Genomic DNA, 65,755 nt, shown 5'->3' with positions numbered 1-65,755 from the left:
TCTTCTTCTTCTTCTTCTTCTTCTTCTTCTTCTTCTTCTTCTTCTTCTGCCTTTGACTTTCCCTAGCATGACTTCATGATGGTGTTGGCCATCTCATGATGTGTCTCAGGTAGGACAGCCCCGGCTTTGTCATTTTTGCGTTTAGGGAAAGCCACTTGCTTGTTTTCCTGCCAGTCCAGGCTATTCACAAAGCTCTCCTCCAGCACCAGGTTTTAAATGCATCATTTTCCTTCCTGGCAGCTTTCTTCAGCATCCAACTTTCACACCCATATATTGTGATGGGGGATACAATGGTGTGGATGATCTTGGCCTCGGTCTCCAGTGAAACATCCTTACACTTGATGATCTTCTCCAGTCCCTTCATTGCTTCTAAGACTTAGTCTTCTTTGAGTTTCTCGGCTATGGGCTCCAATTGAATTGATGACTGAGCTGAGGTTTCAATTTCTTTGCTGTTAACAATACAGTTCTGTGATTCTTCTGTACTCACACTTTCTGTTTTAGATGGCTGTTTCACAGAGGGGGAGGGAAGGGGGCTGTGGTGCCAGTCAGAACGTAACACAGGTCCTCAGATCCAGCCTCCTTTCCCCCATAATCCCAGCACCTCACCAGCCCTTCCCCTCCTCTCCAAACCAAAGAGGCAACCAAAAATGTTATTTCAGCACTGGCCGCAAGAGCGGTGGGACAGGGGCTCTGCCTTTGACGTCCCAGCACAGAAGTTGCAGAACCTCAGAACTGGGGCACCAAATAATCCATGCCCCCCCCCGACTATGTCTGGAGGCCATAGGATTACACTGTATTCTAAGGTTGGGAACTCTGGTGTTTCTCCAAGGCTCGTGTGGGACGGTGACATGAGCATTTGTGGTGGTCAGGAAGATATGGTGAACTTACTATGAAGGCTGCAAGAGGGGCCACAGTTCAGAAAAAAATTTCTTTGCCTCTCCAAGCAGAGCTGGAAAAAAATGCCAGAAAGCCTGGAGCACCTCTGCCAGGTAGAGTAAAAAATAGTGAACTAAGTGAACCAGTTGCCTGATTCAATTTACAGCCATTTGGAAAGCCAGTATGAATAAAAACCCACCCACAAGCCCAGAGAATCTGGCAGTTTCCCACTCCCAGATGGATACCTCACACATCCATAGAGGGGGGAAAAAACCCTGTAAAGTAGGAGGCTGAAATCTGGGGACTTTATGACAATGTCCCAGAAGGATTCATTTGTAAGACTACTAATGTGTAAAAGAGTGAGAGCACGGGGAATGCTAGAATTCCACGATGTGGGATGAGTTAACTGAATAAGACTATAACTGTCAGCTCAGAAGTAAGCCGCATTTAGTTCCATGGGAACTATTGCAGTAAGGATTGCAATTTAATATCCATACGTCTAGGAACAAACACTGTTGAACTCAGTGCAGCTTATTTCTGAATAGGCTTCTATAATTTTGCACTGTAAGCCTGTTTGATCCACATACAGCCCCATCACCACCCCATCCCCATAGCAAAATGCAACAGCTCAGCCTTCCCAAACCCTGCCCTTCCGATGTTCCAGAAGACAATTCCTAGCATCCCTGGCCAAGCTGGCTGGGATGATGGAGACTGAAGGCCAAAAGCTTACGAAGGGCAGTAAACTGAGGAAAGATGCCACAGTATTCCTTGTAACAGCTTTTAGGTGTGCATTTGTATGTTTTCTATGACAAAAGACAAAACTGGAGGGAAGCTATTTATTTTTAAATTTTGTTCTCAATAGCAGAACCTGAGCAAAACTTCAGAAAGTTGCTTCTCCTCTGTATCTGGGGTTTTATTTTTACATTCTTCTCTTTTTGTGACTGCCTGAAGCAAAGAAGCCTTAACCAAGCACAGTAAAGAGAGAGAAAGATGGCAGCATTTCAAAAGAAGAAGAATTTTTGTCTTTTCTTCCACAGGTGAGATTGAAGTTTCTGGAGAGGGAAATCACTACACCATGGAAGTCCTGGCACAAATGGAGACAATTTTAGTGGGAATTTTGTGTTTGCTTGTTTCCTTTTCCTTTTCCCTTTCCCTTTCCCTTTTCTGTCAAAACCTCTTGTCAGATCTGAAAGCGAGACAGTATGGGGGCAGCAAAAATTTCTTCCTGATACCAAGGATTTCATATCCTAATGTGTGGCTTGATTAACCCTCATGAGAAGAGGAATTCTGCATAGCAGGCCCTCCTTCCATTCATGCATCTCTTGCAATAGCAATCTAACTTTGATCCAACCTGTCTTGAATGGACGGATGATGCTGATTCTCATTGACCTGTGCTTTGCTTGCATGTTCTGGTTGTGTGGATGAGCAAAAAGCAACCACTCATGCTTTTAATGTTGCACAGAATACCGACAAACTCTCAACTAGGAAAATTCAGTAGAGCATTGAGCATTCAAAGTAATCACTGATTATGAAGGCAAAGAAAACAAAAGGGTTGTCTTGTGTGCATGGGTTCTTCCCCCCCCCCCCCCCCCATTTTAAACTATTCCGATGGAAGAACTGCTGAAGGAGCATTTTGGTACCATTTGCCAGTCATGCTTTTCGCTTGTGTTAATGCATCACAGTTGTACTCTAAAACAATGCAAAGCAAACCTACATTATTGTGTTGTACTTCATGCCAGAATATTATGCAACCTCAGGGAAAAGTTAGTGTGAGGTTTTCACACTTCTGATTAAAGTTTACACTAGAGAGGTTTTAATTATTTTTTTCCTTATCTGCTCAAGATAAACCCCTCTGCCTTGTTAAGCAAACGCATGGTACAAGATGGCAGCTCATAAGTTACGTAGCTCACTAATGCTCTTTGACATAGCCTCACTGCAAACCTTAGCTGATTTGATTGCAAATTTTGGTAGTTTATTTATATATTTATACTATTTTTCCCTGATCTGTAGCTCCCTGCCCTGCAAAGACTCCCAGTACAAAGATGCCTGGGTGCAGATAACAATAATCCATACTCAAAGATTGGGTATGGATGGACTGTGGGCTGTTGCTGAAATGAGGGTTGTTGCGTTATGTGAACCCACTTACCCTAACAAGCCATGGCTTGTTAACTAGGAACAACCAATGAAGAGAACCCATGGCTTGTTGATGGGCTGTGAAATTTGGGTTGTTCACCATGGTTTCTTATCTCATGTGGGTTCGTACAACACTAAAAGCTGCAGTCCAGCAACAACCCGCAATTCAGCAACAACCCATGTTCAGCTCATGTAGAACCCTTGACTATGGGTTCTTGGACTGACTGAATCCCTTTCCCTTTCCACACATTTTGCATGCAATGGATGTGCTTTCTTACTCAACTAACAAGTCTAGGAGCACTTCATGTTCTTCTTCTCCCCCTGTTGATGGGGTGAGTAGGTGGTTGCGCTCAGCACAACTAACAGCCCACTATTTTGAACTGGAGTCAAAGCCAGAAAAGTCTTCAGAAGAATGCAATAGTTATGGTCATGAGTGGGAGAGTGGCTTCACATATTTGGGAGAAGCATTGTGATGCAGTGGTCAGATTACTGGGTTTGGAGCAGTTCAGATCCCCACTCAGCTCATGGGATGATCTTGGACCAGTCTAAATTCCCTCACACATTACAAGAAGGCGGAACTCTCTGGAGAAGACCATCATGCCAGGGAAAGTAAAGGCAGAAGAAGGAAGGGGTAACCAAACATGAGATGGGATGACTCCATGAAGGAAGCCATGGACCTGAATTCCCAAAAGCTGCACGGGGCTGTGCTTTGTAGGACATTCTAGCAGTCCTTCATTCATAGGGTTGTCAGTAGTCAAAAATGACTTGATGGCACATAACAACAAGCGATTTCAAGGAGTTGTTGTGAGGCTACATGATGGGTGGAAATCAGTATTGTATGGATTTGAAATTACAATTTATAATTGAAATAGGAATGTAGTAAGTGCACCATCCTATGCATGCTGGGCAGATAAAGGGTTTACAACTCCCAGCATGCCCCAGGATGGTGCCCTAAATTTCATGGCCATGTAGAAGTCTGTGCTCAGGTGACCTGCCTGCCAGTCCAGACTGCTGTCCAGGCGTTGGCTGTGGACCATCAACAGTTCTGGTGGTTCTTTGTCTCTGCAAGTGGACCCAACAGCCCTTCCACTAGAGGGCAGCATTCTGTACAAGAGGACACGTGATCATTCTACCTCCCTCTTTCTACCACTTTTGCAGACCCATCTGGACAGTCACTTATAAGTCTCTCAGACTAATCGACATGGTAACTGGGCTGTGATCTGTGTCATAAGGTCACATGTCATGTAGGGTTCTATGAATTTCTACATTTACACACTTTGTCAGATGCAAAGGTGAGTCCGGATTGGGAAAAGTTGCACAGTTTAATCCAGTTCCATTTCTAGGACAGGTGCTGATGGATGTTGAACACTCCTGCAGAAAGCTTTCTCTGCAATCCAGTGAAGTCATGAAATCTGCTAGCCAACAGCACTTGCATTCGCCTTCAAGTAGCTCATGATCTCTGGGGAACATAACGCGGGTTAATTATAACGTGCTAGCTCCATATTCCCAAATTTATAAATTTGGAGAGTGCTAACAAGACTATGACAACCTGGCTAGCAATCTTCTGAATCCGTAATAAGTGTTTCTCCCATCCCCACTCCTTAACAAGAACAAAATGTGGCAGGGATGAGACATTAATATATAGTATCACATTTGTCACTAAGACTTAGATTCTAAATTCAGAATTAATTTCAGTTTAATATGTAAGATGATGGATATCCAACTTTGTAGGGTTTTGTATCTTTTTAGAGACCAGTTTTACGGCCTCTGGGTCACTTCTGGAGATCCTAGGACTGCGTAGGGAAGCCCACCTACCATCAGAGACAGTACTCCAACCTCAGAAGAAGGAGTTTGAGATCTGTCCTGAAAAGCTACCTGAGGGTAAGCAGAAAGCGGGTACTTCAGTAGGTGGGGGTTGAAGAAGACCAGAAAGGCCAGTTTGCAAGACATCTTGAGCTTCCATCAGCCTCCAGAAAAGCAAGTCTACCAAGACTTGCCAAATTCAGAAGACAGGGAATCAAAGACCACTTCTGCAGCTTCTTCTGCCTGGCCAGCTTCAGCCTGGTAGGGCAGAAGAATCTTAACAGCTTCTGTGTTCAGGGGCTTTCAAGCAGCATGGGCACCATCAACTGGATTGCACCTTAGCATACTGATCTTGGCCGGGGTGGGTAAGCTTTACCTGTTGAAGTATTCTGCCTTACCTGGCAGGTAATCTGTTGGAGACTGCAGGTAGTAAAGCCAAAGGAGGGTGAGTGACTTGTTTTCTCTCTCTGCCATCCCTGCCAGCCTCTCTTTCTCTCTCTCTCTGTTCCTTCCTTGTAGTGATGTGCCGCAGAAGTGGGGCATATGGCTGAACTGATTGCTTGCAGAGGGTTTTTGAAATTAGGCTGAGGGCTACAGTCACAATTTATACAGCCCCCTCAAAAAAGGGATGGTAGTTTGCATAATATCTGCATATGCTTGATGTATTTTTTAAACCCTGCAATTTAAATGCCAAACTAAAGGCCTTTGGATCACATTTACAAATAGCAGCTGCCATTTAAATGCTGAGCAAAAGGTCAAAGAGGGGAATCTGATCCTATAGGGCTCCCCAGAAAGCCATGCCCTGCTCGAACCACAGATCAACAGGTGCTGACCTGACTTTTTGTGCAGGTTTTCCCCTCTGTTAAAATGATGAGATGCCTCTTCTAAGGGAAAGCTGCTGAGAACATTGGATTCCTCCTTGTGTAAGACAGCCATCCGAGTGGGATGGTGCGACGTGGTGTCTTGCAACAACAGGGGGTTGGACTTGATGGCCTTCGTGGCCCCTTCCAGCTCCACTATTCTATGATTATAAGACTTGCCATACTTATGCCTATCACAGCCCTGTGCTTTGGGCATCACGCATTCCAGAACCAGGGCATGCGAGCAGACTGAGCCAGAACCTGTTGGGTCAGTAGGAGTTCTGCATTGGCTTGAATCGGAAGAGTTGGGATTTGATGTGCAAGTGGGCTGGGACATGCAGAGAATGTTATCGAACAGGGAAGGATGGAAGCTGACATTAGTGAAGGTGGAAAAGCCAGAGGAGAAAAAGCTAAATAATAAGGAATTTGGAGTAAGGAGGGAATTGTGAGCTGCTGAAATCTGTGGAACGCTGGTCCCTGCGTTGAGCCACTGAGCCACAGGAGCCAGCTTTTCCATAAAGTGCCCTTTGGCCCTGGACTAATTCCCTCCACTTAGGCTGGCCATTGGCTCCCCGTGGACAGGAAGATACAGGAGCTCTTGCTGTACCAGCTGAGCTTTGCTTGGGTCTCAAAATCTTTCTGAGCTATCATGCACCTTGCCATTGTCCTATAGCCCTGATGTCCGGCTTGCTTCATGCCCCTGCCTCACAGTATTCTTCTTTGATCCTGACTTCCCCTTTGATTCAAATGACTGGCGCGGCCCCATGGCTCCTGTTTCCTGACATGGCTATTGGCTTACCCCTCCCTGCTAACCAAGCCCAACCTGGCAGAGGGGGATTAGAACTGCTGCAGTGCTTCTACTACCCTTTTCAAAAAGGGAAGTAGAAAGGACATGGGGAATTATAGACTGGTTAGCCTTACGTCCATTGTAGGAAAAACAATGGAAAGGCTCATAATAGAGAGAGATCTAGTGATGCTAGATAGGGAAGGGAGGCTGACAGCCGCACAACACGGCTTCCGCAAAAACAGGTCCTGCCATACAAACCATGTGGAATTCTGTGACAAGGTTTTGCGATGGCTAGATGGAGGGGATGCAGTGGATGTGGTATACCTGGATTTCAGCAAGGCCTTTGACGAAGTGCCCCATGATATCCTGGTGGAGAAACTGAGGAGTTTTGGGATACACCAAAGCACTGTCCGGTGGATTAGGGCATGGTTGACTGACCGAAAGCAGAAGGTAACCATTAGCGGGGAATCATCGGGATGGCAGCCAGTGACAAGCGGGGTCCCCCAGGGCTCTGTCCTGGAGCCAATCTTGTTTAATCTTTTCATTAATGACATGGAAGAAGGGGTGAACAGTCTGCTGATCAAATTCGCAGACGACACTAAAACTGGAGCAGTGGCCACAACTGAGGAGCAGGTACTCCAGATCCAAAAGGATCTGGACAGACTATGGAAGTGTGCAGGAGACAACAGGATGGTGTTCAATGTGGATAAGTGCAAGGTCTTGCACTTGGGGCATAGGAATAGCTGTCATAAGTACAGGTGCGCCCGCAACTGGAGTATTGTGTTCAGTTTTGGGCCCCTCATTACAGAAAGGATATAGCCAGGTTGGAGTCAGTGCAGCGTAGGGCCACAAGGTTGGTGGCCAGTTCGCAGGGGATGCCGTATGAGGCGAAACTGAGGGAACTGGGTCTCTTCAGCCTGGAGAACAGGAGTCTCAGAGGGGATATGTTGGCGACATACAGGTATGTGAGGGGATATCACATGGAGATGGGTAGAGATGGGTAGAGACCTGTTCTCCCCTGCAGAGGAAGGCAGAACACGCTTCAATGGAGCAAAGCTCAGGGAGCCTAGGTTTCATTTGGATGCCAGGAAGCACTTCCTGACACTCAGGACCCCGAGGGTGTGGAATGGGCTTCCACGAGAGGTCGTTGAAGCCCCATCAGTGCGGGTGTTCAAGGATAGGTTGAACGTCCACATGGTGGGCATGTCGTGAGTGGAGCCGGCTGGTGCCGGAGGTCAGACTAGATGGCCCAGGAGACCCCTTCTGACTTGCTCTGTTTTCTGTTTCTATGTTTCAACTGGGGATTGCTGCAGGCCAGATTTGTGGGTCATATCTTGCCCATGTTCTGGGCCAATAAGCCATGTTTCCCCATCAGACCTTTTTATTTAAACAATATCTTAATAATTGTTAATACTATTTATTTATTGGTTTTAAATTTTTAGCCAGGATGAATCCAGATTTTATATTTTATATGTACTTATCTGTACAATTGTTTATTTATGATGTTGGAAGCCATCCCGAGGCTCATGCGAATGGGACGGCATACAAAAATTTCAAATAAATAAATAAGCTGCAAGCAAACTTCCATGGAGCCTCTTCCTTTCCTTTCTATGTGCCTTAGCCCTGCTTTGACCTTCTGAATGACCGAGCCTCTTTCATTCTCTCTTCTGGACCAGAGCTCACCCTATCAGAAATTCACATCAGCAACTTCCCCTTTTTTTCTGTAAAGCCGGGGGTTAACCTATGGGAAGCAGAAGATGCAATCAGTAAAAGCAATGGAGCTGAGCCTGAGGCTGGGTCAGGTGGATTTGACCCAGAGCTGAGACTGGATCAAAGAGACTGGCTGATCCCAGTGTTGGCTTCCCATGGCTTAGCAGGAAGCCAAAGGGCTAAAACAGTGTGCTAAAGGTGGCCTGCACTGGGTGAGCAGGAAAAGGGGGAATTGCCCCCGCTGCTTCACATTCTCTAGGGCTGCATGGAAAAATAGCTTCAGTCTGGTTTTGACCAGAATTTATCCAGCTTGCACCTCCTTAAACCAGAGACAGAAACTCAAGCCATGATGGAAGACTGTACTTTTTGGAAATAAAGGAAAATCCATTTGAAAAATGTATGCTTTTGAAACATGTACACAAAAATGCATGGGAGGAAGATGCGCACACTAGAAATATGGTGTACAAGCAATATGGAACTGTGGCCTCTTGGGCAAAAGGAAAAAATAGCTCCAAAGCTCATTGAGCTTCAAGGTGAAATTCAGAGAACCTTCATCGGTGTGAGTCTTGTAGATTCACACATCCCTAGGAAAGATGCTGGTGATTGGACATCACAGGCAGCATCAGCTGGACCGGAGCGCTGACCATGGTACTGAAATCAGGGATTGCTGATGCATCAACCTCAAACAGCCAGGGAAGATTTCTCCCCTGCCTTCCCTCCCCCAGAAAATCATGGAGCTTGAATGCGGGGGGGGGGGGGGGTGAATGATTGACACCTGGTATTCAAATTATTACAAATTCTGCTACAGATATTTGATTCTGCAGATGCATCTGGAGTAAACATGGACCTGCTTTTAAGCAGTCTCTCCAGCCCATCAAGGGAGATCTGTGTGTATTACAGAGATTTGCATGCACAGGTTGAAAACAGATGTATATTCACTAGGCAGTGTTGCCCACACTCCATTTTGTGGCTCAGCCTTTATTCTCTCTTCCACATCATTAGCCACAGCCTTATCCAGGCCCCATGTAGACCAAAACACAAGCCATGCGCAAAAGGGTATTTTCCCCCAGCAATCATACTATGAATTATGAACCAAGAAGCCTCTTGTCATGCAGTTAGAACAAAAGAAGAAAGTAAGATAGTCTCACAGATAAATTGGATGTTTATTGTCTATTTCAAATGCAAAACTTTTATTTAGAAGCCTTCTGGAACCAGGAGAAGAGAAGGAAGAAATCCCCCACTTATTGATTGATGGGAAGTGTGAGCAGTGGAAATTCTTTTCTTTTACATCAACATGCCCTTCTGGGATCTGAGACTTTAGCACCCAAAGGCTTTGCAAAATCCATAAGGCCTGGAAACTTGGTTTCATTTTAAATGGAAGACAAAGATGTTCAGATCTGCTCATGTCAGATGATACTTCCTGTTATTAGAAATATTAGATTTTATCTTAATTGTGTGTGTAGTTAGCCACATTCAGTATAATTCATATTCAGAGGCAGTGCATGTCACATGCCACAAGCTCCTAGGATCTGCTTTGTCTCTGATTGTGCAAAGGAGAAAAAGCTTGCTTATTGCAAGGTGGTGGTGGTGATCCTATTATCATTCAATGAAACAGTGTCCAGTTAAATTCAAGAATGTGCTGTCCACTGGGGAATGGTGTAATTTGAACATTGTCATAGGCAATTGAATTATTTGTTCATTAGCTCGTTTCTCCCCTTTTCCTCCTGAGTTCTTCTGCCACATTAACTGAAGCATTTGCCTTGGAGAACATAAGCATAAAGGGGAAAGCTAGATGCAGAGAGCAAGCTGCTAATCATGGGGAAATTATAATGGCTTTTTCATGGTCCATTGTCATTTAGTTATCTTCATGGAATTACCACCCTCTATTTGCAAAGCATTCCCATTAGCATGGGTGCATCAAAGGCCTATGTATGCATTGTGTGGTTTGCAATTGCAGTGGAGGTAAAGGGCTACATACTCATTGCATACTGATGCAGTTAACAGCACTCCAAGGCTGGGGTTTTTGCTTGTTTGTTTTAACCTCAAAGCATCTTCAGGACAGGGTAATTTACAACACAGAAGCCACAGCAGCAGGGTATGTGAAGCGACAGAATCCAATGGGAGAGGCAGCTTGCAAGGAGTGTGCAGAAGAGAAAACTGGAGGGAAGTAACTAGTGGGGAGCCACAGGGTTCAGTCCTAGGCCTCGTGCTCTTCAACATCTTTATTAATGATTGAGATGAGGAAGTACAAGGAATGATAATCAAATCTGCAAACAAAACAAAACTGGGGAGAATAATGAACACCATAGAGCAGAGGCAGAAAACCTATGGCACACGTGCCACATCAGGCACATGGAGCGGTCTCTGTTGGCACGTGAGCCAAGTCACCTGAGCGCCGCCCCAGCAGCCAAGCATTGGAGAACAGCACATGTAAGGCCCATGCGCATGCTCAGAAAGGAGCAGCGGTGCCAGCCGATGACCACACAAGCCGCGACACATTCACTGTGACCCATCCAAGCTTTTGCAGGGTAGGTCAGTGGCTGACAACGTTGTAGGCATATTTTCTGGGACTGGCTGTGAGTTGTTTTTTCTAAGCTAAAATCTCAGTATTCAGGTTTGATTGCAGTGTTGACACTTTGCGATAAATACGTCTATTTTGGGTTGCAGTTTGCGCACACCTTCTCTAAAAGGTTTCCGATCACAGGGTTAGGATTATTAAAACGAGGTGTCCTGGCATGATTTTGACAGTTGGAATGTGTTTAGAATGGGCAGAAATGTTGAGCTGTGCAGAAAAAGCTACTCAAGGAAGGGTTTTTCAAAATCGCCCTCTTTTCAATGGAACTTTCGCCCTTTATTAGGGTTAGGGGTGTGCACCAGAGTAGGGTTAGGCTTAGAAAAATGAGGTGTCCTGGCATGATTTTGACGGTTGGAATGTGTTTAGAATGGGCAGAAATGTTGAGCTGTGCAGAAAAATCTACTCAAGGAAGGATTTTTCAAAGTTGCCCTCTTTCAATGGAGCTTTCACCCAAAATTAGGGTTAGGGGTGTGCACCAGGATAGGGTTAGGGTTAGAAAAATGAGGTGTCCTGGCGTGATTTTGATGGTTGGAATGTGTTTAGAATGGACAGAATTGTTGAGCTGTGCAGAAAAAGCTATTCAAGGAAGTCTTCTTCAAAGTTGCCCTCTTTCAATGGTATTTTACCCCTATATTATGGTTCGTGGAGTGACCCAGGGTAAGGTCAAGGCAGTGGTGGCAAACCTATGGCACACGTTCCACTGCAGGCATGCAGACCCCTCTATGTCAGCACGCGAGCCAAGTCACCCCAGCATCGCCCCAGCAGCCAAGCGTCAAATAACAGTGCACATAGGGGCCATGCGCATGCTCGGAAAGGAGTCGCTGTGCCAGGTGATGGCGTCACAAGCCGCGACTCATTAGCCATGACTTGTCCAAGCTTTTGCATGGCCTGTCAATGCGCTGCCAAAAATTTATATGCACATTTTCTGGGACTGGCTGTGACTTGTTTTTCCTAAACGAAAACCTCAGTATTCAGGTTTGATTGCAGTGCTGGCACTTTGTGATAAATAAGTGGGGTTTTGATTGCAGTTTGAGCACTTGGTCTGTAAAAGGTTCCTTATCACTGCCCTAGAGGATGGAATGAAGATCCAGGGCCACCCTGAATTTGAATGCTGGGCTCAAAGCAACAGAATGAGATTCAAAAGGGACAAGTGCCAAGACTTCTACCTAGGAGGAAGAAACCCAATGCATTGATACAAGATGGGGAATACGTGGCTCAGCAGAACTAAAAAGGAAAGAGACCTTGGTGTTACTGTGGACAACTGGCTAAATAAGAGCCAGCAATATGTTGCACCTGCAAAAAGGACATATTTATTTATTTATTTATTTATTTATTTATTTATTTATTTAAAACATTTCAATGTCACCCCCGTCGCAATAAAGCCTTGGGGCAGCTCACAACATAATTAAAACATATAAATAACAAATTAATACAATTAAAAATTAAAAACCCCAGTAACATCTTGGCTTAAAAATTTAAAAACCTATAAATACATAATAAGTTAACAATTAAAATAAGTTTTAAATAAAAAGGTCTTCGCCTGGTGCCGAAAAACAAATAACAACGGTGCCAGGCGGACCTCTCTGGGGAGCGCATTCCGTAGGTGCATTCCAATGCTATTTTGGGATGCATTAATAGAAGAATTACTTGCAAATCATAAGTAGTAGTAGTTCCTACTAGTACTCCTCACTAGACAGACCTCATCTGGAATACTGTGTCCAAATCTGGGCACCAAGTTTTAAGAAAGGTGCAGAAAAATTAGAAAGGGTCCCAAGGAGGGCAACAAAAATGATCCAGGGTTTGAAAGCACTGCTCTGTGAAGAGACATTGGGCGTGTTCAGCCTTGAGAAGAGAAGACTGAGGGGAGACATAATATCCTTCTATAAGTGCCTCAGAGGCTGACACAAAGAGGAAGGTCAAGATCTCTTCTTGCTGATACCAGAGTGTATAATCATAATCATAATCAACTCAAGTTGCAATGACCCAGATTCAGGCTGGACATCAGAAAAAGCTTCCTCATTGTCAGAGCAACACGACAGTGGCACCAGCTGCCTGGAGGGGAGGTGGGCTCTCCCACACGAGAGACATTCAAAAAGAAACTGGACAGCCATCTGAGTGGGATGGCGTAATGGGGTGTCTTGCAACAGCAGCAGATTGGACTTGATGGCCTTCATGGCCCCTTCCAACTCTGCTATTCTGTGCTTCTGTGATACGGAGCCACTGGTTTGTCTGCAGCTGCCAAGGTTTGCTCTGGAGTTCAGCATGGTGGGGCACAGGCTAAGGCCTGCAGCTCTTCAAGGGGCCCTTGACTCATGCTAGGTTTGTCCTTCCTGGCCAACCTAACTTCGTCCCTGGGCCAGAGCTGCTTCCTCATTAGCTGCCCCACTGGCAGGCCACTGGGATGAGAAGAAGCAGGGTAAACAGAGGCAGCAAAGAGAAGGTGGGCTTACACCGAGGGAGGGGGCCCACTGGGCATCTCCAATGGCACCTTCAAAGCCCAGAGCCAGCAATATTTGCAGCCTCTGCACAGGGAGGCTTTGCATTGCCTTTGTGGCTAACCTTCTCTCCATGAGTTCATCTAATCCTATTGCAAAGCCATTGAAACTAGCAGTGATCACATCTTTCTTTTAAGTGCTGCATTTCACACTGACTTCAATCATAGCAGCAGCAGGACTGCAGGAATAAAGTAGACTTTGCTTCCTCTGTCCTGATGCTAAATACAGGTAAGCACCATTCTGATGCAGGAAAAGGACAGTAGAAATTAAAAGCATATTTTAACTAGAGCTTTAGCTATTGGGCATTATAGAAATAATAATAATAATAATAATAATAATAATAATAATAATAATAATAGCAGCAGCAGCAGCAGGAACTGTGTTTATGTACAACTGGCTGCCTGATAGGACAAAACATTCGAAGCAGAAACAGAAGCAGGAGAAAGGGGAAGGGAAAGGGGAAGGGGAAGGGATGCTGCAGCCACACCCTGGCCCTGCTGCCACCAGGCCTGCTCACTGCTTCTTCCATCGCCTGATTCTCCATGGGGGATCCCTCAGAGCAGGGGCCGCCTCTGTGAATTTGAGAAGCCGCCACGTTCATCACCACCACGTGGGTCCTGGGGAGGATGCGGCTGGCCCCAGAACGGCTGCCATGGGGTGTGGCTAGTCAAAAGTGAGTAAAGAATGGGGCAGGGGGGATACTGAGGCTATTATTCATTTATTTATAACTTTTCTATACCATCCTATCACTGAGGTCTTGGGACAGTTTACAACAGATTAATACAATAAAATAGAAATAGAAATAGGAGTAGCAGTTGCACAGCATCCAATGTTAAAATATAAAACCACTAAATAAAACAGGTTAACAATTAAAATACTGGTAGAATAAAAAGGTTTTCACCTGATGCCGAAAGGAAAGAAGCGTTGGCACCAGGTGGACCTCTCTGGGGAGCATGTTCCCCAGTGGAGGTGCCACCACAAAGAAGGCCCTCCTCCGGGTAGCCACCCTCCTGACCTCTTTCAAGGAGGGCTCCCAGAAGAGAGCCTCTGCTCAGATCTCAAGAGGTGGGAGGGCACATAGGGGAGAAGGTGCGCCTTCAGGCATCCAGGACCCAAGCTGTTTAGGGCTTTATAGGTTATCACCGGCATCTTAAATTGGGCCCGTACTTCAATTGGTAGCCAGTGTAGGTGATAGAGGAAGTTATATGTGAAGGCTAGGAGGAACAAGACAGAGAAGGAAGGGAAGAGGGGCAGAAGGAGCAAGCTAGAAAGGGAGAGGCAGAAGACTGCCCTAACATTTTCCAAGTTTTTCTTCCAACGATTTTTTACAAGGGACAGATTGAGTGGTTTTCAAGGACGTTGTTGGAGCTCTTTGTGAGTGCTGCATCGGTGATTCTGCGGGGCTCTGGGCTGGCTCGTGGAGGGCTGTGGCCCCAAAGGCCAACTCTAATGGCCCTACTGATCTAATCCCCTTGCAAAAGCACCTAAGCTAGTAGCCCACACCACATGACTTGTGGCAGTGGGTTCCACAACCACTCTCGCATTGCATGAAGCACATGATCTGGGCTCTTAAGGTTTTGTTCATATAGCAAGCTCTTCGCACATACCTTTTCCTTGCAAGGTTTTTTGCCTCCTTCAGAAGAAGGAGAAACAGTGCCAAATATTGTTCACCTGCACACCCAGAAAGCCACACAAGTATGCAGAAAACCTGCTAATTTCCTGGGCAGCTCCTGCGGGGACTACGCAGCGCATTGTTTACGGGCCGGCTTCCTAAGACTTATAGAGGGGACTCAGTCAGCTTGCACACTGCAGATCTGGCGGCGGCAGGATTAGGATGAGAAGGGGAATTCAAATCAAGCAGAGTTCTTTTGCATGAACATAGTAACTGCATTATTGGTTTTCTTGGACCACTCTTGAAACAAAGCTGCCTGGGGAAATTAACCTCCCACTCAGTGAAGGGTGTAATAAGAATCTGGTCTAGCAAAGACCATTGTACGCCTCCAGTTTTCCATGCTCCATGCCATCGTTGTGATTTAATTTTTTAAAGAAAATAGCTTGGCTGTAAAAACACATACACACACGCACAAATAAGATCATCAAGGCCAATAAGTTGATTGCAGGTTTGGGAGGCTGACCAAGTGAATTACTTTCTCCTCTAAAAATAATGTGCACTTGGCATCCCATTTTGGCTGTTTTCCAAACTTCCTATCCTTAAAGCTCAATAAATATTGATTTCAGATGCTTCTTAGGATACTCCAGTTTGACTAGTTCCCTTAACATTTACTGGAGATAAATGTAGACATTTGCTCTCCTGTAGTGCTATGGCCCAAAAACTATTTTATATTCTTACTGTTTATTGAGGCTGAATGGTCATTTCAAACCCCATAAAGAGGTGGTAGTTTTCCTACAGTGCACAAGGAGGTATGATGGGATACATTATACCTGTAAATAATGAGCCATATTATGCTTGCAATGGCACATGGTAAATCACTCCTGTTGTACGTGCTCTGCTCTGCCTGTGTTGTAATGGGAGTCTAGGTGCTGCTCAGGCCAGAATTACAGGGTTCCAATGTGGACTGGGCTTTTCCTAGGGTCTGAGGCTAGTCTCTCTCTCTCTCTCTCTCTCTCTCTCTCATTTGTTTTTTGTGGAGGTAGAATCAGGAACAGGAGAGCAGCATAGACAGCTCCAAGTGATCCTGGGGCTGGAAACCAAACAAACTTATCTGGATGTTCCTCCAACACACAGCAGGTTGTGACTAAGCCTTAAGTAGGAGTTTGCTCTCCTTAGGCTGGTCAATCCTGACTAAGCCCTTTTCCCTTAAAGGGGCCTTGTCTGCTTTAACGATCTCAGGTTGCAAAACTGAGGGGATGGCTGAGGCAAGCTGGTGTTGAAGGATGGTGATGAACCTCTCTGAGATGCACTGTATATAAGATCACCAGCTAAAATACCATTCATTCACCCCTATAGTTTTAACTGACTTCAGTTCCAATGGGTTTAATAGATCCCTTACCAAGTATAATCAAGTCTGGATCAATTACAATGTTTTCATTATTCTTGCCTATTGCAATCACATTAAAAAAAGAAAAAGTACCTAAAAAACAATTAACCACTTTTCTGTCATTTGGGCATCCCCCCCCCCCACCAAGCCCAGTGTCTTATAATTTCATGTAATTTGTTTCACCTCAGCTTTGCTCATTGTATTTTTATCCTGCTGCCACTGATTCGTTATTATTGATGAAACATTCTGCATGTTTTTAATTTCAGTTAAAGACTGAAGAATGTAAGACACATCATGCTGGACTGGACCTGCAGTCCATCCAGCCCAGTCTATTCATGGGATGGCACCAGCTGTTTGCAAGATCTCCCGACCCGGATGGGTACAAGAATTCCACCTGCCCACGCTGCTCAGCAACTGGCACACACAGCCAGCAAAACTAAAAGCCACCAATAGCCTTGTCCTCCCTGAATTTGGCAATTTTTTAAGCTTCCCTGGACATTTCATTAAATGGGGATGCATATGTCAATGGTAAATAAATGCCCCTAAATATATATCCATAGGGAGGAAGAGAGGAAGGCAGGCAGGCAGGCAGGCAGGCAGACAGACAGAAGAGCTACCAAGCAAATAGTCCTCTTCACTGGAAAGAAAATTCCTCGTTTGAGATGCGGCTCAGGCAACACCATGAATCAGCTGGTTGCAGAGCTGAGTGATAGCATTTTAGTTACATCCCAGACTGGAACTTCCAGATGAGTCATCCTGGTGATTCTTAGTGAGCACATGTCTCCAGGGAGCGTTGGGTCTACAGCAGATTTGAAAAGAAGTGAAAACTGCACAGTACACGTACCAAACGCACACACACATGCATGTGATAAGCTTGGTAAGATGACCGTGGAGTTCTCTGAGCAAATAAAACCTTACTTCTCTCAAATAAAGACATAAAAGTAGAGGCAGCCATCCTGGTCCATCAGAAAAGGGAAAGAAAATCTACAATGAGGCAATACCTTCCTTGGGAGTTGGACTCACCAAAAGCCAGCAGACCTGGCTGTGCGCTACACGTCTGCGCCGACTTAGCATTGTGATGGCATTTTACACTTCGTGTATCAATATGTACAAGTTATAAAACCCTCTAGGCTAATCTTTAAGAGGATGAGTACATCATTTGCATGCAGAAGGCAGGCTGCTCAGTCCCTGACATAGCGAGTGAAAAGGTATATCATGGCAAGAAACTGCCCGAGAAACTGAAGAGCTGCTGCTCATTATGGTTGTAATCTGGTTTTAATAGATATTTATATTTCTTGGCTTTTTATATAAATTGTCTTGGGATTTTATAATAATCAGATGGTATCTTAGAAATTTTAAATAAATAGATATGTGGAGTGGAGTGGAATAGACAGGTCCTAGCTTAATTGCATTCAATGGGACTTACTCTCAGACAAATGTGCTGGCTGTAGGTAGAGATTGCCCCGTGCCCCATGTGGCCGTAGCTGACTGAGGTTTGGACCCTGCACTTCTTGGCTCACCCAGGTAGCTGCTGCACTGCACAACCTATTCCCTACAGGCAAGGGAGGTGACGAGATTGGTCTCTGCCCCACCAGTCTGGGAACTGTCAGAAGGAGTGGGGAGACCCAGGACAGAATCCCCACTGAGCCATCCCCAGAAGCTCATGGGCTGATCCCAGGCCAGTCTCCCTCTTTCGGTGTTGCCATGAGGGTCTAAAGGTAGGGTGGAAAGAGGACTAGGAGGCCCCCTAGAGCTCCAGGTAGGAGAAGCAGAAACACAATGCCATCATCAGGGCATTCTTCTTTATCATGTTGTACTTAAGGGTTTGATATTTGTGAATCATGCAGAGAGATTGTGCTACAGGGTGGTATAGAAACAAAGAATTACATAAAGGGGGTTGAGTTTTTATCAATTTGGAAGGAGAGCGGGACCACCCGTAGAGCAAATACTAGCTTCTCTACATATGCTGGGACTCCCCAGCAATGCAGATGTATCTAAGTGGAGAGCCAGTGTGTTATAGTGGTTAAGGGAGAGAGACTGGGACTCAGGAGATGTGGGTTCTGGACCCCACTTGGCTGAGAAGCTCATTGGGTGACTCTGGGCCAATCAGACTCTCAGCCCAACCTACCTCACAGGGTTGTTGCAGAGATAAATAGGACAGAAGGAGGATTATGGGTACACTGCATTGGAATCCTTGGAAGAAAGGGAGGATATAAATCGGGCAACTAAATGCGCCAAAAGAAAAAGTTCAGAGAAGACCAGCCAGGCTCAGTGGTCTGCAGAAGCAATAGAAAGCTGAGGGTTACCTGCAAGAGAAGAAACTGGAAATGGAAAGGAAGGGGAGTTTCAACTGACTTGTGGAAGAGCTCTGGAGCTTACAGCTTCCCAATGGAAGGCATAGCAGGCTAGGAGCCTGAACAGGGTAAGCGGGGCTGAACAGCCCTTCCCTCAGGCAAGGTGAGGCAGCCACCTCAGGCGGGAAATGAGGCAGGGAGCGCTGTGGATGTGTTCAAGGGCGGTGCTGTGTGGAAGCCACACAATCTGTCCTGCACCCCTTAAGTGAGCTTGGAGGCCTTCGGTGTGGGGAAGGGAGCTGTTATCCCTTCACAATGGTGGCTGTCTGACCACTTTTTAACATGGAACGAAAAGAGAAGGTAACCATTAGTGGGGAATCATCGGGATGGCGGCCAGTGACAAGCAAGGCCCCCCAGGGCTCTGTCCTGGGGCCGATCCTGTTTAATCTTTTCATTAACTACATGGAAGAAGGGGTGAACAGTCTGCTGATCAAATTCGCAGACAACACTAAAACTGGAGCAGTGGCCACAACTGAGGAGCAGGTACTCTGGATCCAGAAGCATCTGGACAGACTGTGGAAGTGCGCAGGAGACAACAGGATGGTGTTCAATGTGGATAAGTGCAAGGTCTTGCACTTGGGGCATAGGAATGGGTGTCATAAGTACAGGTTAGGGGACAAGTGGCTGGAGAGCAGCACTTGTGAAAGGGACCTCAGGGTGCTGGTTGACTGCAGACTAAACATGAGTCAGCAGTGTGATGCGGTGGTCAAGAGGGCGAATGCCACCCTTGGTTGCATAGCCAGAAGTGTGGCTTCTAGATCCAGAGAGGTATTACTACCACTCTATATGATTCTGGTACACCCACAATTGGAGTATTGTGTTCAGTTTTGGGCCCCTCATTACAGAAAGGATATAGCCAGGTTAGAGTCAGTGCAGCGTAGGGCCACAAGGTTGGTGGCCAGTTTGCAGGGGATGGGGTCTGAGGCTAGACTGAGGGAACTGTGTCTCTTCAGCCTGGAGAAGAGGAGACTCAGAGGGGATATGTTGGCGACATACAGGTATGTGAGGGGATGTCACATGGAGGTGGGTAGAGACCTGTTCTCCCCTGCAGAGGAAGGCAGAACACGCTCCAACGGAGCAAAGCTCAGGGAGCCAAGGTTTCGTTTGGATGCCAGGAAGCACTTCCTGACAGTCAGGACCCCGAGGGTGTGGAATGGGCTTCCACGAGAGGTTGTTGAGGCCCCATCGGTGAGGGTGTTCAAGGATAGGCTGGGCGTCCACATGGTGGTCACGTCGTGAGCGGAGGTCAGACTCGATGGCCCGGGAGGCCCCTTCTGACTCGCTCTGTTTCTATGTTTCTATGAGAACACCAGCTTGTTGCTTACCTTTGGCAGCAAACATTAGTTTTTTTATTTATAAAATTTCTGTATACCATTCTTACAGCCCTGCTGGATTTCTGAACAGTTTCTTCTGCTGCCCCTGAGGGTTCAGTGAAGATATATTGTACTAGTGTACTTTCTTCTTTACTAGCCTGCCTGGTCACTGAGGTCACCTCCTGGCATGCTCCTGATGGTTCCTCAGGTACGTATGACCCAGCTAGATTCCACCTGGAGAAGCACCTTCAGTGCAGCATCTCCATTTCTCGGGGATTCCCTTCCCCCGAAGGTCACAGCATTGTTTTCAGCATTGCCAGAAAACATGCTTATTCCAGGAAGCCTTCCTGAGCTAGTTAGCCATGCTTTCTATTATTGTGTTTGATTCCTTTGATCTGCTTGATTCCCCTTTTCTGCCTGATCTTTGTATTATTCACCACTCTGGAATCTCCTTACCACAGTGTGGGGTGGCAGAGAAACGCTGTAAACACTTAAAATCTGCAGCATGTTGCTACAGATCTCACGTGTATAAATCAAACACAAAATACCCCTTCAGTTACCATTTTTTGGCCAGGCCAACATTCTGAAAATTGGAGTTAATATTTTCTTGCAGGGAAAGAGAGGGGAAAGCATGCCAATGCATTCCCAATGGAGAAGTGCACAAGTAGAGCCATGGTGCCCCACAAATCATTCCCTTTTCCTGGAAACTTTTTTTTTAAATAGACATGTGGAGGTAGACAGCCAAAGGACCCCCTATCAATGCCCATGAGCTACAGCAAACATTTAGCACCTCTGGTTCCCTTTTGCGTTGCTCACGGGTGCTTTTATTGGAATGCTTAGCCGGGGAGCGGTGATGACTCTATTGCGGGAAGTACCACACGTACACAAATAGTGAGGCGGGCTTGAGGGTAACCCCAAGCTTGGAGACCAATGGCACATGGCGATAACCTGGAAGCAAACCAATGAGAAAGAAAGATTTGATGAGAATGCACCGTGACGTCTAACACAGGGAGCAGACATCTGCTGGTAGATCTCTGGGTGATTTCCAGTAGATCTCCCAAATATTTAACAATAGTGGGTTATAGTGGAAGTGAGCAACAATAAAGCAGACATAGCTCAACCAAGCTGCGGGAGAATAACAGAAAAGCAGGGGAAATTTCCCAGAATGATTCACACTTCTTGATTCTCTGCATGAAAATCAAAACTCACAAACTCAAAGAAAACATTTAGGGTATAATCCTATGCATGTTTAGAGAGGAAAAAAGTCCAACAATTCCCAGCATGCCCCATGGCAGGCTGGAGCATGCTGGGAATTACAGCATCTTTTTTTCTCTTGCAGTCCTTAGATTGCAATCTGATACTTGTTTGCCTGGCAGAAAACCGCACTGAATTCAATAGGACTTTCTTCTGAGTTGCCACGTACTGTTAATTAATGGTCTTGATAAAGCATCCCAAGAATGGGGTAGTGACCCTAATTTAGATTAGGTTGGAGCTATTCCATATACACTAAAAATCAGTTCTAAAAACAGTGCCTTGAACACCTTTTCAAAATTTTGCTCTAGAAGCAGTACAGACCCCACAGTAAGAAATGAAGGTCTCCCTCCGAAGCCAAAACAAATCCACAAGGTTCAGTTTGTAGACTCTCAGAAGTATTTGGACCCTTGAATTGCATGAATATATCTTCCCTATCAGAATGAAGAGCATCACCCTCGTTTAATGGCTCGCTCCCAGCACCAAGGTTCTGATGCACACATGGAATGTACTTTGTTTTGCAAGCATGCAGCTGCATGTGGGGACAGCAGGTGGCGCAGTGGTTTAAACCACTGGGCTGGTAGATCGAAAGGTCGCCAGTTCGAATTTGCACAACGGGGTGAGTTCCCGTGCTCCGTCCCAGCTCCTGCCAACCTTTCAGTTCGAAAGCATGCAAATGCAAGTAGGTAAAAAGGTACCACTTCAGTGGGCAGGTAACAGCATTCCATGTACTTTGGTGTTTAGTCATGCCGGCCACATGACCACGGGGACTGTCTGCGGACAAACGCTGGCTCCCTCGGCCAGGAAATGGAGATGAGCACCGCCCCCTAGAGTCAGGCATGACTGGACATAACGTCAAGGGAAAACCTTTACCTTTACCTTTTGGCTGCATGGGAGTAGATGGCAACTCATGTAGAGGTTCAATGGCCATGATCCAACACAAGTATGAGGATGCTTAAATGGCCATAAGTACACTTACATCTCCATCGGCTCATAGCTTGTCTGCACATGCATTTATTTATTAGATGTATATCCTGCCTTTTTTTCTTATAAATAATTGAAAATGACTTACAACATTCTCCCGCTGCTCTCAATCTGATCCCCACAACAACAACCCTGTGAGGTAGGTTGGGCGAAGGGTCTGTGACTGGCTGGAAGTCACCCAATGGGCTCCATGGCTGAGCAGGGACTAGAACCCAGATCTCCTGAGTCCCAGAGCTGTGCTCTGAACCATACCACCACACTGGCTAGCTCATTCTATCAAAGGAAAACCTAATATGTTTCTGTAATGATAGGTAACTTGTTGTTTCCTTCTGACAAAGTAGGAATTAATTCAATTTAGCTCTTCTCGAAAGAAATAATCCTTGCTTGGCACTTGGGTAATGCTTTCTGTTTTGTATTGCTAACGTCATACTGGTAGATATGAATGTATTTGCATCTGTGGCATTTCTAGTGCACTGATATTGATAAATAGGTGTCTTTTCCTTCCATAATAAAGTTGTCAGTTGTAGTTTGATAGCACATAGACTTTGTCATCTCATTAGAGCCTAAATATTTTATGATGGTTCATGTGGTGTGAAATACAACATAATAATGCTATGGATATTTTATCGTGTTGCACATGTAATATTAAACTCAAAAGTAATACTTTATTAACTGAGTTTTATTGGGGGGATTGTAAATATGCAAAGAAACAACAAACCATTTGACTGATCTCTATCACACAAACTTTTAAATTATCCTAAAATGCCTGAATTAGTTAAAATGCAGCTTTGGTCTATGGCTGATTTTTGAACAATCTAATTCCTCTTAACAAACGCAGCGTATTTTTTACCCGAGTAACATTCAGTTGCAAGCCTGAAGGTGCATGCAGTGCCAGGCAACTGACATGAAATGGTGAGAGGGACTGGGGCAAAGAAAGGGAACATCGAGGTCTGTCCCACTTGAACTCTCCACCAGCCCACAGGGCTAAATGACCTCAGCTGCCCTTCAGAAAGGAAGGTCTGGTGTGCGTCTTGTACCAGGGGAGCTGACCGTGGTGCTCACATTCTCTGGAGGATTTTAGCCTGTGGTTCTTCCTGTATCTGCTGACTTCCATGACTACTCTAAGCTTCTTTGGGGGATCTAGTCAAGCCCCAGGATGTAAATAAGATAAACAACAGCATAAATCAGCACACATTTGCTTCTCACTAGGTCGCAGCCCCAGACTAGGACCCTCCAGATCTTCTGACAAGATCTTCTGTCCTTGGCAATAAATGGCACAGAGATAAATTTCTAGATGCTGTGCTTGGTTTTGCATTTGTCTTTTGAAAAGTCCTTAGGACTGAGTAAGATCAGGGATGCAGGAATGCCTTTTCTAACTAAACATTTGGAATTCCGCGTGATGATCGCCTTTCTTCACCCCAACTCCTTTTTATAGCTGGACATTTGTTGGACAAGGGGATTGCTCATGAAAACCCTCCTCAAGAGTGTCTTAGTTGCATTTTTTGCAAGGTTTTTTAGAAGGTTGTTTTTTTGTTTAGTTTTGGGACAAGCCAGAAAATTCTAAGGACCTTCATTTTATTTAATTTAATGCTGGGGTGAAAGGAAATAGGGATCAGGAATTCTCTAAAGAGGTGGACAGAGTAGGGAGCTCTGGAATCTGCATGTGGCTGCTGGCCTATCAGTTAGTCTCTTTTGGGGAATTTTGTAAAGAAGGGGCCCATCCACTGGGAAAGTCATATCTCTTTCCAGATCCACAAGAGGTCCTGATTCCCTGCCTGTCTTACTTCTTGGTTAGCACCATCTCCTTTGAGCTGGGTTTGGTCCCAGGGCCTACAGTCGCCCGCTAGTGCCCTGCATGCTTGCTACCTCGATGCTCTTACCTTTATTCATGCTCGTAAGGGGCAACGTAAATTGACCGAGGAAGTCATTGGCTGTTAATGCCATCTGATCTTCTACTACGAATCGTACTAAGGCAAGATCTGGAACCTGGACATTAAATGTGAATGTTTCGTTCCATCTAGGATTTAAAGCTGGAATAAACAAAAGAGGGAAAACTAGATGGAGAGACAATTAAAGCTTCGACTTCAGTCATGACTGGTGCTAGAACAATGCACAAAGACCTCTCCTTTCCCACCCCCTCAACAAATGCCAGCTACATATTTCAGAACCTTTACTATTATCCAACAGATTTTCACCAAGCTTGGCATCATAAAGAGAGGAGTCAATGAATTACAGTTGAACAGTTCTGAATTGTGAAGAAAATAATGTGATAGCATATTTTTGCCAGAACTCAACCACTAAAAATGAATGTGAAAAGAATCAAGCAGGTGCTTTCACCTCAAAATCTCAAGCTTTTAAAAAATAAATCTCTCCAGAAGACAGAAGGGCCATTACTGGTATGCTCATATGCACCACGCATAACCCAATAAGATGTTCCCTTGCACAACTGCCATTCATTTCAGTGGAGTTTACATGGCAGAAACACCTTCTGGATTGACCAGAGTGAACTTGAGTAATAAGGAAGGTTTCATACATTAAATTTTAGATACAGTCACTTCTCTTGATGCTTCTGGTCTTCTTTTCAAAGCAGAGTCAACACATCAAAAATCTGCACTCTTCTAGTCTTGTTTTTTATTTCCAGCATTTGATATGAGAACATTGATGCACAAATGCACTGATGAAGCAACATCGAAAAGCAAAATGCACATGACAGTTGTGGCAGTGTGGGTGCTCATGCCCACATCTGTAGAACATTGAAGGAAAGGAATCCCAGTGCAATCATGCACATCACATTATCAAGAGCACTTCTTTCCTTTTTTGCACTTTTCTGTTTTGCACATGCATATCTACACTTTGGTTACACAGAGATCCCAATGAACAGAAGGAACTGAAAACAGAGGGAGGTTGTGCTCTCCGCATTCAAGAATTCACCTTCAAAATTCTTCTGGTTAAGCCAGAATACAGGTGGGAGTGGAATGCGGGGTAGAGAGAACCAGAAGAGTAAAAGTGAAGGAGAAAGGAAATCCTTTGGTCCCTATTTGAGGGATGCAAATTCACTCAGATGACACAGCTCATGGTCCTGTGGTCAGACAATACTTTGCCACTTCTTTATGTGATGCACCATCACAAAGAGGTCAACCTCAACAGGCTTTGTAAGTTATTGAAGGAAACCCTAACCCTAATGCTGCTAGACTGAGCCTAGAGGGCCACAGGATAATTTGGAGTTCCAGCTTCAATTTTAGAAGCTTGCTCCATGGGTAGAGCTGGAAAGAACAGTGCTGGCTACAATTCCAAGGGAATAATAGCCACCTTGTCGACAGGCTTCTGGAGGTGAGAAAGACATCAGGAGGGAAGGAACTGGATCTTCCAGTGCACACCCCATCCTGGCAGAGCCTCTGCTTTCTCTCAGCCATCTAAATGTTTTGCAGTTTGGAAGAAACTTGTAGGAGACCTTCACCTCTGCCCTCCTCCTGCACTCAACAGAATACCCATTATCCTGTGAGTTTGGAGAGTCCTGGGCAGCATCCCTGGACTGTGCTACCTGCTTCTTAGCCAACTCAGCGTACCATTGTTCTTTACGATAGATGTTTGCTGTTTTACAGTATCTCCGGGAACACCATGGATTTCTATTTTGACCACAGGATCAGCTTTATTACTCTTGGAGAGGTTACTTGGAGGCAGCTGATATCCACTAATAATCTGCAAGAAGGAAGAAAAAACATAGCCCCAGATGAATGGATTGCTAACATGCGCAGAAGTGTTGACTCATGGCTTTATCATTTATCACGCATTTATCAGCTGGTCCATACAGTGGACACTGGTTCCCTCCAAAGCCATGACAAGGCAAACCTTAAAGTTCCAAGATGGCCGATGGTCCGAAGTTCACAAACGATGAGAGAATTGCTCCTCTCCAGTTACCTGCAGATGACCCAAGATTTTATACAATTCTTACTGAGTTTTGCTTCCCCTAGTTGCCTTTCTTTTTTCCTAAATTAAAAGGCCCTCAGCCTTTAGTCATTTATCCTTTGTGGAAGGGGGTTGTTGAAGAATTCACTCCATCCTGGATATCATAAATACTAATGCTGACTCTTCTCTGAGTGCCAACCCCTTAGGCTGAACTGTCCTCACATCAGGGCAAGGTACAACCTTCACGGACAGCCCTATGGAGATTGTTTTACAGTAGTCTAGCCATATTTGATTATAATTCATACCATCAGTATTCCCTCCATTTCTAGCATCCAGCCTATGAATACCATTGCTTCAGTTATCAAAACACTAGTGACTATGCACAGGAAGGAACGTGAAGGTTTGCAGAAGCACAAACCAAAACAAAACAAAAACTTGAGAAGAAGAGTTGGGGAAAAGGATCCAGAGGAGAACAGGTCAGTGAAAGCTGGACATGTTCAGTAGGTACAGAATACGGATTAACCCAGTCAAGGGAGGAGATGGAAAACCAGGCAGAGAACAGAATGGAGGGGCATGACCAGAGAGGAGCACTTCAAACTGCAACCTTTTCTTGCAGGCTCATCTTGTTCTTTTTAAGGGCCATTTTCTGTACCTGTACCAAAGCCAGGGTGGCCTTGTTTCCTGCTCTCCAGAGGACTGTATTTGAGTGCGTTCTCTATTTGAAGGCCTGTGTGCTCCAAACCTGGCTTAGAGATAAAGGATTGCTAAAGGTACTCTTGCTTGAACTTTGCCATCGTTGCTGCCCTCCCCTCCCTGCAGCCAGAATGCTCCCTGCCCCATTTCCTGCCTCTCCTAGGTCAATCTTCCACGCTGGGTGGGGGGCAGGCAGCGTGGTTCTCCCTGCACTGGCTGGGAGGGTGCGAGTTCTTCCAGGGCCCTGCCAAAGGAGCCCCTCCAAGGTCAGAGCGCTGCCTCCAACCTCAGAGGGATGCCCTCTGAGATACTTGCCCCAGGCCCATGGGGTTGCTCTCTTAAATTGCCCACAGTTAATAGCACCTGGACGACCACAGACATACAGCATACCTGGTCACCGTCTCCCCACAATGGTGATACGTCCTGCGTTTCTATTTAAAACCTAGCAATCATTTCTAAATGTGCACATATGCATATAAATTAGCATGTCAAATATGCAAAGCTGTGTCCTCTTCGGGTCCATGCATAAGTGGCCACCTTAACCAGATAAACAAAGCTGTTTTAGAAAGAGGTTGATTAACCCATTATGGTAATGTGCAGACTGGTAGTATATGGGACTGAAACTGAGAAGCTCCGTCCAGGCAGCTTGTAGCTGTATAGTTTATGTTTTGTATTTTCAGGCATCACACCAGTGCCTTGCCTATTGTGTCTTACAGTTCTGGAATAAGGGAACTGTACTTCTTTTTTAAGTCTCTATTCCTTGGGATAAGTGGCCATCACTAGGCCCTCATTTCTGTTTATTATAGAGTTGCACTTCATGCTGGCCCTCTTAGCAAATGATTTGGAAGACTGAGGTAGAAACAATTTGGTGAAAATTTGACCCAGAGATTTCATTAATACCTCCCAGATGAATTATGCCCTCTAAGTCAATGATTTGAATGTCATTCAAGGTTGCTTTTCAGTTGCATGTGCACAAGCACATGTGTTTGTGTGGTTATTGCCTTTCTAAACACTGGGCTGAGGTTGAATTTACCCTGCGTTCTGCTGTTTTAAGTTTATCTTAGTCTTTTTCTTTTTCTTTTCTTTTTACTCTTCAGTATAGCATGTTGTTACTTTTTATTACTGTGAACTGTCCTTCTGCAACCAAGAGTTCTCCAGACATGTTGGCCTGCAAATCATCTCGTGCTGGTATGAATAATGGGAGTTGTGGTCTGATATACCTGGACAACACCAGTTTTGGGGAAAGCTTTTGTAAAGTATTCACAGCTCAAACAATGAAGCGTGTTCTGCACATTTCGTCAATCAATCAATCAATGTTTGAATGCTGAGTGTTCTTATAACTGAATACCTCATTTCCAATTACATACGATATAGCTGGTGATATTTTCCAGGACAACTCAATCCCACGAGGAAAGCTTTTTAATGCTGGATATGACACAGCTCTCTATGGTGTGATAATCTTTAAATCTCCTGGTTCTTCCAGCATTATAACCATTTGCTTTACTAAAAGAGTGTTCTAACATCATCTCCTATAGAGCGCAATCTCACTTCGTGTCAACAACAGGAATCCTCCATTAACTGCTGTGGAAGGAGGGAAACCATCGGTAATGATATATGATTTAAATGCTTTAAAAAGAATTCACTTCCCAGAAACATAAAAATAAAATAGATCGACTCAGTGCAGGGGCCTCCAGGACCTACGACGTGTTGGTGGACAACTGGGAGACATGAAACTGTGTATAAAGGCTGGATGGAACCCCCTGCTCTCATCCTATTCGCTCCGCATTAATTGATCTCTCAGTGGCTCTGTAGTTCATAGATCTTTGAGGGGACTTCAGAATATAATCAGGGTTTTCTTAATCAGAAGATTGCTCATGGCAGACAAACCACTACAAAATAAAATCTGTAAGAACAGCACAGTGTTACAGCTATTTGTCATGTGGGTGTGAGAGAGAATTTTAAAATCTTTTGTTATTGCTAGGATTATACTGGTGAATACTGTATATTTAATTTCTTCCTGCAGTTGGAACCAGACTTAGTCAAATCAATGGGAATTAAATGGGACTTGGGTATGTTAGAAGTATGAGCTGGTGCAAGTCCAACCCAGAATATTAAATGGTCCTTTTCTATCACCTCCCAAAAAAGCTTACCCAAAGTTGTTGTCATTTGCAGTAGCAATAAAAAGAAAAAAAATGGGTTGGGCAAGGACAGCTTTTTGATCAAATATTGACATGAAAACATTGGGTTGGAATCAGGCTTAATCATGACTGGAGTAGACCCACTGAAAACAATAGGACATGTAAGTCATGAACTTCCATTCCATTAATTTCAGTGGGTCTACTCCAAATATGAGTAAATCTGGACCTGGTCATTAGCTATTGGAAGAGCTGTGCTAGGTCAGACCTGGCATCTCTTAGGAAGCATCCTGTTTCCAAAGAGCAGTTAGCAAAATGGCCCTGGAAACCCTACAAGGAAGGCATGAAGGCAGCAAATCTCACTCACTCCACGCCACGAACACCAGGCAGTGCCAGCTCTGAAAATGATGGCTTCGTTTAGGTAGTAACACCAGTTCTTCATGAATTAGCATAATTCTCTTTCAGAACTACCTCAGCTACTGCCCTTCATTACACCTTACAGGAACTTATTCCACTGATGTAACTATGCACTGAGTCAAGAAAGACTCCTAGGAACACAAGACAAGCCCGGCTGGATCAGACCAGAGGTCCATCTAGTCCAGCATTCTGTACACATGGCGGCAAACCGGTTTCCCACAGGATCCCTCCAGCAGGATGGGTGTGAGACCTCCTCCTGCCCGAGCTCCTCAGCAACCAGTGCGTGCAGGCATCCCATCTCCGGTGAAGGAGGGAGCACATGGCCAGCAAGGCTAGTGGCCACTGATAGCCTCCTCCTCCATGGATCTGTCCAGCCCCTTTCATCTGATGGGTGACCATCTCCACATCCTCTGGCAGCTGAACTATATGCTGTGTAAAGAAATCCGTCCTTTTATCTGTTCTAAACCTCCCACCAATCAGCTTCATGACTGCCTATCACTTTCACTGAAAGCCGCCACCACCCAGAAAAATAAATTTAATGTCATGGGGGATGGAGAAAAATCTCTGGATTTGTTTCAATGCATTTAACAAAACATTGACAAAACCATTCGTAGAAGCTGGCACCCATAGCAAGAAGTGCTTGTTCTGTAACCAGACTGAAAAAGAAAAACACCCTCAAAGCACCCCACTAAAAAACAGTGGTATTTAATAACCTGCCAAATGTCTTTGATAACTATTTGCAGCTAGCTAGCTGTGGAATTTATAGTATTCAAGGTATAGTATTTTCAACAGTACACATAGGGAAGTACCAGGAAATATTGCAGATAATAAATCAAACTTGCTTGATTTATTTTTGTTCCAACAGGCAATTTTCCAGACCCATCTCTGTATATGAACATCATGGCCTGCCCCTGAAAGGTTTAATTCAATTTGCCATTTTTATGTGCTCACAGTAATGTTCTAAATTGTAGCAAAAGAATGACCTAGATGTACTGGGAATGAAATTCATGTAAATAACCGCCTTTAATGGGGTTGCCTTTAAGCAGACCGCAAGAACTTTGGGAAATCCAGTTTAGCTCTTGCATGCTTCATATTAGCTTCCATCCCAATATCATTCTAGGTCCTCAGTTATGGGCACTAGATCCTTTTAATTTTGCTGAGCTTTACCAGAGAGATAGCAGTCTGTCCTGTGGCAGAAAGGCAGAAGAAGCAGGCCTTCTCCATGGTGGAAGCCACCTTCTGAAATGCCCTCCCCTGGTATTTGAGAAATGGCAACTAGAGCATGCTTAGGTGCAAGGTGAAAACCCAACGCTTTGCCCAAACCTTCCACCAGTGAGTGTTCTTTCATATATTCTAGGGAGCGGTCCTAAGGACGGTGCCCTCATGGAGGCCCCTACAATTCCTATACCCTGCTGGCCTGAAGCTGACAGGGTGCGGGAAGCAACAGAAGCCATTTTCCCCTTCCCTGTCCTTCAACCTTGGCTTGTTTTCAGTGTGTCTTGCTTTGGAAAGGGACTGACAAAGGCTGGGGAGGTTCCATATGCATGATGGCTTCCCTGGTCTTCCTTCCCTGTCCACTAGAGCCACCTATTTTCTCCTGTCTGGGGTTGGCATCAGACCACGGAGAAGCAGCCCTTGGAAAGCTGGTGGTAGATCTCCTACTCCTCCTTCTGAGATCCATGCACTGCCTCTGATCTCAGAGGATGGAATCAGACCAGGGATGGAATCAGTTCCAGGGACCGCAGGATGCCTCTCCCTAGGCATTTAATGCTAGAGAAGGAAAAAACAGTTCACCTGGTACCAGATGAATTCCTGAGCAGCTGTTGCCCCTAAGGGAAGAAGAGCCAGGTTCTGAGACACGTGCCTGACATACAACCCCGGGCAAGTCTGGCCATACTCGGGGATTACAATGGCCCTCCATGTGACGAAATGGTGTGTGAGGCAGCTGACTGGCCATGGCACACGGCAGCCTTGCCTCCGTCGTCTGCGTCATCAGCCAGTGTGTGAAGGAGCTCTACATTGTTGTAACCCCCCTCTTAATCGAACATGCAGCCAGGGCATGGCTCGTCACGGGTAAAGAGCATGATCAGGGTGTCCTGTTCGCGTGAGAACAAGAACCCCAACGAATGCGCACGCTACGCAAGGCTGACCACACAGCAGGCTACGCTCCAGCATCACCGCAGACGTTACGCCCTTGTACCCTCGCTTGCTTTAGCATGAAAAATGTGCAAGTGGGGCTCAGTGGGTTTCCCCTATTGTTCGCTGTTATTCAAGCACCTGCATAGCCGTCCGTTGTAAAAGAGTATAAAAACCCTGCTTTCCTTCTGCTCGGGACCGCACTCTAACGAGTGTTGGTCCCTGTGCAGGTAATAAAACTCCTCTCGAAAATTCCAACTGGTCTCTGGTCTCATCAGTAAAGCCGCGGGACACAACATACATGCCAGCTGAAGGAGACATGTGGACCTTTTTCCTCCTATTGTGTCGTGCTTCCCTTTGTGTGAAGGAGTTCTATTGATGTACATTGTTCTATTGAGAGCCTTTAAGTGCCCCTCCAACATACGGTCAATGAGAAGTATGTGCGACTGCAGGAGGGATTGGGCTCTGCCCCCAACACATCACTCCATATGTTTCTTTTTTGTTGTCTAAATTGTGCATTGGTCACTCTTTTGAAGGGGAGGAAGGATTAGGATTCTGCATACAAATTTCTAAAAAGAAAGGGGGGAAGCATCACTGAAACAGTGGACACCGGTTTGCATCAGATTTGCAGGTGCTAATTTGCACGTTGATATGCACCTTTAGGAAGGATTGTTGAAATTTCAGTACAAATGCCTCTCACGGTGGAGGGCTGTGGCCAAGTGGCCCTCATGCCTCACTTGGTCTGCTGTGCAGGTGCTCTTGAGGGGCAACTCCAAGGTCCAACTCTTCCTTCTGATGGTGCTTAGTCTTTAAACTGGATGTGGACTGGAAAGCCCTTCAGAGAAAGGGCAGCATCAAAACAGGGGGCAATCCTTGCTCAGGCCTTATTCAGTGGAGGGCTGGCCTCTGTCAAAGAGGTTGCAGGCCCACCCTATGAGTGACAGCGGCTGAGGAGCATTCCCGCCAAATAAATGTCAGCCACTAGGAAGGGCTTCCAAAATCCCTTCTCCTACCACTGCTACTACACATAGAAACAAAAGTGGTACTAAAAGAAAGGGGAGAACCAGTGAAAATCAGTGCAACAGAATGAATATGGGCCTCGTGACTTGTAAAGCAAGACATGCGATGGCATAAGAAATGAATTACAGAATGAGAACGTGTTTTGTGAAAACAAGGAAAAACTTAACAAGAACCCCAAAGGTATTTAACAGCAGTAGACCTCCATCTTTCAGAAGAGGAAAAGCCCTCCAAGAAGGATTGATGGGGTCAGGAGTTCAGCGTCTGCTCCTCCAGGCCAACAGTGCTATGGTTCTCCCAGCACCAGTGATAGCCTCTTGTCCAAAAGTGCCCAAGCCACACGGAAACAGGGTGAGCAGAAGTAGGCAGCCCCACTGTGGAGGAGACAGGCATGGGACTGTAGGTAGATCAAACTCTACTTGTCTCCCAGTATCTGGAAAATGGGTTGGACCATTGCCAGGCGGCATCCCAACTGGCTAGGCCAGGGAGGGGGAACCTCTGGCCCATGTGCAGCCCAAGGGGAATCCCCATCTGGCCAACAATCTTACTTCCCACATGGGAAGTGGGGCTTTAAAACGGGTTGCGATGCAGGGGGCCTTTAGGGTTGCTGTTGGAAAGGAACAGACCCCTCCTCTCTTCCCCAGCCGTGACTCCCCCCACTGACACACACACACATTGTTCAATGCCCCGCCCCGCACTGCAATTCTTTAACACCTCAACTTCCAGCAAGAACTGATTGTAATATGGGAAGACTGTTGTCGGAAATGTGAATGAATGTGTTTGTGAGGCGGTACTTTGTGTGGTGTGTGTGTGTGGCTCCAGATAGGCCTGCCCAGGTCATTTTGGCCCGGGGCTCAGAAAGGTGCCCCAGCCCAGAGCTGGCCTCCTGCCCTTGTGGCGGCAGGGAGACCGAGGGCCAGCAGGGGAAAGCGGGGACTTGCCCACTTTGCAACCCCATTGCTCCAAGGCCACGGGGCAGGGATCAAGGCCCCGCTCCGCCAGGAACGCAGCCGATGCTACGCAAACGGTTGAGACTTCCATGAAGTGGGAATACACAACATGACACCAGAGTGTGCAATAACTGCTAATGAAGACTGAGTCCAGTCCATCAGACATCACAGTGAAAGGCAGAGAAGGGAAAGATAAAAGGCTCCACAAAAGCATCTTACCCTTATGGTCAGTGTGACTGGATTGTACTTCCCAACTACATCAAATGGGTCGAACACTGTGTCCTTCCTTCTCAAGAATTCTGGTTTTAAGACGAAGCCGCTGCCACCATTGTCCAAAAATTTCCCCATGAGTAGGTCCATTTGTACGCCAGGGGTTTGGAAATTTAAGGCCACTGAAGAAGGTGGGGTGGGGAAAGAAACATAATCTCAGTCGCAAACCGCACAAGATATGGACTTTTTATCATACTGTACCAACAGAATTTATTTATTTATTAGATTTATATCCTGCTTTTTCTGTTTTAAGGAATTCAAAGTGGCTTGTATCATTCACCTCTTGCTGCTCTCAGTCTTATCCCCACAACAGCAACAGGTTGGGCTGAGAGGCTGTGATGGCCCAGAGTCACCATGAGGGCTCTGGGGCTGAGCGGAGATTTGAACCCAGTGCTGAGTTCTTAACCACTACACCACCGGGGCTCTCCTGCGGTTACTTCCACCCACCTCCTTTCCTTGTATATCTTGCAAGACTGATGAAAAGGCTCTCTCTTTTTGATTGACATGAGGCCTCCAAAAAGTGGGATACAAGTACAGATATATAGATTAATTCCGGCATGGACTACACTCAGAAATGCTTGGACATCCATAGGGCAGCAGAGGGGAGAAGCTTATCCTGACACAGCTTTAGCAACTGCTGACATGAGAACAACCTCAAATACTTCTCTTTTCAGAAGACTGGTTCAGAACTTTTCAAAACTTCATGGGAATAAAATTGCTCCTTCCGCCCATCACCCATTCAGTTCTGCTTCCTGCAGTGACATTTATAAAGCGTCCAATTTTCTGCAGCGCTGGCTGCATGATTCCTGAGTGGCATTCCATTAATGATGCTTTCATGCCAAGAGGATGTCCATGGCCAACAATGGATCCAGTCAACACTTTTGGTGCCAAGGAATTAATGCCATAAAACAGATCAATTTGTCTTTTGTTATACATCACACAGATGCCATTAAGGAAGACCAGCAATAAGCCTGACAATGGTTGTGCATTGCACAAAAGGAGAAGCAATTATTTCCTCCACCACAGCTGCTGCAGGACGAAGCAAAATGTGCCATTGCATATGATGAATCTGTGGCTACCTTTCCGCTTGCAATGTGAGGGACTAGATAAGCAGGGGATATTAGATGGTGTGCTGAGGAAAGGAGACCTAGGCGGCCTAATTTGGAAGGCCAGAATAGTGGAATTGCTATTGCAGAATCTGAGAATGAGAAATTGCCATAGACCTACCACCCCGATGGATGCACTGTCAGCAGGGCCACCTCTAGACAGACCATTATCTGTCTGTCCACCTGCCTGTCTGTCTTTGTACCGATCTGCCCACTGATCTAGCCATGCACCTATCTATTCATTCCAACAACAGCCAAAGCTCTCTGAGAAGTTCACAATTAAAGCCATAAAATAGAGCAGGATAAAACAAAATATAAAACTTTTAAAACTTTAAAACTACAATATAAAACTAAAGTCAAACCAGCAGCAGAGTAAAATTAGGAATACAGTTACGTGGAGATTTGCTGCCAGGGAACTAACTACATGGAAAGACCCAACTTAAGTGGGGGAGTACTTAAGCACTTCCTGACAGTTGGGATCCCCAGGGTATGGAATGGGCTTCCACGCGAGGTGGCTGAGGCCCCAGCAGCGAGGGTGTTCAAGGATAGGCTGGACATGCACATGGTGGGCATGTCGTGAGTGGAGCCGGCTGGAGCCAGGGATCAGACTAGAAGGCCCAAGAGGCCCCTTCTGACTCGCTCTGTTTCTATGTTTCTACCTCACAGGGTGGTTGTTGTGAGGATAAGATTCAGAGGAGGACGAGGAGGAGTCTTATGTAAGCTGCCTGGAGTTCCTTGGAAGGAAAAAAGGGTGGGATATAAATATCATAAATAAATAACAACCAGCCTTTCTCCCATTCAGCTGTCTTCCCTTTAGTACCCCATGGAGCATCAGCACAGCTAAACTCAGCAATAAATAGAATCTGAGCTTTAATAAAACCAACAATTCCCCATTTTGCCACAGCGATGCCCTTGTTCAGTATTGAACTAGATGCCTCAGTATTTTTTGTCTCTGTCAGTGTGCTCCTTCATTCCCTGGCTCACAATAGCAATCTAAAAAGCATTTCCTTCCTTCTCTGAACAGTTATCCCATTTGTTATACAATTATTGTTTCCCAAAGATGTTCACATTCAAAAAAACAGTAGAAGAGAGAGGGGCCCTTTCATTGGACTGGAAAGGGGCAGGGATGGAGGGAAAGGTAGAGCAGAGAGAAACATCTTCAAGGCCAGAACAAAATGGTAAGTTATGAGTATACAGTTTACACCACGCTGACTTTCCCTTGCTGGTGTTTTTCCTTGAATGGCAGGCAGTCGCTCTTGCTCCTTTGCTGGCAGAGGAGGCCACAGTGTTCTGTTTAGGGCCAGCCCAAGCAGGAGTGAGGCAGCCACCACAGGAAGCTGATTTTGGGGGACATCAAAGGTCTGAAAATGGTTAGTTATTTAAATTGTTGTAACAATTATATTTTTGTGGTTGTGACATGCTGTCAAGTCATCTCCAACTTATGGTAACCCTATGAATGCATCCTCTGGAATCTCCTGTCCTTTCTGCTCAGGTCTTGTCAATTCAAGGCTGTGACTTCTTCTGCCCTCAACTTTCCCTCGCAGGATTGTCTTCTCTGGTGAGTTTTGCCTCCTCATGATGTGCCCAAAGTGCAAAAGCCTCAGTTTTGTTGTATTGGCTCCCACAGAAAGCTCTGGTTTGATTCAATCTTAGACCTATTTTTTGGTCTGTCATTCCAGAGCATTTGCAAAAGTCTGCTCCAGCTCCTTGTTTCAAACACTTCAACATCTTTCGGTCAATTTCTTCAGCTTTCAGACCCATACATAGTATTGAGGAATGCAATGCTGTGCATGATCTTGGCCTTGATAGCCAGGGAAGCATCCTTGCATTTGATGGACTTTTCTAGCTCCTTCATGGCTGCTCTTCCAAGTCTCAGTCTTCTAATTTCTTGGTTGCAGTCTCTGTTTGAATTGATGACTGAGCCAAGATATGAAAATGTTTCACAGTTTCAATTTCTTTATTGCTCACACTAAAGTTCTATAATTCTTCTGTCATCATGATTTTGTTTTAATCTTCAGCTGCAGAACTGCTTTTGCACTTTCTTCTTTCATGTTCCCTTCGTTGCTGCTTTCTGCTAGTAATAAGATATTGTCTGCACATCTTGCATTACTGATGTATCTTCCACCAATTTTCATTCCCCTTTTCCTCTGATCCTAATCCTGCTTTCCCTATGATACATTCTGTGTATAGATCAAACAAACAAGGATACAGAATACATCCTTGTCCAACAATTTTTCTTATAGGAAACCATCCTGTTTCTCCATATTCTGGCCTAACAGTAGCTTCTTGAGCTTCTTGTCCATGATACAGATTATGCATAAGGACAAGGAAATGCTGGGCACACCCTCTTCTTTCAGGACCATGCATAGCTTCTTGTGGTCTGCACAGTCCAAGCTTTTCCCTTGGACTGCAAAGAAATAAAATCAATCTATCTCAAAGGAAATCAACCCTGACTGCTCTTTAGAAGTTCAGATACTGAAGATGAAACTCAAATTTTTTGGACACCTAATGAGAAGGAAGGACTCCCTGGAGAAGAGCCTGATGCTGGGAACAATTGACAGCAAAAGGGGACGGCAGAGGACAAGGTGGCTGGATGGGGTCGCTGGGGCAGTGGGTGTGGGCTTAGGTGGACTCCAGGGGATGGTGGAGGACAGACGAACCTAGAGGGATGTTGTCCATGGGGTCTTGATGAGTTGGACATGACTTTGCGACTAAACAGAACAGCAAATAGGAACTGATCTACTAAAACTCATTGGTACAAGCCAGTGAGTATAAAATGTACATAAATGTATATAAATTACCTTTTATACAAAATGTAAAATTGTGATGTAAATATAAGATTTGCAAGATATTCTACCTCAGGTGGCAGAATGATCTGTCCAACTTGGGGTACCATTACCCTTGATTTCATGATGAGGCAGCATTTTCTGTTCTTCTTCAGGCAACAAAATGTCTTGGGACAGCCCTGTTTTTGTGGTCCCAGAGCATCTATTTATTTAAAATGTTTCTATTATTTTCAAAAAAATCTCTAGATGGGTCTGAGAGATCTTCCTGGCAGCCTCGCAAACCAATCATTTCAGTTCCCTGCCCATTTTTTATCTCTGAGCTCCCATGAGCTGATCCAAAAATTATTGGGTTTCTGGAGGCAAAGAACAGAAGGCACCTCAATCCCATTCCAGCTTCAAAAGCTGATTGGACTGGGAGGAGATTCTACCTTCTGCACTGACAAAGGAAGACCAAATTTTACTGCACCCAAAAGGAGCAAGTTTGTTTAGACGGTCCAAAGAAACACACTTCAAGAAACATGCAATTCTTTTCTCCAGCACCTGTTGCCAACTCACAGCACCTGCTGCCTGATGCCACCTGTCACAACTGCCTAATAGTAGAGCAGGCCTGGCCTGAAAGTATAACGATAAACAGAATGCAGTTTTAGATTAAAAACACCTACCCATTTGGCACCCAACGTTCCAAAATTCCTGTGGATCGTAATTGGAAGAGTCTGTCCTGGTTCCTTTGGGATAAATCCTTGTGATGAAGTGGACTGTGTGTAAGACAAACTCAGGGGCTGCAAAGAGATTTTTAAAATTCATGTTCAAGAGACACATAACGCTGCACAACTTTTAAAACTCAAGCTGTTGTTAATATGGAAAAAGTGAGAGAATGTTGTGTTTGTGATAATTCACTACACAACATTCAGTTCGATGTGTTTTTTCCAGAATGTTTCCTTGCATCTCTTTTATGAGTTCATATTCAAAGGCTATACATAAAACGTGCATAGACAGGAGCCCTAGAAACGGACATAGCCCTGAACAAGCTGTGGATGATGGAAGATTAGAATATCAGGCATAGTGTTCTAGAAGAAATCCCACCTTTGATTTTAAAACAAAAATCCCACATGGTTGCAGAGAGAAAGTGTGGTGTGCTTAAAACAAGTAGAGTTTATTTGAAGTTAAGAACCTCTATATCCCATTCATTTCAATGGGAAAAGTACACCAATGCTGAATTCTTTCCCATTGAAATTAATAGGGCATAAAGTGCTTTATTTGCTGGACCAGGGCTGCATTCCTTGTTCCAAACACTGAAGCATCTTCAGATATACCAAGCTTCCCTCAGAGAATAATTGCTCCATAGTTCCAGCAACAAAAGCTCAGAGCTGATTCCTCCTTTGAAATAAATGGTGAAGCCATTGTGACCAGGGGAGCGCTCTGTGCACAGGACAATTCCATCCCTGAAACAAATAACTGAACTGGGACAGTGGAGGACATGGAAAAGTGGACCACCGACTCTGTTTTTTCAAAGTTTCATAGCACATGTTTCTCTAGGACAATAAATCTTCCACATTACCTCTCTTGCCTATGAGTTTCTGGCCTTTCACTTCTCCAATGGAATTATTTTGATAAAATTTCTGTTTCTGCCTCGAATCTTCAAAGTTGACAAACTTGCGAGACGCGGTGAAAATCACAAGTTCGGACAAGAGCAAAGCCACTTTCACCTTATGCTGTGAACACAGGTTAACAAGTGTCATGTCATGAGGAAACCAAGATGATCTGGCTGCATGCATGCCAGTCCCTCTTTATTCAGTGGCGTCTGATCAGCAGCTCATGATCAGGGAATATCAATGACTATTGCTCCAAACAGTTGGGAATCCAGACCTGCTAAACAAATGAGGGCTGCAAGAAGTGGAGAAACACAGAGACAATAAGATCTGGTCTCATTTGTAATTAGTCCTGGTTGAAGTGTTGAGCTAGGGCTGGGAAGATCCAGGTTCAAATCCTTCCACGGCCAAGAAGATCTCCTAGGTTGGCCAAGCCCTATTTTCAAAGAGGACGGTCCTTTTTATTCACAGGAACGTCTGGCCTGGTTTAGAGACAAAGGAATTCTGAATGGGCCTCAAAGCAGATTCTAGTAACATCAGCAGTATCTGGAAAGTAGAGTGATGCTACTTTCAATTGCGTCACAGTTACAGATCTATAACTGGGAGCATGAAATAATGGATTTTCACAGCTCAGCCCCCATGCTTCTGGTTTGCCAGCCCTGTACTGGCACCAACTCTGTCTGGTGCAAGTAGAGTTTGCTTGCAGAGTCCTAAGATCATGGCTCTAAGATAGGCTGTGATTTTCTGAATTAAAAAGAAGCACTAAGGACATGAAATTGGCTGATACGTGCACTTTGCAGGATGACTGTGTGCTTCTCAGGTGCAAATTTGTGCAAAACACCTAACCTTATGCAAATCACGCTAGATCAATATGCTAATTCCGCTAACTTGCTTGGGTTCAGACAACAAGATAACCCATGTTTCAACAACAATCCACAGTTCAATGGGAGGGGAAATGGGTGGAATCATGTAAGACAGCCAGAGACCTTTGGGAAGTGAAAGATCTATAAGCTTGTGTGTGGGGAAGTCTAAGGACAGAAAGTAATCCAGTGAGCAAAAGAGAAGCCAACCTGAGATTTGCAACCTGCAGGCCAACAGTTGGCGGAGGTGGACTGGAAGTGCTTGCTGCTTGCTTTTGAGGGACTAACAAGGCTGTTTTGAGTCCACACAAACTGGGTCCCTGCACAGGGGGCTTCCCTGCTCCTTGCCCTCCCGCCCCTTGAGATCGGCAGCAGGGGCCCTCCTCCGGGAGCCTTCCATGAGAGATATCAGGAAGCAAAGCACCCAGAGGAGGGCTTTCCCTGCGGTGGTGCCCCATCTGTGGAATGCATTCCCCAGAGAGGTCCGCCTGGCACCATCATTATTTGTTCTTTGGCGCCAGGCCAAGACCTTTTTATTCAAACAGTATTTTAATAATGTTTAATATGTATAGATTTTAATTGTGCAGCCAGTGTGTTTCCAGGTTTTAATTGTAATCGTTATAGTTTCATTTATTTATTTCTGTGAGCCATCCCGAGGCTATGTAGCAAGGCGACAGCATATAAAAAAACTTTAAATAAATAAAATAAATAAATAAACTTGTAAATATGCTGTATATGTGTGCAAATCTCAGTGACTGAAAGCTCGCAGTCTTGCCTCCAGGAGGAGGGCCGGAGAACATGCATGAAACCTTGGAGATCTGCTGCCAGTCAGGGCGGCCACCAGTTGGCTGAATGGACCACTGGTCTGGTTAACTAGGAGACAAGCTGCAAGAGCTGAGCCACGGCACCGCTGACAGGAAGGACTCCATTGCTGAGGTGAGACGGGATCCGGGTCAGGCAAGAGGTGGGCACAGCAGCAAAGAGGAGGCCCTGTGGTGCAGAGGCCCCTTCCAGAGGGAAGAGCTGGCTCTGGTATAGCTCTTCCCCCGGGGCTCCCAGCTGGCTCTCTTTTGAGGCCGAGAGCCCCACAGCAGGGTCTGGGACTGATCCAGCAAATACTGAGGCGAGCTTCCGGCTCTGGCTGCAGTTGCAGCTCCAGAGTAGCTCAGACCCTGACAATTGCTTGGAAACAGACAGTGCCACCTCCAACAACTGGGCACTGGGACCACACTCACTTTGTCCTTTTTATCTTTCTTGGATGCTTTCCGGGTCATTGTTCTCTTTAGCAAAAGCCCTGTAGGGTCTTCATCCAGATCATCCTCGGATGCTGAGGCCTCAACTTCTCCCGTCAGACCCCGGCATCTCTCGCCCATCCGCTGAAGGGTCTCTTCCAGTGTTCCCACTTTCTTGTTTTTTATCAGGATTTTGTACTTCAGTTGCTGCAGAAAGAAATATCTGTTCTTAAACCACAGAGCTGTACTGTGCAGTGCAAAACAGAAAGGGCTCAGATTCCAAAATTATTGTACTTTAAAGCCCTTACTGTGAGAGCAAAGCCTTAGGAGAGAGATTCCAGCCATTTAGAAAGGGGGAAAGCTCCCCCCACAAGTAGACAGGAGAAAGACCTACATTTCCTAGCATGCACCTGCTTAAACATGTATAGGATTGCACCCTAAATCAGCTTGTATAGTGTCTAAGTTCCCTGAGTGCAAACTACACCAGCACGTACCATGAATATGACAACATACCAGCTATGTTCTTTGACCCACAACCTTCATTTTACAAGAGGGGTACAGCGTTTCTGTTACCTCAGGGTAACAGGGTACCTCAGGGTATCTCAGGGAGAGTCCAAATCCGTTTCAGGGAGGGGGCTGTCACGGACTGCATTTTGCTGGCGAGCAGAGCCCATGGGAAAGGGGCAAGGCCAAAATACCCCAAATGCCAGACCTGTTTTAGCTTCAAGCTCACCACCAGCAACTACATCTTAGGAGAGGCTTTTGAACATTCTAGAGGGGAGAAGAAAGTGCAGAAACGATGGGGAGCCACAGAGCCAGCAGTGGCTGCCGGAAAGCTGGTGTGGCCTCTTGCAAAATTTTCGGGGACCACACTGAGAATGCTGGCTGGGGGTTCCTCACTCTGGTTTCATAGGCTCCAGAATGAAGGAGAACAACAGTGGAAGGATGGGATGGAAGGGGATAGGCCAGGTTAGAACAAGACTGAAATTGATCAGGTGCAGCGTGGGCTCTGTTTTCTACCTCCACCTCAGGTATTGCAAGCTCCCAAGAACCATTTTCAACTGAAATGGTGGGCATTTGCTAGGGAATTGGTAGCAGTAATAGTAGTATTTCTATGCCATCCAATAGCCAAAGTTCTCCGGGTGGTGTATCATAATTAACAGCATTGCTAAAATGCTATACAAAATATAAATTAAAAAACAGCAAAAATTGCTCTAGAGGCTTAAAACAACTTCAGCAACTTAAACAGCTAATGCAGGTTCATATTTGTTTGTGTGTTTGTTTGTTTAAAACAATTATATGCCGTCCTTTATGACAACGTCTCAGGATGGCTTAAAACATTAAAATTGAATAACAATCAAAACAGTCCATAAGCAATAACAATAAATAGGAATGACAGAGAAGTAATAAAAATACAGACAGATAAAATTTGATAAAAGAAGCAACTATATAGCTTGGCTTGCCAAAAAAAAAAAAAGCTAATAATAACAACCCCAATCCCTTTTGCTGTGCACAGTATTGAGAGCTGTTAAATGCCTTGGCATAGAGGGCAGTCTTAGCCTGGAGCCCAAAGGATAGTAAAGTTGGCTTTCAAGGGAGAGATCATCCCATAATGTGGGGGTTACCACAACGAAAGCCTTCCTCCGTACGGCCACCAAGCAAGCCTTCCTTGGAGATGGTATGCCAAGGAAGGCCTCAGATACTGAGTGCAGTGTCCAGGTAGATTGTAGCTGGGAGAGGAAGTTCATCAGGTATCATGGTCCCAAGCCATGTAGGGTTTTATAGGTAAAAAACAGCACCTTGAATCAGGCTCAGGATATAGGCAGCCAGTGCAAGCAGGCCAGAATTGGTGCTGTGTCTGGACCCTTTGATCCTGGCTATTAATCTGGCTGCCACAATATGCAGAAGCTACAACTTCCTAACAGTCTTCAAGGACAACCCCACATAACTAGATTGCAGTAGTCTAGCAGAGCAGAGATTACTGAAGCTAGGCCACCCTGTCCAGATGCAATGTTTGCAGGCATCTATGGGCTTTTGCACACCATTTTTCTCCAGGAGGAGAGGGATAGAGAAAAAACGGTTTTTACATCTGGGGATGGTAGTTCTGCCGGCATGCTGCCGTCGATGGTCGAAACGCAAAGTGTATCCCGGAGAATGTCCAGCAAATGAGCTGCCATCCTTTCCTGCTGAGTCGGGCTGCAGTGGTTCTCCAGGGAGAGAACAATAGGGTAATCCGATGCCTAGAAATAGAGAAGATACAGTCATGTGGGCCGCATTCACTTGCTTATACAGACAGCACACAAGGAAAAAGCAACCCTCATGCGGAGACTATAGCCAGAGAAGGCTGTATCTGTCTGCAGATCTGTTTCTGAGCTTTCTCCTGGTGCCTCGAAGCTGCAATGGACTACAACTCACAGCATCCCCCTTCTGAAAGGGGCCGAGGTTGCGGAAGGCTGCAGTATCTGATTGTATTTCACAAGATGGAAACACAATGGGTTATTTATTTATATCTGTACCACCCCATGGCTGAAGCTCTCTGGGCGGTTTACAACAATCCATAAAACAAGACAATAAAATAGAAAAATATCACACAACTGGGGAAGCATTTTAAAAGTTAAAACAGCTAAAGCAAGAACAAAGAAGGACTCCTTAGAAACACCTGGGATAGGTCATCCTTTCACGGCACTGGCTAACCAGGTAAGTCTTTAAAAACTTCAGCATAAAGGACAGTCTTAACCCATCACCAAAAGGATGCTGACTTTGGCACCACAGCAGGGAGGTTATTCAGTAGATGAAGTGACACAACTTGGATTCCAGACCTCACCCTGGGGGGCTGTTATGACCCCTTCAGAATCCTCTGATGCTTCTGTGCAAGAGCTACACACTCAGAGGAAAACATCACCTGTGTCACCTTAACTCTGCCTATAGGAGAACTTCGCCCAAATGAATATGTTATCTATTCAGAAATTAATGAATGCATCCCTTTGAGCCTGATACGTAATCTCATTCCAACTTGCAAAGTTTTGGACATGTACAATGTCATGGTATATCTTGGAAGCCGTAGTCTGGATCACATTATAGGGCATGATGGCATGTGTCTCCCCATTATGTGCCCCCTCTCTGATTGGTGGTTTCCTTGTGATGCCATTGTGTGTGATGATGTCCTACTTGCTGTCTTTGGTTCAACCTATAGAGCATTCCTCTTCCTTCTTGGAGCTAGAATGGCAGGGATAACTGTGACAAAGAAAGCAGCTAAGAAGACTGCACATTTGGATGGGAACCCAGGGGGCAGGACAACGGAAAACGTAGCCGCAAAGAGTCTGTGTTCCACATGCCCTAACAAGCCAACTTTTTATGAAACTCAGTGTCACCACGACTTAATACGCTCTTCACCTTCTGAAAAGTACATGCACCCACCTCAAAGGCATGCTTGTGAATCACATTGATGACGTTCTTGAAGGTAATTTTGCTCGTCAAGGTGTGCCCATGGTACACGACAGGTTCCTCATCTGGCCCATCCCAGCAATCAATTTCCACACATCGGCATCCCTTCTTTAAGGAACTTTGGAAAGAAGATTGGGTTTTTTAAAAAATATATAATCTGAATATTAAAATATCCATGTCGCAATCATTAGCACTCAGGTTACTTTCTGGTTTCCAAGTGGTCTGTGTTTTTATGCACAGAAGCATTCTGCCAGGGGATCAGACAGAGTGATGTACATTTTGATAATCTGACATTTAAAAAATGTGTTTACTTGGGAAAGTGTATGCCATTCTAGAGAGAAAAGAGAAGTAATGGGAACAGTCTAATCTCCCAGTACTAAACAGAAAATCATCACCGGCCATAGGTCTCCATACATGCAGAAGGCCTTTTGCTCTGCCCCTTCAATGGTGTGGAACTGGCAACACTGATTTTGACTTAGCAAGACTCACATTCAAGAAGCCAATATTCATACATGTGCTGTCAAGTTATATCAGTCCCTGAAGAAAGAGAGAAGTTCCCAAAGCTGAGTGTGCTAAAAACAAAAATCGGGAGTGAAAATTGGTGGTGTCATCCATCTCTACAGAACAGGAATCAGCAGCTTTCTGAGACATCTGGAGATCATCAAGTTGCCTTCTCCTGTTAGACAGATTTATCTCCCGCTGCAGAATCCTGGAGCACGGGTAGCTCTGAGGAGAAAACAAAAGCACCTCCTGGGCCGTCCCAGTAAAGCAGGACAGCAATGCAGTGAGCAACTGGAGCAGAAAAAGGGGTGCACATGGCAGGGAAAATCATGTGGGACAATCGATTGTGCCAGATCATGCTTGCTAATGGCATCTCGACATTGCATCTGCTATGATGATGTTGCATATGTTCATAATAAAAAATTGTGTGGTTCGTCACAACTCATCATATTAATCAGGCAGAGAGGGGAACAAATGAACTCCAAGTGCCACTGGAACAACTCTTATGTTGAAGAACTAAGTGTTGCTTTCATCTTCAGCTAAAGAGAACACCCTAATTTCAGCAAAAACCATAGTTGGATGATGGTTGGCACAACTTGACTTGCTAATATTAATTTTATTTGTATGTTGCTTTTCCATATGTATTGTTCAAAGCCATTCACATCAAACTGTACAGCACAGTAATAAAACAATTCAATATGAATATCCCCAATATAAAGAATACAATAAAGAATTGATAAGTTAATAACACATGTAAAGATATTAAATAAAAACAATCCATTAAAAGACTTCAAAATATAACCAAGTATTGAAACAATTCAGTTAATTACAGAACAAATATATTCAAAACTACTTGATCAGAACACTATTGTAAACCTAGCAAGACAGAAGCATAAAACAATATATATTCCAACAACAATCAATAATATTGTCTGATAGTCCAAAAACTATCCAGCAGGAAACATCCACAAATTAAGACAAATTACAATGGCTTGGGTCTAGAGTAAATTAGCCATGGAGCACAATGTGATTAACTTTATCTCAATCCAAAGTAATACTTGCAGAGGACACCCGGAGCAATTCACAAGCCTGCACAATCGGTGGGTTTGCACAAAACCACCAGCCGTGGGGGTTCTTGTGCAGGATGGTCTGTTGTGTCATGCAGGCCCTGCCATGTTAGGTCAGTATTATATGCTCCATTCTAGAAACCACAGAAAGAAACAACAGTCTGTTCTAAGGTATCCCCGCTTCGCCATGGTTTCTCTAATCGTCCAAACTAGGCATCATTGTTTCCACGGAGCCACCACAGTGTCCCCTGGGAGGCACGGTGACTGCTGCAAGAGTTCTTCAACCACCCAACATGGGACTGAATGCCAGACACGGTGGCTGATGGGATACATGCCAACAGCAGAAGGGCTGGGCAAGGAGGGTGAAAACTGCTTGTCAGGCACACCCATGCCAAAAACCACACGCTGTGGGGAAAAAATAGGGTTGCCCATTGTAATGTGTGAACCCAGTCAAAGTGTCACTGAGAGCCGGCCAAACTGGGGACTGTATCTGAGGCAGTTTATACATTAAGGCCCTCTATATACTGGTTGCTGGGGAGTGTGAGCCGGAGAATGCCGTTGCACTCATGTCCTACTTGTGAGCTGCATTCAAGAAGCTAGTTGGCAGAGTGAAAGCTGGAGCAGATGGACCCTTGGGATGATCCAGAATGTTCTTACGACTGTTCACAAACTACATCTATATATCATAGATGGATTACGTGACGAAACACAGGAGACAGAGTCCAGATTTAGTTGTGCTTAGAGCAAGCACACTGGAAGTGTACATTTAGTTAGCTATGATTAGCTTAAGTCCCATCGCCCAGGTCTACTCTAAGCATGGCTAAGTCTTGACCTAACTCAAGGACTGCACTGAACTTGGCCAAGGAATACATGTTGAAGCTACAGTGGGTGGGGCCCAGAAAGTGGGTGGGGGGAGGTTAAGCTTAAAAACTAAATGCTTTATCACTTTTATGATTCTAATTTTCATTCAGTTCTGATTTAACTATTGTTTTGGAAAAGCATATGTTTGCTTCCCTCCATGGCTCAAATCCTCTCTCTCTCTCTCTCTCTCTCTCTCTCTCTCTCTCTCTCTCTCTCTCTCTCTCTCTCTCTCTCTCTCTCACACACACACACACACACACACACACACACATATGGGACAATGTTTTTGCACAATTTCTCCCTTTCTTTCCCTTTGAAAGAAGTGTACATACTTGGCATAGCCCCACAGGTGACTTGGTCCTATGAGCTGATCTTGTATCAGGTAGGTATTGTGTGACGATGATATAAAGTAATCACACATTGGGTAGGACATGTCCTGGTAGATGTTCCTGTGCTGCTGTTTAAATATACTGCATTCTTCCGACATCATGTAGCGTATGAAGCCTTCGAAGGTCATCTCTTTCTTTTTTCTTGCTAAACAAGGAACATTAAAAATGGGGTTACCAGACTGCCAATTGTCAGACAGGATCCTCCAGAAACTTTAGACCCAAGGAAGCTCTTCAGCCACCCTGAGCTTAAGGGGCTGTGCAACCAAACATCTTGCCCCCAAATTGAGAGCTCTTCTTGTTAAACTATTAGGACTAAAACTCAGAAAATGGTTAGGACATACAATTGCCTGTTGGCCATCACACTTCAGGCCCTGTTTCTCTTCTTTTAGAAACACAGAAACATAGAAACAGAGCGAGTCAGAAGGGGTCTCCCGGGCCATCTAGTCTGACCCCTGGCTCCAGCCAACTCCACTCACGACATGCCCACCATGTGCATGTCCAGTCTATCCTTGAACATCTGCACCGATGGGGCCTCAGCGACCTCTCATGGAAGCCCATTCCACACCCTCGGGGTCCTGAGTGTCAGGAAGTGCTTCCTGGCATCTAAATGGAACCTGGGTTCCCTGAGCTTTGCTCTGTTTCTCAACTGCTTTCCTTTCTCCTACCTTAAAATGCTGCTAGAAACCTGCCTTGTCTTTTCTTTGCTTAGGATTCCTGTTTAAAGCCTCACAACCATGCAGCAGCTGTTCTTTGAGAGCAGCAATGATTATTTTTTTACGATTAGCAAGCTGTCAATAAATGATTATTGTTTATCTATCCAGAAATGAATGACTTTAATTATATTTCTTGCTAAACGATACAAGTGTTCTCCACCCTATCACTCACTTCACTAGCTTTCAGCTCAGTTCCACTTTATGCTGTTCATACTTACTTTTAGTCTCCCCATGTTGGTTTTGTTGGCTCATCCTTTTCTGTTCTCTTTGATTCCTTGTTTTGTTCCAGTTCAGACTCTTCATTTACCTGCCTTTCTCTTTGTTATGTCTAAGAATTCTTGTTTTGTCATTCATCTCACGTCTTTGCCTCCCTGAACCCATATAGCCCTTTCTTCTACCCCTGTTAGGTCTCACACTTCATTCTTTTGCATCTTACACCGGTGTGGCACAGTGGGGAGAGTTTGGGCTAGGGCCCGGGAGACCTGGGTTCTAGTCCCCTCTTGACTAGCTCACTAGGTGGTCTGAGGACAGCCACAGGCTCTCTGCCCAACCTGGATCACATGGCGCTGAAGAAGACCATGTGAGCCACGCTGGGCTCCTTGCAGAAAAAAAGATGGGAAATAGAGATAATAGAGCCAGTGTGGCAGGTTGCTTGGACTGTTGCGTTGGAGGTGGGAGATTTGGGTTCTAGGCCCCACTTGGCCATAAAGCCCCCTGGATCACTTTAACTAGTTCCCATCATAACCTACTTCACATGGTTGTTGTAAGAATAGCTTTGAAAGGAGGAAAGGGATTATGAAAGCCACCTTGCAGGAAAAAGTGGTACAAAATATAGCAAACAAATGCATCCATAACGCCCAGGTAAATGTGAAGGTATGAAGCCCATTGAATTCGCAGGTACTTACTTCTAAGGCCAAACTCCTCACACTTAAGCACCATTGAAATCAGTGAGATGTCCAGACACGTGAATGCAGATTCCCTGCACTGTAAATCTTCAGCAAGCCACTAGTCCTGTCCAACCCAAGCAGTATTTTCTCCACACTCGAAATCAGAATGCACTATTATTTGCAAGACCCAATGCCCTCTCTTCACCATCCTTCCACAATTTCTTTCTGACTCATATCTGTTTAAACTCTTTTGGGGAACAGTCCTATGAGGCTGCCTGTAACCTCCAGACTTGGACAATCCTAAACGTCCTGTGCAGGGCAGGAGATGTGAAGAACCGATCACCACCTCCCCACTTCTCCAGTTCTGCAAAGCAGTTAGTCAGCGGAGTTTGGCAAAGTCTGATGTATCAGACAGGGAGGGAAGAATGCCTCAGATCTTAGCAGGGCCAATCTCCTCCCCTCCCCATCCCCTGGAACAGCCCAAAAGCCTTTCTCCAGGCCAGAGAAGCAGCTGGTGTCATCCTTTGTGCACCCTGTACAAGGGAGGAAAGGGAATCCGAGCAAGAGGTCCCAGCTACAATGTCAGAGCATTGTTTGGACTTTCTAACTAGGAATCTGAACATTTCTGTGGCCATCGAGAGGCCTTCGTCTGGGCCCTGGGATGGCTCTGCCCACCCAGTTTATCCAATCCATTTATGAAGAGCTTAGCATATTTTTAGCAATACAGAAGTACATAATTCTCATCCTTATTTATTATCTGCAACATTTATACCATTCCATAGCTACACAGACTCTAGAGTGGTGAATAATAGAAAAGCAAAAAGATTAAAAGAATAAGATACAATATTAAAAACAGAATCTCAAAAGCCAGAATATCATTAAAAGCAGAGTATCCATAAAATAGAATATCAAATAAGATAGAATATCAATAAAAACAGAGTATCAATAAAATAGCCTATCCTTAAAAGGAAGCATCAATGAAATAGAACATCAAATAAATAAAACAGAGTATCAATAAGAATAGAATATCACTAAAAACAGTATCATTGAATTAGAATATCAATTAAAATCATGGCTGATCAACCACACAAGGCTTTTTTGAAATAAAGGTGCTTTCAGGAAGCTCCAGTCAAACCGTGGCGGGGCCTGCTTGACCTCCCGACACTTGGGCATCATCTTATTTATTTATTTATTTATTTATTAAAACATTTCTATGCCGCCCCTTGCCAAGGCCTCGGGGTGGCTTACAGCATCGAATACAAAATACATTAAAACAATGACAATTAAAATATATACAGTAAAATAAAATAAGCCGCCCTGGCTGAATAAAATTCAATAATATTAACATTTAAAATGCTGCATAAATAAAAAGGTCTTCGCCTTTCAAGAGTATTAAGTAGGGATCCACCCATTACATTGATGGTAATATTTGACCTGTTATTCACTGTTAACCAAATGGAAAGCAATAGCTTGAACTTGGAAGGCACATTGTAATCAAGATCGTGGAGGAGATTCTTTCTATCTGTGATCTGTGAGTACAAAGCTTTCTCCAACTTTGCCTTTTCATTTATCCCAAAGTATGCGGCCTTAGCTCAGCATGTTTATGGCTTAATTGCTCCAGTCCATCAAGGAGAGAAATTTGGTCCAGTGCTTCCCAAAAGCAGTTCCATGAGTTAACTGCCACCATAAATCAAGCAAAGGTTCTTAGCACATGCCACGAACTCAGAGGTTCAGATCTGTGCTTCACTTCATTGTGGTCTCATTTCATGTCATAATTTTGATGAGCAAATTCTTCCTATGAAACTTTTATTCAGAATAACAGAATCTGAGTTTACTCAATTTAAAAAGATAACTGTGTTTAGTAAACTGAGGTCCTAAAGTGATTGGGAAGCACATCATTATAAAAACAGAATCAGCAACACCTTAGCAACTCAACAAGCCACCATTCAAGAAAGGAAAGGTTTATACAGTATGTGTGCTGACTAAGATAGGTTGCCCATTTGAAACATCCACTGTTGAAACTTGCTGATATCTAGCCTTTAGGGTGCAATCCTTTGGCCTCCCAGTGTTGTCTGGGAAGCCATAGGATTATTGGGAATCCCAGCTCTAAGATCTCATGGTGTTGGGACTGGGACTGCAAAGGCCATGCCCTCACCCTGCCACCTTGCAGCTAGCATGGCTGTTCCCCTAACGAAGCTTGCAGGTGGACTTTGGAAGAGAAGGGAAGTGAGCTATGGGCAGTGAAGGAAGGGGACTGTGTCTGATAACCCGTGACAGTTTCTTTGGATTTCCAGGCCTCCTTCCTTCTCCCTCCCCAAAGCTAAGTCTAGGTGGTTGAAAATAGCTGTCTAGATAAAACCTTTAGTGCGAGGTGGTGAGGCTGCAGAAGTCAATGACACACTTTATTCCTGGAAAAGGATACACTTAAACTTCCAAGTTTGGAGGTTTACGTGCAACAAGAATACATCCTTTGGATGAATTTAATGTTTTCCCTGTTTCTTCCTTAGAAGAAGAGAGGCAAGCACAATGATCTATGTGGCAAACCCTCTTTCAAGCGTACTCACAATTTTTCTGCAATAATACTCACTCAATATGCAGAAACTTTAATTATTATGTGTTTATTTTAATTATTTGAAACTTTTACATCCTGTCCACTACTGAGGTCCCAGGGCGGTCTTACAATAAACAGGGTGGAGCACAGCATCCAAATTAATTGCTATACAATAAAACCCCACATTAAAATCACACTCAGACCTTAAAATACTGGGAAAATTAAAAGGGTTTGGTCTGGTGCCAAAAGGAATAAACTTTAAATGCAGGAGCTGTGATAACTAGAGCTACAGTGGACCAAGACAACAAGCTTAATGGCTTAAGGTCTCCCTCAGACAATAGGAGTTGATGTCAAGCAATCCCAGTGTCCAAAATGCAAAAAGACCGGATTTTCTTCATGCATTGCAGGATGCTAGTGGGTGGGGGACGGGGGGAGGACACTATTTTGATTGTTGGTGACAGCAGTATGTAGCAAACTCATATAATAGATTCAGGAGCAATAGGGAAAGACACTTTTTCACATAGAAAAATGGGAAAAGATGGCAGTCATGGCAAAAACCTTTCCACAGATCCAAGTGATGCATAACTATGCCCATCAAAGAAATGCAAAAGTCCACATTCAGAGAAATTCATTGCCAACCAGCTTGACACAGGAACCATCTCACAGGGCGGTCTCCATCATTGTGCTTATCAGATCTCAGGCGGAAGTAGGAGTAAGGCTTTTACTATTGATGTTTAAATCCTTAAGTGGTGACCCATAAGGGACATCCAAAATAATACTACTCTATTAAAACAATGTGATATAAAACACATTGTAATGTTAAAGAAGGGCTATATTAGCCTACTGGGAACTCAGCAGCAGTTCCACCACCAAAAAACTTTGGGTGGCCAGCTTGAAATAGGTCGTGCCCTGTCGAATTTGCCATCCACTTAATCCAGGGCCTGCTAGTTGTGCCACACACATAGTGCGAAAGGCAACAACCTCCAAATCCATTTGATAAAGTATCCATGGACTTTGTTGGGCCCTTCAATCCATCACTGGCTGTAAACGTGATCCTTTCAGTCGATGGCTATACTGGAAGCATCCAGCTACATCACATTGTTGAGGGATCTGAGTACATAAAACTGATTGCTAGCTTGGAATCGTTATGCTAATAACGTGTTCTGGAAGAACCTCTAAACCCAACTTTGGCTCCAAATGGGTCTTACTCTGACTAGAACTAACATTAGTGACCCTGGACCAAAGTAACCAGTGCTAAGATCTAGCAGGACTTTCTAAAGTATATGATTTATCTGAGAGGGTGGATTGGTTTAACTTGGAGTCCTGCACTGAGCAGGGGGCTGGACCCAATGGCCCTCAGGTCCCTTCTAGCCCTACTATTCCATGATTCTATGATTTTATTTCCATTGGGTTAGATTCAGACTTAGTTATAAACAGCACAGCCTCACTGAAATCAGCAGGGCTTCAAGTTAGGTGGAAAATCCCTGGCTATACTCTCAGCCTGACTGAGTTGGGATACAACTCATTTACTTACAATGCCTTGCAGGATGATTCCCCCCACCTCCCCAAAAATTTAATCAAGACAACAAAGCTACATAATAAATTACATTTTTTAAGGTAACAAAAGTAATCATGATAAAATAAATCATGGACCCATGTCTTTGCTGATGACTAAAAGCTGCCAGAACTGGATTATCTGTACAAATCTCAGAGGTAGTAATTGCCATGTTTTATGTATTTCCTGGGGAAGCATTAATTTTCCAGGAATGTTTGCCACAGCAAACTTAATGGGGAGGAGCTACCCTAAGGCCACTCTGCATCATACTTTCAGCATATTAAAATCTCCAAGCTGTTATTTTCTGCTTCTTTGCAATGTACTTACATCTTTCAATGCAGAAGGCTTCCGAGCGAAAGCCATTTGCAGACTCTTGGGTAGCACAAACTTCATGACTGTTTCATCCTGTGCATCCTTGGACAGAAAAGAAGTCCTACAGCTCTCAGGATTCTTCAGCCAGCCATGCTAGTGCGGGAATGCTGGGAATTGTAGGACTTTATTTTCTGTACAAACTTGAATAGGTTTGTGTTTTAAGGCTTTGCTTACAGCCTTCAAGAACCAGCATGGCGAAGTGGCCAGAAAGCTGGACTGAGCTTTGGTCCTTAGTCCCCACTCAGGTAAGAGGCGAGGTGGCTTTGGGCCAGTCACTGTCTCTTTGCCTAACCTACCTCCCAGGGATGTTAGGAGGATAAAAGGGAGAAGAGGATGCTTATGTAAGACAGCTGCCTTTGGTTCCTTGCAGGGAAACGTTGGGATATGCATAAATAAATATGTTCAATCGAAACAATCACATATCCTTTCCCTGTTACTCTATGCTTCCTTTTTGTTCCATTCTGTCAAATTTTAGATTTAAGAATAAAAGATTTAGGGTGCAATCCTAGCTTTGATGGGCACTGTCTGGCCAGCCATAGGAAAATTTGGAGCCTCAGTTTCAAACTCGGAATTGGGACTCTGATCTCAGATTGCTCTCCCATTGGCCTGGCATGGGAAAAACCACACCAGTTGCAGCTCCGAGGTCACAAGACCAAGCTTGGAGCCAGGAGTTTTGAGGTGCGGGGGTCCAGGGGTCCAGGGGTCCAGGGCCAGGGAGAGGAGAAGTGATGCCCCACACACAAATTATGATGTATCCTGGTGGTGCCTCAGCCTCACAAGCAGGCACGAAAGACAGATGGCCAAAATCATCTCTCTGTGTCTTCTTCCAGGCAGGAGAAGTGCAAAGCTGAGCTTTGCCTCCATGCTCCTTCCCTCCTAGATGGAGGAGGAGGAGGAAGGAAGTGAATTCATGCTTCCAAGTTTTCTCAGCATGAAGAGTAATAGAGGACAGTATTTTCAGCTAGTGGGAGCCGTAATAAATAATGTGCTATTTTCTGTGCTTTTAGTAGTAAATAATCTGCTACACCTCATGCTGAGAAAACTTGAAAACATCAATGCCGTGGACCAAGAGATACGAAATAATGAGAAGTTCCTAAAGGGTATTCTGTTAAATGGAGGGAAAACTCTGCTCAAGTTAATTTCACTAGGATTTTTGAACATTTAAGGTCAGCAGCCTTAAATTCCATGAGGGCTTTTTGCACTTTAGCAGCTTTGGTGAGGTCACTTTGGTGTGATGTGGTTATTGAACTGCTTTTGAGACAGAGCGAGAAATAACTGTCTTCTCAGCATAAGGTGGAAAGTGGGGATCTCCTGAGTCCCAAGGTAATAGTGATTCAAACCTCTGAATCTACAATATTACTCATTCAAAAAAAAAAATAGATAGATAGATAGATAGATAGATAGATAGATAGATAGATAGATAGATAAAAAAAACATTTTTCATTGCCAGAGTAAGAAAAATGTTTGCACTTTGTGCTAATATCATAAAGACAGCATACTGAATATTTCAGCTAACCTTCTTAGTGATTCCTAACTGTTATTGTTTTTACATTAGGCAATTTTCTGTCAAATTGCATGAATAATATTGTTGGTAATATTAGCTAGGCAGAGACAGCTCCCCCTCGTTTCAGAAATAAGTATAATTTGGCATTTAAATGACAGAGTGGTTCAGACATTAATAGAAATGGAAACTGTCTCTAGTGAATATCAAAACAACATTGTAATATGAAATACAGCAACCTTATCCAAGTTGGTGGCATTACAGCTTGATCCCATATGTGTTTGCTAAGAATGCATTCAGTAGGGTTTACTCCCAAGTAAATGTACCAAAGATTCCCATTCCACTAGGAGAAAACCACTGGATTGAGATTTACTTCTAAATAGACTTGCTTAGAATCATGCAGCACAGTTGCCATCTTAGTCATTCTTTCCTGAGAGTAACACCAGCAATTTGCTTCCAAGTAGACCTGCTTATTCAGGCTGCAATCCTATGCCTATTTACCTGAATGGCAGGTAAGAAGTTCGACTTCCTTCTAACTTGTGTAGGAATGGGTCTGTAGGAAAACTTGGGAGTCAACATTCAGTGCAGATGAACTATTGGCACTTGAAAAAGTGACAAAGTCATATCTGAGTTTTTTTGCAGATGTCTTTATATATTTGATGTGACTAAATTGATGTGATGTTATAGATTAATAAAAGTCCCTACAGGATAAAATGCTAGTCACCCCACCCCCAGATGCTGGACGACTGAAACTCACTTTCGGTCAAGTCGCTAAGTACATGTGTGTGCTGAAGAATCAGGGCAGCTTAGGAAATGTAGTTGTGTTTTTTCTTTTAGCTGCTGCCTGACATTCAGCAATATTCATCTGATGAAGTGAGATCCCATTCACAAGTTTGTGCCGTGACAGATTTGCTGTTGTTCCTGCAATGGACTTCACACAGCCATCCCTCTGGAAATTGATTTCTGAGCAAGTTAATCATGTACTTACTTTCCTGCTGGAGTAAATGGCTAGATCAAGCCCTCAATTTCTAATTGGATGCAGGCCAAATTTCTTCCCAAATTGGGAAATAGAAAGCCAAAGTCATACTTAAAATATAAAAAGAATGGCATGAAATGGATTTACCACCTTTTCATTTGAGGAAGTGTTTGTATGAAGGCATCCTTTAAATGAAAATCTCAAAGTATTTCCATGCTGGAGAAAACATGGCATGGTTTCTGATATTTATTCATTTACTTATTTATTTATTTATTATTTGATTTTTAACCTGCCTTATTAGCCACGAAGCTCCCTGTGTGTGTTACAAACAAGAAAAGGATGTTAAAAACAATATAAAACACTAAAAACCCAATAAGAGACATTTGAATCCCAACTGAAATGGATCAAGATGGTCCATTTCATCCAAGAGAGCCTGGAGCTGGCCAGCCGCCACCTAAACACCTTGCCCAAGGGGATATTAACACCTGTTCTATAGTTGCCAATGTTCCCCAGGTACAAGCCGCCCTTCTGCAAGAGTGGGCTACTTACAGACTCTTTTATGGGTCAGGGACCTCTCTCTCTCTTAAGGAGGTGCTCGCAGCTTCCAGGACCCACCAGGATGCCCCTCCTCCTTGCCAAGATGGGCAAAGGGCGAGACTACAGGGATTGGGCCAGACCAGTCCAAGCACCCGTCCTCCTGCTTAGACCGCAACCAAAGAAACCCATTCAATGACCTCAGACTAGGTGGTACACTGGACCTCTCAGCCAAAGGAACTGCATTAACCATGCAGTCCGAATATCCGTATTATCATGAGCTGGCTATTTTAATGCAAACATATCAGTATGGTCAGAAACAGATTCTACCACCTCTATTACAAAAAGGGATGGAGAAGGTGAAGCAACAAGTTGCAGATTCACAAGTACAGTATTTATAATTGTGATAAACTCCATAGTTAGTTCAGTGTGTTTATTTCAGCAGGTATGTACCATCTGAAGATACTGAGGGCAGATAACGCCGCATAGACATAAGGTAAGAACATAATATAGTTACCTTCTTGGTCACAGGGTACGTAAGATACAGCTGCTATAACTGGGAAGTAACTCTATATTAGGTCTTAATGATCTTTTATCAGTTAGTCAAACCCAATTTTAAAACTCATGCCTGAATTTTAATTTTAGCAGAGAGGCATGAAACAGCATTTTACCAACAGCACCTGCTTTCTCTTGGTTCTGATACACATTTAACATGCTCAAAGAAGTTCCTTGAGTAGAGGGAGCCTTTGGGGGCCTTTTTTCCCCCGAAAAGTGAATCACTGTAATATAGAGCAAAATTAATGCCAAAGGCACAGGCTTTATTACAGGATACACAGGCCAAAAATGTTTCTCTAGCAAGCCCTGCTTTATAGCAGACCAGAAATTTGGATCTCCTGCCCCAGTGTTTTCACATGATTGAACATGCTAAGTGAAGATCACGGTCTAGACTTAAGGCATACTCAGAATAGCACCACTGAAATGTAATTTCAGTTAGTCATGACTAGCTCAATTTCCATGACTACATCTGGACCCAACCTATATATTATCTTTCTACTTCCTTTTATATGAGCTCTTGAGATGCCAAGATGAAGTGTGGGAATCTCCACTTGAAATGGAGGGCAAGGGGGGAGCTGGGCAACTAAAAGTGGTGACAATAATTAAGAGACATAGATGAATTTGTAAAAATGCAGCCCAATTAAATGAAAAAGAGTATGCCAATTCTTTTATCAACACAGGAAAAAACCCCAATAAAATATGGTTAATGTATCTATTGTATAAGGTGAAAGTACACATAACTGTAAATGAAATAGGCAGAATTTCTGAGCAACTAAATTTTTATTTGATCACAAACATGTTACTTAAATATACAAGAACCATCCAAAATGGATCAGGAGTCAATTAATACAGTTCACAGTATAACGTGTACAGTTGCCAGGGTCATCACATACAAAATGGCATCTAGTGCTGATTTGTACATATATAAACAGTTATGTTTATATTAAGAGCATACCCTATAAATGACAATCCACAGAGGCTTTTAAAAGCAAAGGTAACATTTTGGGTGTCAGAGGCATTTCAAAAGTGCACAAGCTTTTGACTTCTCCAGAAACATAAACTGGGTCTTGTTCCTGGTGTTATCTGTATATTTCATATAAATTGAGCTTCACATTCATATAACACGTTGAAATTACTAGCATTGAACAGTTTTGGCTGAAGCATCACTGGAAATCGTACATCTGCTAGATCACATAAAATACTTTTTATTGTTGGAACTGATGTACAAAACTAAATGATAAAAGATTGAATTTCATGTCTCAAAAGGGGGTTAAAGAATTGTGGTTTCTTTAAGAATGCTTTTTTCTCATAACTGTTACCAATTTACTAATATTGAATAAGGTTCCATGTAGCACCTGCCACTGCTGTTTCGCACAAACTTGCCCACCTTACCCCAGGAACAGAAAAACAGCTCAAAATAGGTTACCTTTGTCATCTACCATTTCTTGAAACACCACCATTATGGTGGAGTCACATGATATCTAAAAAAGAACATTTGGTCACATGATGCTTATGAATTAATTAACCAACAATTGTTGGTTCAATCTAGTAACCATTTACCTATTTTAAAAATACACAAAGCAGTAAACAAACATTCAAAACACACAATAGAAAAACAATACAAAAGCATATTCAAAATTCTAAGAAAGTACATGTCATTTATATTACTGTACAGTTTCTTCTCATTGTCTGCAGAACATGACAAAACACTTCTGTGTTCATCTTCTACGGAAAACATTAATTTGATGAATACAATTTGTTTTTTCAAGCACGCATAACAAAATACAGTAGGTGTTATTTTAAAGTCTTTACGTGTATCTTTTAAAAGCTCTACCCATAGTGGCAACAACTAAGGGAACCAAAAGCCTAAAAGCTTTGGGTCCATGCAGCCTCCCATCATCAATACACTCATTACTGGATTCGTGGAAGACGAGGAGAAGCACAGCTTCAGCACCAAGTACAGCAAAAGGTCTCCCTTTTACTTCACCAAACAGCAACTACTAATAGAACTGGCCTCCTATTAGATTTGCTCCTTCGGTGCAGGACACACATTCCCACGTAACAGGTGGAAGCCATTTCCCCCACCTCAGTTCTCATTAGGTCGTGCTGGCTGTCAATAGCAGTCTACAGTTTTGGATGGACATTTCATACACAATACAGTTTTCTTGTACAGAAAGATTCCATGACAAATATTACATCTGTATCCCTCATAACATTATTTCTATCAAAACATAAGATTATGGTCCCACGTCAATTACATTATAACCTATAAGCTTTCGTGTACCTTCATCAATGGGTTCATATTTATTAATGAGAAAAACAGCTCTTCCTTCAGTAGCATCAAGTTCAAACTGCTCCTTTTTAAGAAACTCAGTTAGATTTGCTGGTGTTAGAACTTTTTTGCTTGCTGAGTAGCTACTGAAGAGTTCGTTCAGCTCAGGTCTGTGCAGAAGTGTTCGATAAATTGCCCTAAAATCTTCCATGGTGATAACGCCAGTCTTCTGTTTGTCATTTTTCTAAAAAAAAAAAAAGCATCTCGTGTAAATAAAACTTACATGACAGTATGGATGAAAGGATGAACATGAAAACATAGTTCCTAGAAAACCTGCCTTTCATCAGGGTAAACAATGCAAGCCCTGATGATGGTGAAGGCTTAAAAACTTAAAAATGTGATAAATCAGTCCTGCTCACAGCACTAGAACAGGAGCTGACACATTGGAATACAAGTCCCAACTTGAACGGCTGCCTGGAGGTGATCCTGACTGAGGAGAAAGCAAAGAAGCACAAGTCTTCACATTCAGGCTTGCCTGTCTCCCCCATACCAATTAGTGGCTTCAATACTGTAATTAATGGAAGACGTGGGGGGGGGGGGTTCCAGTCAAATCACCCTCTTCAAGAATGTCTGGGCTGTGATGGAGACCCATGTCGGAGCACCTGGCATCTGACCAAGCCTTTCCCCTCTCTAGCAGTGCCAGGGTTCCGCATGAGTATGGAAGTATTCATCTATTTGAGAGAAAACACCTCCACTTCCAAGACCATTAGGGGCACTTCTAGGGCCATCTGGGGATTGGGGGTGCTTCCCAGACCATGGCTGGAAGTATAATGCTGTTTAGGGCACAATCCTATGGGGATGCCTGTAAGCTCCCAAATGCACGAGATGCATGCAATGCGATGCATTCATTGCCGATGTGGTGGGAGCTATGACTGCCTCCCCACTCGTCCCGCTTCGCATCTTGACCTGATGGCCAGCTGCTCCGTTTGATGGGCTGACCTGAAGGAGAAGCGAGGGAAGCGAGGGAAGGAAGGAGGCTGGAACGGCTTCAGGCCACCTTGTGTCCCAGCAGCTCGTCTCCGTGCCTTCCCACCCTGCCTCCTTTTATACCGCTCCAAAGTCATTTTCCCAATCACAAAGAGAGGCCAGTGCAGGTATTTCCATGCAAGATGTTGGGCAGCGGCCCGGGGGGGGGGGGAGGAATTAGAGTTGGGAATCCAAATTATCCCATGCAACCCAATGTTTAAAGGCAATAGGATCATCCTCTAAGAAATTTAGGTGAGACAGAAGTTAGCAACCGATCCTCAGCTATCATGAATTGATTTCTGAAATGGAAATACTATCCAGGAAGAAAAGTCAAAGTCATGGATAAAAGATAGATCCTTACAGTTGAACAGGGCAACTAGCTTTAGAGGTCTACTGTAGATTAAAACCTTTAATCTAGAGGTCCTAGTCATAAGACATGCAACATATTTACTTTGAGCATAACAGCCCACTGATCATAAATGTTGCTGCATAGTTTAAAGGAAGTTGAGCAAATTTTCTCACCTTGAACACTTTTTTCACATGAACATAGTCGTAGGAGACTTCAAACTTATTAAGCAGTTTCAAGACCTGATCTATATTGATCTTGCCATTCCTAAACTCATCAAAGATAACATCCATGAACCATGTGGAGAAACGCAAATTAAGGAAAATTTTGACGAATACTGGCAGCTTATGATTCAGAAAGCATTTGACACAAGAGACAAACTCCTGAACAAAGAAACAATCATAAATGTGTCGGCATGAAACAAGTACTGACAAACATGCGACCCTGTGTTAGATTCTTTTGGCCCAATCTGCTCCCCATTTGTTAAGCAGGTGTAGAGGCGATTGCATAGATTCAAATATTTCATTTAAACAGGGGCAGACCTGGCTCTGAACAGTTCTGTAATAGTGGATAACGTTTCCCTTGTTACAGAGAAATGGAGGACTCCATGGAGCCAACTCCTGGGGTTGAGTCCTGGACTGGGACTAGGAGATCCAGGGTCTAGTTGCCACACATCCATGAAGTGCACAGGGTGACTTTGAGCCAGGCACTCCCCCTCAGGGTCACTGCCTTTCAAGCCTAACCTACATACAGGGCTGTTCTTGTGAGGACAGGAATGGACAGTAGAACGTTGTAAACAGCACTGGGCTCCTTACCAGAGGAAGACAAGTGGGATATAAATGCAATGTAATAATGATCCCATTCATATGGTCATATGTATAATTATTTTAATTTTGGTATGTCTTATGGTTTTGTTTCTTAATATTTGTTTTTATTTGTATTTTAAATATATCTATATTTCACACTGCAAGCTGTTCCGAGAGCCTTTGGCTACAGGGTGGCATACAAATGCAATAGATAAATAGATAATCATGATCTTCAGTGTTAGGATACTTCTCTAAGTCTGGGGCTTTCTTGAGAAGTTTCCTCTATCTGAGATGATCGGGGATAAAGGCAGCCTTCGTACCACGCACATTTGGGCGGCCGAAGGAGTGCCTATGAGGGTCAGGGAGGAAATCTCGAACAGGAGACCGAGGGCACAATCCAATGTGCAGTTGACAAGGCTTTTTTCCGCCTAAGCCTTCCTGCAGGGAGTCTCCCACTCTTCAAGTTCTCGATTGGGGGGCGGCGGGGGGCTGCACCGCCTCCTTCCAGCCTTGCTAGAGAATGCTCGTTTTTCTCGCATGCAGGTACGGACAGATTTCGAGGGCGCGTCCAGAAACGCCGCCTGTGCCACGGCACACGAGTACTATTCTGTCTGCGCGCCTTGATTTGGGTTCTCTTTGGAGGGGCGTCTGGAGGGAGGGAGGGGGCGTGAAGGAAGCCCCTGGTGGAGGCCCGAGCAGATCCCCTTCCCGGGGGGCTTCACCCCCTCCTAAGACGAGGGGCAATTCCTCCGAGGGTGGGGGCAGGGGCAGGGGCAGGGCCAAGCCCCCCCCCCGCCGCCCTCCTGCAGAAAGGATATGTATTCTCCATGATGCCGCTGTCGCCTGCTCACAGCATGGCCCGCGCGCCTGTTCCTTACTGCGATGGTGTCAGCAGCTCCCAGCGCGGCGGAGGCCACCCCAGGCCCGCCCTGTCCCGCGGCTCCCGCTCCCGCTCCCGCTCCCCCCCGACGCAGCCGCTCTCGCCGGTGTCCCGAGACCTAAGGGCTGGGGGGACGGCGCGCGGGCCCGCGGCGGCGGCGGCGGGCGCGCGCGGGGCTTCCCCGCGTCACAATCGCCCCCCGCGGGACCCGCAGCCTCCCTCTAGGCTCGACCCCGCGGGGGAAGCCCCGCCTCTTTGGCCAGCCCCTCCGCCAAGATGACGCGGGGAAGTCCCCAAAGCCCATCTCCAGATGACAGGGGAAGGCAGCAGCCTCGCCTGGTGTCCATCTTCAGCTCCTAGAGGAGGTTCCCTTTAGTTACGTCTAACAGCCAGTGGTAAAGCAGTCCTCCACCAATTTGTTTAAACTTCTTTTAAAACCATAAAAGGCTAACAGTCATAGCCACATCTTGCAGCACTAAATCCCATGAGTGAATTATATGAAGAAATGCTTATTTTTTTCTGTCTTATATCTATATCAATCAAGTTCACAGAGTGAGTACAAATGCTATTCACTGGAATCTAGGGTTATGAGCAGGAACTAGAATCTGTTCCCCAAAGTCCTGATTGGCACTGATGCCAATGAAAGATTTCTTTATTTGCCCATTTGCCATACAGGAGGTGTTTTTCAACGGGAATTTCAGCTGGGGAAGGAAGGGTTAACCCTCCCCTTTTTTTCGCTCCAGAACACCCTCCCCTACCACCGTGGCAATTAACCTTAGGAAAAAACTTACTTTTGTGTTAATGGAATTTTTTCTTCTAAACTGAACTGCATAAAACAGCAGCAATTTTCTTCTATGAGTGAAGAAGGCGAGAGAAGAAAAGTGCAGGGAAAGATTACAAATAAATTGTAATTGAAGAACTACTGATTTGGGGCAATCTGGAGACAGGTGCAAATTTATTGAATAATTTACTTAATTGGAAGTTATCTGGATTTTTAATTAATTAAATGGCTGGGTCTGCCTTCTGTGAAATGTAAATATAGCCTAGCAATTATTATTAAACTTGACTTATATAGTTACAAACTAGATGTTATATAGACCTATGAACTAGACCCCCCCAAATCTTTTAAGTGCCTAGTAATGCTTCTGGTTATAAGGGCAATCCACTCTCTTCAGACCTGACATAATTTAATAAGCCCTGTATCATGTTTCACCTCTGTTGTCTTTTCTCAAACTAAAAAGCCCCAAATGATAAATTGGTGTCTGCTGACATGCATTTTATAATGCTGATGATAGTCTGTTTTTTCCTGCTGCTGTTTATTTGTATTATGGTTTAGGATTGTTTTCAGCTTGCTGTCTCATATTTTTTAGAACAGTCTTAAATATGATTTATCATACAAAAGTGTGGCATAAATTCCTCAGTAACTTAATAAAGAAGGTACTTCAATCCTTTTGCAATTTTGACCATCCTTTTCATGTCTTTTGCAATATCAGGATTTTGGAATTTAAAAAGTCAGAAAAATGTGCAGCAAGCTGCAAGAATTGCTGATCGTGCCTGTTGAAGTGTAAGAACATTACATTTATCAAACCCAGATAAACTGATGGTAATGACCATCGTTATTACTCAGGTACACTAACTACTTTACCACTTTAATTGCATTTGCTCTCATAACTGCCCTATGATCATTGTAGCCATCTTAAGGTAGGGCTTCTATAAAGTTGCTTGCTCAAGACAATACAGTTTTCATAGCTAAACTGGGATCTGAACTCAGCTGTAAGGAGAATGTTCTGCTAATAGACCACAGAAACTTGGCTGTCATGTTCACATGGCTGTTTTATGTGACTACAGACCATGCTACAGACCATGGTGTTGCTTCTCCCTGTGACCTCTGTGTTGCCGACATCACAATAGAAGGCACCAGATTTTCACTTCAGAGGCAGGCTCAGCTGACAAGCTACATGGAAGATCCAGACCAGGGGAAAAAGTAATGTTAACAAATACCACCATCCCCAAGTGCTTACTATTTAGTCTCCTGCCCGAGTGGAGTGTCCATGCTGCTAATGCTACCCTGAATTCCCTAATACAAGGGTAGGCAGAAGGTACACCGGGGTCCAGAAATCAACCATTGGCCTGTTCCAATGAACCTCCCAGCACTAGTGGCTGATTGGATTCCTTCAAAGAGTGCTGGACTAATTTCAGTTGAACAAGTGGAACCTGAAACAAAACGGGGTGTTCCTTTTCGGTGTTCCAGCCAATCAGCCAGGCCTTCTTTCAGGATAATGCCCCCCCTTCACCATATTTCAGCTTCTTTTTTCTGACTGATAGTCAACATTCCACAGTTACTAAGAATGGCCAGACTTCAGTGGGTTGAACATGTGCAGAGGAGGTGCTCCTCAGGATCCCTCCCCAAAGACTTGTCTTGTACTGCTAGAACACTTGGGGTTACACCAGGCCTACTGATACTTCTCCTTTATTTCTCAGTAGCCCTGGTTTGGCTATATAACACTCCTAATTCAGCACCCACATTCACTAATATTGGTAAGGCGCTTTCTATGTTCTGAAGAAGGAATATATACTAAGGATCCCTTAGTAGGTATGGCATAATTGATCTCTTCAAAAGAACTGGCACATTAATATGCAAAGAAAACAACTTCCTGTTCAAAAAATGGTCAGCCTGCTGCTTCCTCAGGAATAATACTTTCAGTCTGTAATCCAACCTGATGCTCTGGCATCATCTCTAATCCAACTTCCAAGACATGTTTAGATGTTTAGGGCTGCATAACTTCCCAGTGGCTTACCTTGGGGGCAACAGTCTTTGGGAAAAGATTTCCAGGCTGGACAAGTACCTGAAGAGTCAAATTATGACAATGAGCAGGTGTAACAGCTGCTTCTGAGCCACCTGCTTTGGAACTGATTTTGAGTGTAGTGCAGCATACCTGCATAGCTGGAAACAGACACTCTGAGCATGTGATTAATCTGATGTTTATGAGACCTCACACTGGGATGGTGCCCATATATGTTGTGGCCACATGCATCGCTCAGAGTGTAACTGTTGAAGGACTCCTGTCTATGGGAGCTAAAGGTAGGACGAGGGAGACAGTGAAGTGGTGCTACAGCACAGCAACATGTGCCCAGGGACGGCTTGCGAGTCAACTGGAAAAATGGGATTGCAATTGGTACAGTAGGATGGAACCGCCCCGCTTTCTTTCCGTAAGTGGTATTTTTAGGAACAGGTTGGCAGGTTAAAAAATTACTATTCAGCATCAAGTCAAATACGCTTGA

At 44.4% G+C, this 65,755-nt stretch overlaps 1 protein-coding gene across 1 annotated transcript; it reads right to left on the bottom strand.

Annotated features, from left to right (window-relative positions):
- Nucleotides 1–20,764: 20,764 nt before the first annotated feature.
- On the bottom strand, nt 20,765–65,415 carry LOC123034660 (1-phosphatidylinositol 4,5-bisphosphate phosphodiesterase zeta-1-like). Its single transcript, XM_044452165.1, has 13 exons — nt 65,410–65,415; nt 60,964–61,170; nt 59,428–59,659; nt 47,443–47,644; nt 44,655–44,799; nt 43,325–43,477; nt 41,235–41,444; nt 39,115–39,268; nt 38,219–38,335; nt 33,614–33,786; nt 25,707–25,839; nt 24,021–24,170; nt 20,765–20,853 (listed from the first exon to the last, which is right to left on the bottom strand). The coding sequence occupies exons 1-13, from the start codon at nt 65,413–65,415 to the stop codon at nt 20,765–20,767; spliced, it is 1,971 nt and encodes a 656-aa protein (XP_044308100.1).
- Nucleotides 65,416–65,755: the final 340 nt, after the last annotated feature.

Source organism: Varanus komodoensis, unplaced genomic scaffold, assembly GCF_004798865.1.
Source record: "Varanus komodoensis strain SLA01 unplaced genomic scaffold, ASM479886v1 scaffold70, whole genome shotgun sequence".
NCBI lineage: Eukaryota > Metazoa > Chordata > Lepidosauria > Squamata > Varanidae > Varanus > Varanus komodoensis.
This window is presented reverse-complemented; position numbering and strand designations above follow the sequence as displayed.

What these genes read in the sequence shown, in the direction of transcription:
- LOC123034660 (XM_044452165.1), bottom strand. An exon ending in TTCACAAGCATGCCTTTGAG is followed by an intron (nt 43,478 to 44,654) that starts GTGGGTGCATGT and finishes CTCTATTTCTAG; the next exon opens with GCATCGGATTACCCTATTGT. An exon ending in GAAACTCATAGGCAAGAGAG is followed by an intron (nt 38,336 to 39,114) that starts GTAATGTGGAAG and finishes ATCTCTTTGCAG; the next exon opens with CCCCTGAGTTTGTCTTACAC.